Source organism: Myotis lucifugus, unplaced genomic scaffold, assembly GCF_000147115.1.
Source record: "Myotis lucifugus unplaced genomic scaffold, Myoluc2.0 scaffold_1163, whole genome shotgun sequence".
NCBI classification, from domain to species: domain Eukaryota; kingdom Metazoa; phylum Chordata; class Mammalia; order Chiroptera; family Vespertilionidae; genus Myotis; species Myotis lucifugus.
The window spans coordinates 1,190-73,278 of NW_005872211.1; the positions used below are offsets into that span (position 1 = coordinate 1,190).

At 43.4% G+C, this 72,089-nt stretch overlaps 2 protein-coding genes across 2 annotated transcripts; both read right to left on the reverse strand.

Annotated features, from left to right (window-relative positions):
• Positions 1 to 23,163: 23,163 nt before the first annotated feature.
• On the reverse strand, positions 23,164 to 29,585 carry LOC102423571 (tigger transposable element-derived protein 1-like; the record flags this gene model as incomplete). Its single annotated transcript, XM_023748120.1, has 3 exons — positions 27,663 to 29,585; positions 24,853 to 24,881; positions 23,164 to 23,310 (listed from the first exon to the last, which is right to left on the reverse strand). Coding segments are annotated over exons 1-3 (2,099 nt in total), but the record flags the coding sequence as incomplete, so codon positions are not given.
• Positions 29,586 to 51,330: 21,745 nt separating this feature from the next.
• On the reverse strand, positions 51,331 to 56,782 carry LOC102423875 (zinc finger protein 260-like). The gene is made up of 2 exons (XM_023748121.1): positions 56,662 to 56,782; positions 51,331 to 55,709 (listed from the first exon to the last, which is right to left on the reverse strand). The coding sequence occupies exons 1-2, from the start codon at positions 56,780 to 56,782 to the stop codon at positions 53,896 to 53,898; spliced, it is 1,935 nt and encodes a 644-aa protein (XP_023603889.1). The 3' UTR covers positions 51,331 to 53,895.
• Positions 56,783 to 72,089: the final 15,307 nt, after the last annotated feature.

Sequence of the window (72,089 nt, forward strand, 5' to 3'; positions counted from 1 at the left end):
AAGAGATAGAGGAAGACATAAACAGATGGAAGAACATACCATGTTCTTGGATTGGTAGAATCAACATCATTAAAATGTCCATACTACCCAAAGCAATCTATACATTCAACGCACTTCCCATTAAAATACCAATGGCCTTCTTCAAAGATCTAGAACGAACTCTCCAAAAATTCATCTGGAATAAAAAAAGACCCCGGATAGCTGCAACGATCCTGAGAAAGAACAAAGTAGGTGGGATCTCAATGCCAGATATCAAGCTGTATTACAAAGCCACTGTTCTCAAAACTGCCTGGTACTGGCACAAGAACAGACATATAGGTCAGTGGAATAGAATAGAGAGTCCAGAAATTAGCCCGAACCAATATGCTCAATTAATTTTTGACAAAGGAGGCATGAACATACAATGGAGCCAAGATAGTCTTTTCAATAAATGGTGTTGGGAAAATTGGACAGATATATGCAAGAAAATGAAACTAGACCACCAACTTACACCATATACAAGAATAAACTCAAAATGGATAAAGGACTTAAATGTACGACAGGAAACCATAAAAATTCTAGAAGAATACAAAGGCAACAAAATCTCATATGCCAAAACAATTTCTTCACTGATACAGCTCCTAGGGCAGTTGAAACTAAAGAGAAAATGAACAAATGGGACTACATCAAAATAAAAAGCTTCTGCACAGCAAAAGAAACCATCAACAAAACAACAAGAAAACCCACCTCGTGGGAAAACATATTTGCCAACGTCATATCTGATAAGGGCTTAATCTCCAAAATTAAGTAATAGGGAACTCATACAACTTAACAAAAAGAAGATAAACAATCCAATCAAAAAATGGGCAAAGGATCTAAATAGACACCTTTCAAAAGAGGACATTCAGAAAGCCAAGAGACATATGAAAACATGCTCAAAGTCACTAATCATCCGAGAGATGCAAATCAAAACAACAATGAGGTACCATCTCACACCTGTCAGAATGGCCATCATCAACAAATCAACAAACGACAAGTGCTGGAGAGGATGTGGAGAAAAAGGAACACTTGTGCACTGCTGGTGGGAATGCAGACTGGTGCAGCCACTATGGAAGGCAGTATGGAGGTTCCTCAAAAAATTGGAAATGGAACTCCCATTTGACCCTGTGATCCCACTTCTAGGAATATATCCCAAGAAACCAGAAACACCAATCAGAAAGGATATATGCACCCAGATGTTCATAGCAGCACAATTCACCATAGCTAAGATCTGGAAACAGCCTAAGTGCCCATCAGTAGATGAATGGATTAGAAAACTGTGGTACATCTACACGATGGAATACTATGCTGCTGTTAAAAAGAAGGAACTCTTACCATTTGCAACAGCATGGATGGAACTGGAGAGCATTATGCTAAGTGAAACAAGCCAGTCAATGAAGGAAAAATACCACATGATCTCACTCTTTCATGGATAATTAAGACCATTACAAACTTTTGAACAATAATAGATACAGAGGCAGAGCTGCCTCAAACAGATTGTCAAACTGCAGCCGGAAGGCCAGGGAGGGTTGGGGGGCAGGAGGGAGGGGGGTAAGAGATCAACCGAAGGACTTGTATGCATGCATATAAGCATAACCAATGGACATAAGACACTGGGGCGTAGGGGAGGCCAGGAGAATGTCAAGGGCAGGGGGGGAAAAAAGTACACATATATAATACCCTTTGTAGTACTTTAAGCAATAAAAAAAAATTTTAAAAAAGAAGAAGAAGAAGATAAATGAATCCCAGGAAAAAAAAAGAAAAAAAGGAGAGTCTGGGAGCTTGGGTCACCGAGGGGTAAAAAAAAAAAAAAAAGAAAGAAAATCTCCACTGGCATGAGGAAGGGAGACGGTAAGAGGGAAATACATTATAGAGATAATCAATTAGAATTTTGAAAAACAAGCTAATTGGTTTGGATTAGCACCTGAATGTATGAAAGCACCATAAACTCAGATGGAGAAATTCGTAGTCGGAAGTGTTACGTTCATAGGAAAATCATCTCTTTTATTATTTACCTTTAAATAATAATGCATGTGAAGCATTCAATCCAGGAACTGGCACATGTAGTAAACATTTGGACTGTGGCCCTGGGAGTGAAGCTGTCACTTCCAGCAGAAAAATCTGGAAGCACTGAGGGCCTCAGTCCAAATTTTAACTTATATGAGGACACTTCACAGTCGAACATTTGCAGAACAATACATTTTAACATTTTAGAACAATACAAGCTAATTAGGAAACAACCTGTCGTTTTCACAGCATATTTGTGTGAAAAGAGCAAGGAACATCCCCAGTAGGGAGTATGCAGAGCAAATGAAGTTGTGCCTCTTGGAATGAAGCTGCATGAGAGGAGTGTGGTTCAAAGAATTATGTGGGGGAAAAAATGATGTAGTGAAATGTAATGGCCTCAGCAATCTGGGTTTGGACTCAGAAGGCTGAAGTGTGACACCATGTTTTTTGGTGTCCTGGAGGGAAAATTGAGAGAAAAAAAGCATATTACTTAAAAAGACCAGTGACAAATCACTCACACTCCCTTTATGTGCAACAGCTCTCATTACCCTAACACGTGACACCCACTGTTATCGAGTAGGGGCAATGTGACTCACATTGAGACCCAGAGTACCGGTATCTTCTATCTGCTCAACTGTCTTTATTGTTGTGGGAAGACACAGCATCAGAAGGAATGTAAGGAGAGTTTGACTTTGATGGGAACAAGGCCTGCTATCTTCTCTGATGTGAGGAATAGAGGGAGCAGATGGATTTGGGGTTAAGAGTTTGACAGACTAGGAATATTAGGAGAGAATCTGATCATGGTCTGTACTGTCACCACTATGACAGGATATGAACTTTGAGGACGTGGTCATTGCCTTCTCTCAGGAGGAGTGGGGGCTTCTTGATGAGGTTCAGAGACATCTGTACTGCAATGTGATGCTGGAAATGTTTGCACTTGTAGCATCTGTAGGTAAGACCTTCACATCTCTCCTTGTGTCCTGAGGCGATGTTCTCTCTTACTTTATTCTCCAGGCATATCACTCTATCTCTCACAGCCAGACCATGGGTTTTTGCAAATATTCCTCACTGTCTTTTCAAATGTGCTATGGCTGCCAGTGCTGAGCACTGTGGAGAGCCCTGAGCAATAGACTCCACAAACTTCTCTGACAACATTTGCCTCAGGAAGTGCAGGAAATTTCTGGAAGTCAGGGGTCTTACAGACAGCTTAATGGATCCCACCTGCTGTTTCTCTTCCTGGGAAGGTGACTGTATTTGGATCCATGGCTTCTACCTCTGCTCCTTTCCTATAGCTAAACTCCTGGGTGACTGTCTGTGCCAGACTATGGTCTTTATTTGCATGAACCATGGGCTATTCTTGTAAGACCCTCCTTCATACCAGGAACCAGCTCTTTCCCATCAGTGTTCAGATGCAACTGCCACTGGCTACATCACATTCCTACCTTATCTTTTACCTACTTTACTCTATCTGACATGTCACTTCACCTGTGACTTCCTGGCTTTGTGCTACGTTAACATTGTGGCATTTTTACATCACCTGTTCCTCTGAATTGCTGCCTCTGCAGTATTCTTTAACACTGATTTACACATGTGTTATGAAGTGCACACATATGCTTAAGTAGGTTTCAAACACCAGCTACTCATTTATTGAATTTTTCTTTAAATAAGACATAAGCAAAATTCTGCACAGTTTGCCTATGTCACCTGCAGACAAGCCCTACTGAACACTGTTAGCCTAAGAAAGGGCTGGAAGTCTTACCTCTCTCCCATGTGGTGCTTTTCATCTTTGTGTCATATTCCCGGGGTAGTTTTCCGTCTTTTATGATCTGCAGAGGCCCAGAACTTCACAGAAGCCTCTTATTAATGCTTCCTGCACATCTCTTCTTTTCTGAAAATTGCATGGAGCCCAGCTGTCATAGGCCACCTACTTTGTAATGGAACTTCCCCCTGTCACTGCAGTCTTCATTCATCTCCTCACCTTTTTTCTGTTTTCAGGTTGTTGGCATAAAATGAATAATGAGGAGGCCTATTCTGATCAGAGTGTTTCTGTTCAAGGAGAGTCACGTGTCAGGGCTTCTAAGACAGCTCCAGCAACCCAGAAGTCGCATTCCTGTAAGCGGTGTTTCTCAGTGTTAAAAGATATTTTGCACCTGACTCAGTCACAAGCGGAATACTTTGAGCACAAATGCTTCTTCAGTGAGGCATGTGTGAGAGACTTCTGTTTCAGTGAAAACCCTCACCAGCAACAGAAGGATGTCAGTGGAGAGACATCCTGCAAAGAAGCTATGGACAGGCCCTCATTTGTGACCAGGTGCAGCTTCTACTTCTCAGAGGTGCCTTCAAAGAACAAGGAGGTTGGGAAAGACATCCAAGCTCCCTCAGAGCTTCTCCAGCCCCAGGCTTCTCAGAACACTAAAGAACCACACTGTGGCAGTGAGGTTTCACAAGAATATCTCAGTGGAAAATGTCATCACCAGTGGGCTGAATGTGAAATAGCTGCCAGACAGAAACAGAAAGTTGTTGAATCTCAGGATGTCTGTTCTGGAGAACTGGTTTCTGAGTGTGACACATGTAGGAAAGTTTTCAGATGAAACTTTAACCTCATTATACATAAGAGAGTTCACACTGGAGAAAAGCCATATGAGTGTACAGATTGTGGGAAGTCCTTCAGTAACAGTTCCACCCTCATTCAACATCAGAGAATTCACACTGGAGAAAAGCCTTATAAATGTAGTGAATGTGGGAAGTCTTTCAGATATAAGTCTTATGTCAATCAACACCAGCGAGTTCACACTGGAGAAAAGCCATATGAGTGTACAGGTTGTGAAAAGTCCTTCCATGAGAGTTCTACCCTCATTCGCCATCAGAGAATTCACACTGGAGAAAAGCCTTATGTGTGTAGTGATTGTAGAGAATCTTTCAGATATAGGTCTGATGTCAATAAGCACCAGCGAGTTCACACTGGAGAAAAGCCATATGAATGTACAGATTGTGGGGAGTGATTCAGTAAGAGTTCTGCCCTCATTCAACATCAGAGAATTCACACTGGAAAAAAAGCCTTATGAGTGTACAGATTGTGGGAAATCATTTACCCAAAAATGTAACCTTATAAGACACCTGAGACTTCACAGTGGAGAAAAGCCTTAAATGATTAGGGAACGTTTCCTTTTTCTTACTCAGAATGACAACACTGAAGTTGACGTTTCAGTGCACTGGATGACACCCACCCAGATGAGGTACACGGTTAAAGCAGAGTTTATTCTGCTATATTTACATATTATTTATTTTTCATACCAACAACTCTAATCCTACATTTCCCACACTCTACATTTTCCTCCCTCCCTTTTATAATCTCTCTTTCTGACTTTCCCAGTCTTCCATGCAATCATTCATTTTCCATCCTTTAGATTAGTTCATATTTTTTATAATTTTTTGTGCACTATAAGGTGTATACTTTTTTTACAAATACTTCTTTCCTTAATGCCACAGATATTTTGAGATCCAATACAAATTTATTATGTGAATATTGAATTTGTTTTATTGCTGAGTATTGTGTTCTATTGATAACAACTTTATATATTGATCTCTCTATAAAATTGGTTATTTCCAGATTTGGGGTATTATAAATAAATCTGTTTGGAATATTTGTGTTCAGTTATTTAATAGATATCTTACTAGTCAAACATTGGCAATCTAGGTTAATATTTCACATCTTAACGTTTGCAGAACTGTGATCTAAAATGGTCATGCACTTTGCCTTCCCACCCAGGCACAGTATATAAAAATTCCAGTTTTTTTGGTTAATCCTTTTAAATGGTAGGCTTGGAATTGCCTATATGTGAAATTGCTTTCGTTTTAATTCTATTCCATAAGAATTTTTGATGGTGAACATTTTTTTATATTGTCTTTATCTCCTTTGTTAAAATGTTGGCTCAGGATTTTTGCCTTTTTTAAAATAACTTATTATTTTAACCTATATGAGGACACTTCACAGTCTGAGATATATATTTGAATTTCACTCATTCCTCTATAACTCAACTGACTTCTTTCCTGTATGCAACTATAGGTTTTTAATACAGTAAGGAAAACTGATTTTCTCAATTTTTATTCTATGTACAATTTAAGCCCACGTGTACCTTATACTTACAGGTTTGATATGCATGGTTAACATTCTCCACCATTCTTCTATAAGTCTAAGCATTCAAAAATACATTAAGTGAATTCTAAGTTCATAGTCTTTGTTAATTTCCATCATATAAATACCCTCATTGTGGTTAGTTTCAAACTGCCAAAATGATGGCACTGAACAAGGATATATTTCAGTAGCAAATCATTATATTTTACTAGAGGCCCAGTTTACAAAATTTGTGTACAGGGCAGTGGGGAGGGAGCAGGTCCCTCAGCCCGGCCTGCACCCTTTCACAATCCAGGACCCCTCCGGGGATGTCCAACTGCCAGTAATGTCCAATTGGGCCTAAACTGGCAGTTGGGCATCCCTATTGCAATCCGGGACAGCTGGCTCCTAACCGCTTGCCTGCCTGCCTGCCTGCATGATCGCCCCTAAACCCTCCTGCCTGCCTGATGCCCTTAAATGCTTGCCTTCCTTCCTGAGTGCCCCTAACCACTCTTCAATCCTGATATCATGACCTCTGAAATAGTGGTGTCCTGGGACTGTCTTACATCTCTTCTAGTCCTTGGACCTGGGGCACTGGAACCTCTTATTAATCTTTCCTGTACACTGCTTACTTTCAGACAATTGCATGGAAACAGTGTATTTTGTAGAATACATGTTTGAATCAGATCATCCCCATGGGACCACAGTCAACATTCATTTCCTTATCATTCTGTGTTTTTAGGTTTTTGTCAGAAAATGGAAGATAAGGTGGCAACTTCTGTGTAGACTGTATCTGTGGAAGGACAGTCACAGGTCAGGGCTTCTAACACAGCTCCAGCAAGCCAGAAAGCCCTTCTGTGTAAGTGTTGTTTCTCAGTGGTAAAATATACCCTGCACCTGACTTACTTAGAAGCAGCATTCTTTGGGGATTCATGTGTGAAAGTATTCTCTTTGAGTGACAAGCCTCACCAGTACTCAACACCATAGTATTCATATGGGAGAAAAGCCGTATCAGTGTAGTGATTGTGGAATGTTCTTTAGAAAAAAGTTACCCTAATTCAGCACCACAGAGTTCACACTGGAGAAAAGCCTTAGGAGTGTAGTGATTGTGGGAAGTACTTCCGTGATAGCTCTAACCTCATTAAATACCATAGAGTTCACACAGGAGAAAGATTTAAATGGGCAGGGAGTATTTTATCTTTCTGACTCAGCATAAAAACACCTACAGAGAAGGTTTTAGACCCATTTACCTAAATATAAAAACCTTTTTGTCAGAACATACACTCTGCCAGATTCCTCATAAGTTTCAGGATCTAGTGGGGCTTGCTAACCTCCTTGGGCCCACAAGCCTACTGTGAGTATTTGTGCAGAAGCTATTTCACCTCTACCACCTGGCTCACCCGAAGAGTATGCAGCATTCACAACCCCTCCTTGTTCAGAAGTTGTGCTTGAGAAAATTATGCATACTCTGAGCTCCTGGCTGGATCTTCATTTCTTTCTCTATGACTAGAGGATTGTTCTGACCCAGGTTTCGTCCAGGGCACCTGTCCTTAGCCAGGAAGTGCTACCTCTGTCAGGGACATTGTGCTTCTCACATCATGTGATGAATTGTTTCAGATTCCAATTCACTAACTTGCAAACCTCTTGCTGTCCTTTGCTCTGGTTTATGATCTTTTTGTAAAGGTGTTTTTTCTTTTGTACCATTAGTTTTGTTGGTTCTATTCACACCCTGAGATAAATGGAAAAACTTGTGATCTGTCAGCATGTAGGGTAAACAAATATAGTGGCTCCAAAACTTTCTGTGCTTTGGAAGGCACAGCATGATAACAGAACATTTCTCTTTGTCAAATGTTGGCTTATTTTGTATTGCTGCCCAAGGTCTTAAAAGAAAGACTGCAGTACTTTCTGGTTCTAATTTGCAGTCTGGTGCCTCTTTTATTGGTGAGGTCAATGTTTTCCATGAAGAGAAGGCCTTCTCTATTGTTCCGTGAACAATGTGAATTATATTCTCCATCACAGTATGTATTACCTCATTCTCAGCAATGTTAGGGGAAATCCTCCCCACATACTGTAAAGGTGCCATGTGCCATGATGTATGAAATTTCATATGCTGGTGTCATTTGTTGTAAGACTCTGATGTTTAGATGGAACCAACATTAGGACAGAAACACTGTATTCATAGTGAATGGGAAAGACTACAGTGACTTAGATGAAAAGTGCCTCTTCTGAACATTTTCAACAAATGGTCAAAGGTCTGTGGTGTTGGGGTCAAACCCCAACAGGTCCAGGGGTCCCCAAAGGTGTGGACAGAGTCGGAGAAGAAGGAATGACATGGAGACAGCATTCAGTTGATCAGCAGCCTAGCCAGGATCTCCAGCCAAGTTCTGTCTAGGTTCTCCAGCCAGGTTCTGTCGCCAGGTTCTGTCTTTTATTGTCTTGTTACATCTGTATTTATACTAGTTGATTTTAATCCTATCAATTTCTATTCCAAAGGTCAGGGCGTTTCTTATCTCCATTCCAGGGAGTAAAGATTATGTAGCTTAAGCGTGATTGTTTGTAGTTAAAGTGATTAACTACCTGCCTGGCACTTAGTTAAGGGGTTTTATTCCCTCCTTAACTTCAGGGAAAAATCCCTGCCTGGGGAAACAACCTTTCTCAGAGAGGTGACCTTGGTTAAAACACATAGCCCCAAGAAGGTGAGCAAACATTAGGAAGAGTATGCCATATACGCCAAGTCCCTTGAAACATAGGCTGTGCAGATGTTTCTTCCCTGCAGGGACTGTGTCAAGCAGCAAGGATGGACCGGCTTCCAGCACTGTGGCTTATGTGACCTTTGTGTACAGTTCTCAGGACCTCCATACCTGTTTCCTGTGGCTGACGTCATTGGCAGAAAAAAATAATCTAACAGGTTTTTTAAATTCCCCTGGCCCTTCTGGGTTGTTCAGCTCAAAATTTGCTCATCAGTCAAGACCTAAAAGATAGGGAAAGGATAATCCTGTAATCAGTCTAAAAATGTGTCTTTTGTAACCAGTCAGAATTCCTGTCGATTCTGATGGCAATAGTCTTCACTGCTTGCCAGTGTTTGCTGCCACTGAGACAAGGCTGTTCTGCCCAGGAAATGAGAATTGACATGCAACAAAGCACACTTTTCTAATGTGTACTACTTGGTGAGCTTTGACATAAGGATAAAACTATGAAGCTGTTACACATGAAATATGATTATCTGTCACCAATATACCAGGTGAGGCAAAAATTGATTTAACAGTTCTAAGAATACTTGCCCTGACCGGTTTGGCTCAGTGGATAGAGCGTCGGCCTGCGGACTGAGGAGTCCAGGTTCGATTCCAGTCAAGGGCATGTACCTTGGTTGCAGGCACATCCCCCGTGGGGGGTGTGCAGGATGCAGCTGATCAGTGTTTCTCTCTCAACGATGTTTCTAGCTGTCTATCCCTCTCCCTTCCTCTCTGTAAAAAATCAATAAAAATATATTTAAAAAAAAAAGAAAGAAAGAAACCCTAGCAAATGAATACCATGTTCAGTAATTAATATCTATGATTTAAATAATGTACTTGAAATATTTATAATGTTCCTTTTCTAGTCTGTCAATAAAAGCTATACATATAGAGGAAAAAAATTGACCCAACTGAAAAGAATAAATGGTAGAACTTGCACATGACTTCAGCTTTTCTCACTGCACAGAATATAGTCAAACAGTGCTATAGTTCAATATTTCACCCTTTGTTCTCCCTGCATGATCTACAATAATAATCTGCTTCGTATTGGTATTTACTGCTGTTTTGCTGACAATATCATGAAAGAAAAATTGGGGTGCTTCACTGGGCTGGAAAAAGTTTAGCTAAATCAGAAAGCAGGTCTAAGTAAGCAAGGTCACGGCAGCTTCACACACACACACACACACACACACACACACACACATACACACCTCACTGGTGCCAGTCACATGCGTTTCCATCTGTCATTGTTGATTGTGAATTTGGTTGACGCTTCTATTATAAGAAGGGGCAAATAGCGATATTGAAATATTTCTTCCAATTATTTCCTTTCAATGTCATAAATTCATGCACCGGGCCTCTAGTGATTAAATAATACTATCAAGACTCATAAGAGGAGCATATTTATACAGAAAAGATTTTTAAAGGATTAAGATCTCCTAAGTCACAGCTCTATGGTTCTAACCTCAACTGGCTCTACAGAGGCCGCCAGGAAAAGTAGAAGGAGCATTGGCCCTGGGTTCTCATTTGATCTCTGCTACTAATTAGCTTTGTGTTCTTAGGGATTTCACTTCAACTTTCTGGGACTCCTGGCTACATGTATAGAATGAGGGTAAAATTAGACCACTTAATTAAGGTTTCCACAAACTCTTAAAAAAATAACTCTAGGTTCAGATTTCTACAAATTCCTAAATATCTTAGCAACAATAACCTTGTCCTTGGATTAGCCTTTCTGGTGACACTTCACAAAAATGTAAGCACATTTTTATAATACTCATTTCAAAACTATACCATCTGTATAAAACTTATCCTATAACAGTTTGGTAGATATTTTAAACATTTCTTAGTAACTGTCCAGTAACCAAAAATAGTAAATTTAGCATTATCTTTTTAAAACATCAATTGAATATTTTTCGTGTTGATATGAAAAGGTTGTTTGTAAAGGCTCAGAAAATACAGATGTGTTGAGCATTATATGTCACATTTATTAAAATTCAAAACGTAACTTCCCAGGTATGAAAAACATCAGGTGAAGTCAATTAATTTTCTTTGGGTAAAAATCAACTGTTGAAAATATCAAATTAAAATGTGGCTGTATCTTCTTCCTTAAAAGTTAAAAACATAATAGATGTGATTTAACTCACACCAATGGTTTGTGAAGCTGAAATACTTTCATGTAGGGTCTGCTCAATGCTGACATTAGCTTCGTGCAAGAACTGAGAGCCTCATGTCACCTATTCTCTCCAGTGAGGAAGGGAGCTGTGTGTGAATCATTCCTGCCACCAAGCCCATTGGACAGCCAGCCTTCGAGGCAGCAGGGATGCCAGCCTCAGCTCACAGGTGGGAGAAGTGCTGCCATCTCTCTCAGAACAGTCCCAAATTCAGCCTGAGAAGGTCAAGCCCTACCAGCCAAGACCCAGTCAGGCCAGTGCTGGGCTCTAAGTAAGACTGACAATTGTCTTTTCCTCTTATTTCTTCTGAAACCAAACCAACCACCCTCCGAACCAAAATTTAATAATCATCCTTTCACTCAAGTCACTGCTGAATGAACACCAAGTTGTATATGAGCTCATGAGGTGACTTCCCTCCTAGACACACATTATAAGAGTCTGGAATAAGCTCTGTCCCTGCTCAGTCCCTTCACTCCACCCCCCTCCCACAGCCCCTCCCTTCCAAACACATCTACATCCTGTTGGACCAGGTAGTTAACTTTCTGGGGACTACAGATCCGTCTTGTCCTCTGGCTTGAGATACAAGCTCTGGAGAAGCAGGACCCCTCACTGCCTGGCTTAATAGACATGGGGCTCTGCTGGGGTCTGGCTGGAACTCTGTCCCCAGCTGCCTTCTGTCAGTGCAGCAGCCACCACTCATCCAGGTCCAGGGAGTACATGCAACCTGTACTGGAATGACAGGGGCCCAGCTGCGCACAGGGAAGGAGCCCACACTGGGGCTCTTGGTCTCTCACTGGGGCTCTTGGTCCCAGGTGGGGACTTGATGGAGCCCCTCCACTCTCCTGCTGGGCCTCAGAGCCACACACCTGGCCCAGCACCAATTCTCCCCGGCAACTGCCCTGGGCTTTTGCCTGCCCACACCCACCCACCTGCCCAGCTGCCACTGCTGCTCCCAGCCTTGCCACCTGAGAGGAATCTGGGCTTCTCAACCATCTGAATGTGAAATTTCCCAGCCTAAAACCCCTGACTGGAAGTTGCAGAGACCACAGGGGCATGTCCTAGCTCAAAGCTTCTGCCAGCTTCTTGGCTTTAGTCCCAGAGATGTCATCATCCCCTGTGGGTGATTGTGCAGCTCAGCCCAGGTTCCCCACCTGCCACACTTACGGCAACTGTACCTCCCATACTGTTCTCTGGACCATTGCCTGAGAATCCTGGCTGCTGGTCACCATGGGGCCCTGGGCTGTGCTGGTAATCACACACGTGGACTGACTGGTGAATAAACACATATATTGATTTTAGAGTGAGAGGAAAATAGGGATAGAGAGACAGACACACACACAGTTCTTTTGTTCTGTTACTTTCATACCTTCAGTGGTTGATTCTTGTAAATGCCCCGACCGGTGATGGAACTTGCCACCTTGGCGTATTGAGATGATTCTCCGACCCACTGAGCTATTTGGCCATGGCAAGACATACGCAGTAATTTAGGTAAAATACCCAATCATGTATGAATAGATACATACAAAAACCATCATGATGACAGAGTAGTGGAAGGCAAGATAGGATTCATGGGATTCCATAAGTGTCGTTTATATGGATAAATTTAAGGTAAGCAATTTCTAAGGCAGGCTGTATTTTTGCATCAGTTCTATGTGCCAAAAATGAAGCACTGATAAGGGCAGGAGGATCTTGGTTTCAGCAATGCAGGAATGCATGGAAACACCAAAGGCATATGCTTTAAAATATATATACTTTAAATCAAATATTCTTACATCAAACTTTAAGAAAGTTTTAAAAATTGACAGTTCCCAATAATTCTATTTTATTATCAAAGTTCTGGAGCATATTTGTTGCTACTGTATCAGCATGTTGCAAATAAAATATAATGATGTGCTATTGATGTATCTTAACATGTCTATGTTCAGTGCCATCAATTTAGCAGTTTGCAACTGACAATGATGAGAGTATTTACACCAGGAAAATCAACAAATATTATAAACCCAGACTTCACTTAATGTATTATTCAATGCTTAAATTTAAAGAAAGGGTACTGGAGAATGTGAACAATGAAGATTAAATGTATAAGTATATGCTACAAGTTTCCTTAAATTGAACATAGGATAAAAATGAATAAAAACAAGTTTCCTTCCAGTATTCAAAATCTATGGTTCCATATGGCAAAGAAGTCACTTGAGTCATTGAGGAATGAGTGAAATTCAAACATATTCTTAAATGCTACACAGTCCTCTTTCAAGTTAAAATAATGAATTTCTTTAAACAATTTGAAAGAGATTACAAGCTGACTTTTTAAACAAAGAAAGTAAAGACAGTGTAAATAATGTGTGAAAAACTGTTCACCATAAAAAATTCTTAGGTAAATAGAATTAAAACAAAAGTGAGTTAATACTAGTCTCAATTCTGGGTGCCCTTTAAAAAGATTAACCATTTCGTGTGCTGGCAGAGTTGCATAAAACTGGATTTTTTTAATACTGTGGCTTTGTGGAAGGCAAAAACAATGACCATTTTGGGTCACATTTCTGCATATCTTAATGTGTTTAACATTCACCCACACAAGAACAGTTTGAGAAGTAAAACATATACATAAATAGAGATAACTGAACACAAATATTCTCAGAAGACTTACTTATAATACTCCAAACCTGGAAATAACCATAATCATAGACAGACCAATAGGCAAAGTCAAATTTCCCTCTGGCAATGATTTTTCTGAAGGGGCTGCCCATCAGCCCTTCTGAAGGCAGCCTGGGGATGGAGGCAAACTGTGAGGCCTCCTGAGGAGAAGGTCAAGTCCTGCCACAGCGCCCACATGCCCCAGGACCCCCTTTCTAATTTCAGTGTCCACAGCAGCCACAGTGACCTGGCTTCATCTCCCAAATGGGGGGAGGGGGGCATGCTTCCAGCAGGCTTTCCAACTGGACTCTGCCACCCCTTCCCGGATTGTCTCAGGGAGGCCTCCACTCACCACCACTGGCTTCACCTTGTGCCTGAGCTCCTGTCGCCTGTCACAGCTGTCCTGTTCACTGTCTTGGGCTGTCCTCCATAGGACTCCAGCTCCTAAGGGAAGGGGACTCTGTATCTCCGGAGTCTTGGACAGTTGGGTCAACAGTGTCCATGCCCCCGGTCCTTACAGGTCTCAGATGTACCCGCCCTTGGCTGCTGCCTCTACATCCAGTCTGATTCCAATTCTCATTCCTAGAGCCTTCCCTCAGCCCACCTTCTCAAGGACCCTGCCCCCCAGCCCTGTCCCAGACCCCAACCTTTCTGCTCCTTCACTCACACACCCCAGCAGCACACTATGCCCAGCGTTCAGAGTCCATAAACTCACTTCAGGAGCGTCCCTTCAGTGGGAACATCACAGGCACAGCCAGGAAAGGGTGTAGAGGGTGGGCTGTGCAGGCAGTAGAGCAGTCTCAGTGCAGCAGGGTGGATGCTTACCCATGAAGGACAGATCAGGGACACTTTCTCTCTCTGGGTTGATAAATATCTGGAACCTCCTTAGTGGCTAAACTTCAAGACAACTGGTAACCCAGGACCACCTGGCTCAGCAGCCTGCTTCCCCTCCTGCTGGGCAGATAGGGAATCAGCCTCTGCAGAGACAGCTCCTCTCCCTCCCTGGGCTGGGCAATGGCTGGAGCACCTCATTACAGTGGACTAGGTTAGCCCTTCCTGGGTCACAAGTTTTCTTGAAGGACATGCTGATCCCAGGTCATGACTACCCTGGTAACTTATGTTCCATTTCCCACTAACCATGGCCCCAAGGAGCAGAGAGGACACCAGACTGAACTGGGACTAGAGGAGGCCTCAGTGCCACTCATATGGCCCAGCACCAACTCTCCCTGGAAACTGTCCAGGGCTTTTTCCTGCCCACACACACCTTCCCAGCTGGCATGGCTGCTCCCAGCCTTGACACCTGAGAGGAATATGAGCTCTTCTACTACCTGAATTCTGAAACAGCCCAGTCTCAACCCCTGGCTGAAGGTGCAGAGACCACAAGAGGCATGTCAAGACTCAGATCTACTCCCGGCTCCTTAGGTTTTAGTCTCAGGGAGCACAGATGTCATCATCCCCTGGGGGTGATTGTGAAGCTCAGATTCCCACCGTCCACCCTGACAGCTAGGTACCTCCCACACTGTTCTCTGGACCATTGCATGCATGACCCTCATGAGGACCCTGGCTGCAGGTCACCATGGAGTCCCAGAGCTGTGCTGGTGTTCACATGTGTGTGGACTGACTGGGTGAATAAAATATGTATATTGATTTGAGAGAGAGAAATAGGGAGACAGAGAAATTTACTAATTTTTTGTTCCTGTAATTTCCTACAGTAGATTAGATTTGGCCTTCCTGGGTCAAAAATTTTCTTTCATGTGCCCTGACTGGAGATGGAACCTGTAATCTTGGTGTTATTGAGATGATGCTCTGACCAACTGAACTATCTGGGCACAGCCAGACATATTGGGGGTTTTACGTTAAGTAACCCACTAATGTACGTATGGATAAATAGAAACAAGAACAACCATCATGGTAGATAATGTTGGAAGGCTAGAATAGGATTTATGGCTTTCATAAGTGTTTTCCTCATACAGATATATTTCAAATAAGTTATTTCAAAGGCAGAATGTGTCCATGCATCAGATATTTTATTTGCCAAGAAAGAAGCACTGAGGAGGGCAGGAGGAACTTGGTTTCAGGAATACAGGTATGAATGTAAACATCAAAAGGGCATGTTTAAAAAGTGTACATGTGAGCCTTCCCTGGTTTGGCTCAGTGGATAGAGTGTCGGCCCTAGGACTAAAGGGTTGTGGGTTGATTCTGGTCAAGTGTATATACCTCCATTACAGAGCTCCTCACAGGTACTGGTTAGGGTGCGTACAGGAGGCAACCAGGTGATGTGTCAACCTGAGATGGTTTAAACGTCTATCTCTAGTGAGGAAATCCAGGTTCAGAGACTCAGTGTAGATTGCCTGATTGTAGAGTAAATAAAAGGCAGGACTAGAAGTAAAAACCATGTGTCTATAACAACAGACTTTAAAGTTAGGCTGACATTAACATCAATGCCTCCTAGAGAGTAGAGTCGGTACTTCATAACCATTAGGATTGGCTAGATGTAACAGTCCCAAAGCTTTAGTAGCTTAGCATAAAGAAGGTATCTTTCTTGTTCATACCATATGTATAGCCTGGTTCTCCAGGGACCGGGATAAAGGAAGATCCACCATGTAGGTACCTGTTGACATTATCAGAGATGGACAGAGAGGGTGGCCAGTCTCAGTGTTTCCAGAGTCTTGTGTTAGTGGTGACAGGCTTCACTCCCAACACATTTCATTGGTCAAAGCACATCACAGAGCTGCAGCCAACCTCAGGGAGTCAGCAGCAGAAACTGGTATACTTGATGGGCGTCATTAAGGTGAACATATGATGCCAACCTCTTTTGGGCTGTGCAAGGGCAAAAGATAGTTGGACAGGTAGGAAATGACAGTAGTAATGAGTCAGGATAGTTCGCTTTCTCCTCATTGAGATTGATTTTCTCCCCAAGCTGCCCCAAAACCATCACTTTCAAGATTCAAAGGGGTGAACTTCCAAAAAAGGAGTTTGGTAAGATGTCATGGGCAGTAAACTCAACACCAATTCTGAGTGTGACTTTGGGTAAATCCCAGGCTGCCTGGATTCCAGCACTATGGTCAAGGTGAAGACCCACATGTTAAGAGTGTTTACTGGGAAGGGTACAGGACTGTGAGCATCCCAACACCCCTGTTTATTTTCAATTAACATCAGTCAGTACCTGCTTCCAAGGTTCCTTATCTTTTGCATTGCCCTGCTGAGAGCTCCCAGTGAGGATGATGGTGAAAAAAAGCTGACGTTAACATCAATGGTGATCCTGTGCTTTCTTTCCATTTGTTCTGTGTATGAACGTGTGCTACACGGTCCCTGGATGGTTCTCCACACTGGTCCTAATTCTCCCTCCTGGTCCCAGTGTTGGATGGGCCATGCACACCCAGTTAATGACCAGAGCCCAGAAGTCCAGGAGTGACGCTTCACGGAGCCCCAGGCAGCTTCCTGTATTAGTTGTCAGCCTAGCTTTGACATAGCAAGGGACACCCCTCTCCTGGGATATCCAGTTCCTCATTACCAGTGGGGACTTAGGAGCCCAGAAGTCTTCCCCCTCAGCTTCCCCCACATGAACTCATCCTCGTATTCCTTCGCAAGGATCCTGGAACCTCCAACTCCTTCACAAAGACTATTGTCCTTTCCAAATGATTCCAATCCACACTCTATATCTCTTGTCTGCAATCAGAGTCTTCTTCAATTCCCCACCTCTTCACAGCCTGGAATTCTCTGAACTGACCCCATGCTTAATCCATCCTTGAGACTTTAGATGAGACCTCCATAGGGACACCAGATGCCTGGAAGGGAAGAAGGGGCTCACCTGGGGGTGGGGAAGAGGAACATATTGATGCAGAGGAAGGTGCCTCTACAACGCCTCACTGAAGACTGCCTATGCACTTGCCCATTGTGGGAATGCACAGACTCAGAGAGAAACATACAGATAACCCAAGCACAGAAACACACAGGTACAGATCACTCATAGCCTCTGCTGGGCACTCAGGTGCTGGGCTTATGTACAGGTTTACACAGACCCACACTGTAGACATGGGGAACACACACACACACACACACACACACACACACACACAAACAAATAATTGCGGCCACCCAGACAGTGCCACAGGATACACAGACAATGGACACACCCCCATATGCTGGCAGGAAATCTTATCACCAATCCTGTCCCAACACCCAAACTCCCTGCCCCCTCAACCTCACATCCCACAGTGCATTGTCTCTCAGAGCCCAGGCTCCATCACCTCACTTCGGGTGCAAGGGTCTGCTTTGCACAGGCCAAACTTGTGGAGGGTGGAGACCACCTGTAATGCATCCCCCCAGTGTGGTATCATGTTCAGACCAAGCCTCTCCTTCTGGAAATGCTTAGATTGCAAAATGGTCTCACCATTGAAAAAAACAGCACCATTTCCTGGAGAATCCATGCTACACACAGGACTGGTCCGGCAGTAGAATTTTAAATGAAATAAAAGTGGAAAATTACCTAGAAATGCAAAAGCAGAGAGATTCTAACAATGCCTGTGGATCTCAGGGGAGTGTGTGGGCTGCTCAGAGGTAGGTGAGCTGATTTGAGGGCCTCAAGTATCAGGAACTGCTCTGGAACACCTGGGAGGGATCTGGGCTCTTCCACTACCTGAATCCAAAATAGCCCCAGTCTCAACCCCTGGCTGGATGGTGCTGAGACCACAAGGCCCATGTCCAGGCCCAGAGCTTTCCCCAGTCCCCTAGGGGTTAGTCTCAGGGAGCAAAGATGTCATAATTATCTGTGAGTGACAGCAGCTCAGCTCAGTTCCCCACCCTCCACACTGACAGCAGCGGCACCTCCCCTTCTGTCCTCTCCCTCACTGTGTGCTCTGCCCTCATGAGAACCCTTATGGCTGGTTCACCACAGGGTTCCTGGTCTGTGATGGTGTTCACATTAGTTGACTCATTTGGCGGGGGGAAAAACCCACAAATATATTTATTAGAGAGAGATAGAATAGGGAGAGACATCCATTTGTTGTTCCACTAATTTTATATTCATTGTTTGATTCTTGCATCTTCCATGAGGATGGAATCTGCAACCTTGGCATTATTGAGTCAACTGAACTACCTGGCCAAGGAAAACTTACAAGGGGTTTTAAGTAAAATAACTAATGTATCTACGAATAGGTAGATACTATAACCGCTGTGATGAGAGATAGTGACTAAAATTCAGTATGTTTCGTGTTTTCTTTATATGGATATATTTGAAATAAGCTGTTACAAAGGTAGATTATGTCCTTGCATCAGTAATTTCATGTGCCAATTAGGAAGCACTGAAAAGGGGAGGAGGATTTGGTTTCAGGGATGCAGACATGTATGGAAACATAAAAGAGCATGTTAAGAAATGTGTTTTATCTGGCTGGTGTTCTTCAGTGGTTCAGGATCAAGCTATGAACCAGGAGGTTACAGTTGGATTACTGTCAGGGCAAATATCCAGGTTGAAGGCATGATACCCAGTGTAGGTCTTCAGGAGGCAGCTGATCAATGATTCTCTCACATCACTGATGATTCTCAATCTCTTTCCCTTCCTCTAATAAAAACATATTTTAAGTATATATTTATTTAGTTTAAATTTGTTTTAAGTCAATTATACTTATATCAAACTTTTAAAAATGTTTAAAACTTGTCACTTTCCAATAACTCATGAATGTTCTTGAGTATATTCATTGCTACTGTATCAGTATGCTGAAAATAAACTATAATGAGGTATACTGAAATATCTTATGTCAATGCTCAATGGCATCATTCTGGCAGTTTGACATGCCAAACTGTGGTGTTGATGAGAGTATTTACACCAGCAAAATTGCAAACTACTACAACCTAGACTTCACTTAATGTATTATTAAATGCTTAGACTTAAAGACCACCAGTAGAGAATGTGAACAATGCAGATTAAACTTATAAGTGTAAGGCACAAGTGGGATATAAATCATATATAAAGTAAAAATTGAGAAAAAAACATTTTGTATATAGAATTCCAAACCAAGAATTCCACACGGCAAAGAAGTCAGTGGAGTCACTGAGGAATGAGTGAAACTCAAACTTATGTCTTAGAGGTTGCACTGTCCTCCTATTGGTTAGATTCATAAATTAACATTAAAAATAAACAAAAATCCTGAGCAGACATTTAAACAAAGGAGATAAAGACAGTGTAAAGAAATGCATGAAGAAATGATCGCCATCAAACATTTTTACGGAAATGGAATTAAAACAAAAGCAAGTTAACAGTATACTCATTGATGGGGCTAATATTTAAAAAGATTAAACTTCACATGTGCTAGCAGGGTTGCAGAAAAATGGAATTTTCATTACTGTGGGTGGGTGGGAAGGCCAAGTGATTGACCATTTTAGATCACAGTTCTCCATATGTTAAAGTGTAACACATTCACTGACACTGGAACAGTTTGATCCCTAAGACATACACCTGTAGAAAGAACTGAATACAACATTCCCAAGGTTTTATTTTTTTAATTTTTTTAATTTTTGTTTTTAGTATATTTTATTGATGTTTCACAGAGAGGAAAGTAGAGGGATAGAGTTAGAAACATCAATGAGAAACCTTGACCAGCTGCCTCCTGCACAGGCCGACGCTCTACCCAATGAACCAAACCGGTTAGGGCCCAGGTATTTTATTTATAAAACCCCAAACGCACAAATAACTGAAACCATAGACAGCTCAGTAGTTAAAGTGGTTATCCACAGAATAGATTATTTCCTAGAAATAAAAAATTAACTATTTACATAAACAATAGTGTCGAATCTCAAAATATCTGTGTAGCATGAAGGAAGCCAGTGTTTGTTAAAGAGAATGAACCTTATAGTGCCAATACAATTATGAAAAATATAAACTACTCTACTGTACAGGAAGGTAAATCGATGCCTGCATGGAGGGCTGGGAGGCAGAAAGCTGACAAAAGGACTGAAGGTAAATATAGGATGTGGCAAAAGTAGGTTTAGAGTTGTTGGTATGGAAATAATACAATGATTAATAAATAACAACACAAATATAAACTCTGCATGGCCTTTTGTGCCACATTTTGTTGGCTGTGATCATGTTCACTGAAAGCCAGTGGTTTGCTTCCAGGTAAGGGCACATGCCTTCCTGAATCCCCAATAATTGGTCATACGGGAGGCAGATGATTGCTGTTTCTCTCCCTCTCCCTTCCCTTCAAAATTTAATAGAAAATACATTTTAAAATATATAAAATAGTTACTTGAAAAAGAGAATTAACTGTGTGTTTTGGCATACTCACAACAGTAAGCCTACTTTTTTCCCAACATGGATGTGGGTACCAGAGAAGCCTTTTTCACCTGTGATGGTTTCTCAGCTTTATCTGCATGTTCAACCTCACCAAATAGTGCACATTAGAAAACTGCATTCCCTTGCTCGTCAGTTACATATATACCTAAATAAAGTCTTGAAAGGTGGTTTCATATAAATCCTAGATATCCCGCTGTTGTTAGAAAATTAAGATGGCAACCCTATATAGAGAGGACCATCTCTCTCCTCATTTTTTGAGAGGACCAGCCTAGCCTCAGTGACAGCAAATATTGGCAAGCAGTCAAAACTATTGCCATCAGCCCAGCTGGTGTGGCCCAGTGATCGAGCATCGACCTATGAACCAAGATGTCAAGGTTCAATTCCTGGTCAAGTCACATGCCCAGATTGAGGGCTCGATCCCCAGAGCAGGGCGTGCAGGAGGCAAGTGATCAATGTTTCTCTCTCATCATTGATATTTTGCTCTCTCTCTCCCTTTTTCTCCAAAATCACAAAAGTATATATTAAAAAAAAAAAACTATTGCCATGAAATTCAACAGGAATGCTGACTGCTTACAAAAGACACATCCTGGGACAGATTGCAGGATTATTCTTCCTCTAGCTTTGACTTCTTTCCTGTTGAGCAACTACCTTATGTAAACACTCTAGAGGGTCAAGGGAATACACAATAGCATTAGGTTATTTTATCTGCCAATGACTTCAGTTACATGAAACAGTTCTGGAGTTCCTGAGAATGTCTTTACATTAAAGGTCACACAAACCACAGGCCCTGGAACAGTGGTGGCCTTATGTTCAGAAGAGGCCCTTTTCATCTAATTTACTGCAGGCTTTCCCACTCACTATTGAAACAGTGTTTCTGTCGTAATTGTGGTTCCACCTCAGCGTCTTACAATAATGACACCAGCTTATGATATTTCATACTTCTTGGCACATGGCTCCTTTGCAGTACATGGAGAGCAGGCTCTCTAAACATTGCTGAAGCTTATGTAATACATACTTTGAACAGAGAACATGATTCATATTGGTCACAGAAGCAGAGAGACTTTCAGAGTGACCTTTGCCCTCACCAATAATCGAGGCACTAGGCTGCAGATTAAATGCACAAAGTCATGTGGTCTTTATTTCAAGGCCATGGGCTGCAGTAAATAATAAGCCAAAATTGGACAAAAAGTGATTTCCTGCCATTATGCTCTCCCTTCCAAACCACATAAATTTGTGATAAACACAATATCTATTCATCTCTGCATGCTGACAGATCACATTTGTATTTGCAAATCATCTGTGGCCGTGAATAAAACCAAAATTAAAGGTACAAATGTAACAACACCTTTAAAAAAAGATCATAAACCAGAGCACAGGAGAGCAAGGGGTTTGCGAGTTGGTGAATAAGAATCCCCCCAAATTTATCAAAGCATAATGTGAGTACCACTATGATCCTGAAAGAGGTAGCACTTCTTAGCTGAGAACAGGTGCTCTGGATGAATCCTGGGTCAGGTCCATTTCCTAGTCATAAGCAAATGAATGAAGATACTGCCAAGAGGTTGGAGGAACCATAATTACTTCAAGCAAAAGCAAGAACACAGAATACAGTCCCCTGAGCACCCAGGGATTGTGACCTTTGCATACTCCTCAGGTGAGCCAGGTGTTAGAGGTGAAATCTCTTCAGCGACAAGCAGACGGTGACATCATTTGGGTCATAGGTCTGGGCATGTTAGCAAGTACAATGCAGCTCCTTCAGGTCCCATGTGTACCTCAAATTTATGAGGAATCTAGCAGCGTGTATGTTCCCGTAAAAGGGGTTTACATTCATGTAAAGGGTCCCATAGAGCCCTTTACGTGTTCTTATAATAAGTGAGAAAAATAAAACATTCCCTGCATATTTATGGCTTTTCTCCAGTGTGAACTCTGTCATGTCTAGTGAGGTGAGACCTTCGACTGAAGGACTTCCCACATTCACTACACTCATATGGCTTTTCCCCAGTGTGAACTCTGTGGTGTATAGTGAGGTCAGACCTTCGACTGAAATACTTCCCACATTCACTACACTTATATGGCTTTTCTCCAGTGTGAACTCTGTGGTGTCTAGTGAGGTGGAATCTGTGACTGAAGGACTTCCCACATTCACTACACTCATATGGCTTTTCTCCAGTGTGAAGTCTGTGGTGTCTAGTGAGGTAAGACCTTTGTCTGAAGGACTTCCCACATTCACTACACTCATAACGCTTTTCTCCAATGTGAACTCTGTTGTGTTTAATGAGAGCAGTGCTTTCACTGAAGACCTTCCCACAATCAGTACACTCGTAGGGCTTTTCTGTAGTATGAACTCTCCTGTGTTGAAGGTGGTTAAAGATACATCTACACACTTCCCCACATTTATTATACTCATCAATCATAAATCCAGAGCAGAGACCTTTCTGATAAGCAACTTTCTGTTTCTGATTGACAGTTGTTTCACATTCAACCCACTGGTGATGCCTTTTTCCACTGAGAAATTCCTGTGAAATCTCATTGTTACTGTGTGGCACCTCAGTGTTAAGAGTGGCCTGGTGCTGGAGAAGCCCTGAGATGGCTGGGGAGTCTTCCCCAACCTCCATATTGGCTGCAGGCAACCCAGAAAAGTAGAAGCAGCAACTCGTCACAAGCGAGGCACTCTCCATATCTTCTTTCCAGGGCTTCTCTCCACTGCCATCCTTCTGTTGCTGGTGAGGGTTTGCACTGAAACACAAGTCTTTCACACACGCATCACTTAAGAACACATTCTTCTCAAAGTAAACCACTTGTAACTCAGTCAGGTGCAAAATATCTTTTAACACTGAGAAGCACGGCTTACACAGATGGGTCCTCTGGGTGGCTGCAGCTGTCTTGGAAGCCCTGACCTGAGACTCTCCTACAGATACATTGTGTTCAGAATAGGCCTCCACATCATCCATTTTTTGCCAATGACCTGAAAACAGAGAAATGATGAGGAAATAAATGTTGACTGTGGTGACAGGGGGAAGTCCCATTATAAAACTGTTTTGCACATACTACATTGGTTTCATGCAATTGGCTGAAAATAAAAGACCTGTAGGATGCCTTAATAAGAGGTCCCTGTGAAGTTCTTGACCACTGAAAATCACAAAACAGGAGAGATTTCTACAGAAATAGAGTAAAAACATGGCAAGCGCCACATGGAAGAGAAGCAGACTGTCCAGCTCATTCTGCTGCTAACAGCATTCAGTAGATCTTCTCTGTTGGTGACATTGGCAAGCTGTGCAGAAGATTGGTTACATCACATTCTAAGTAAAATTCAATAAACAAGTAGCTGGTGTTTGAGGGGTGTTTAAGTATGTATGTGATCCTCATAACACTTGCATAGGTCCATGTTGTAGAATACTTCAGAAAGAGATGTGCAGAGGAATAGATGATATAAGAAGGACACAAAGGAGAAGACAGCCAAAGCTAAGAAGTCACTGATGAAATGACAAGTCAGCAAAGTGTCAAGTGTGGAAAAGGAAAGGTATAAATGAGGTATGGCCATTGGAACTTGCACCTAACACCATTGGACAGGAGCAGGTTCCTGGTACAATCTGAACACCATCCTTATGTCATACCTCCCCACAGTTGACACTCAGCCAGGCCAGGCATCCTCTAGGACAATCCTGTACCTTCATCCTGGAGACAACCAGGGTTCTCCCTGTACCTCCTCTTCTGGAAATATGTACAAACTAACTATTCTGCGTATCAATGAAAAGACAACAGAGGTGAGCAGCCATCACTTGCCCATAACATTCGGCTCACAACAGTATTCAGAGAAAATAATATTTCAAACAATTATTGAAGGAAGATCTTACAAGAAGAGCCCCTTTTGCATGTATGTAAAGAAGATACCTGGCACAGGCGTTCACCAAGGTCCTTATCTACAGGAAAGGTGCAGAAGTGGAGGCCATGGATCTGGATATAGTCACCCCCCCTGGGATTGGAAGAGCAGGAGGGACCCATTAGATGTCTGTAAGACTGCTGACACCTAGACACTTCCTGCAGTTTCTGAGACAACTGGTGTTAGGAAGGTTTATAGACTCTACTGCTCAGGGCTCTCCGCAGAGTTCAGCGCTTGCAACCACAGCCCATTAGACAAGACAGTGGGGGAAATTAGCAGAGCCCATGGTCTGGCTTTGAGAGAGAGAGTGAGAGTGCCAAGTGTGGAAAATAAATAAAGAATGGGCACCACTTCAGGACACTAGGGGACATGGGAAGGTCTCACCTACAATTGATAGAAGTGCAAACACTTCCAGCATCACATCACAGTACAGACGTCGCTGAGCCTCATCAAGGAGCTCCCACTCCTCCTGAGAGAAGGCAATGGCCACGTCCTCAAAGATCATATCCTGTCATAATGGAGATGGTACATCCCATGATAAGATTCTCTCTTGAGATTCCAAGATTGCCATACCCCTCACCCTGCACATCCATATGCTATCCTACTCTCCACATCAGAGAACACAGCAGGCCTTGGTCCCATTAAAGTTAATCTTTCCTTATATACTCACTAATGCTGTGTCTTCCCACAATAAAGGCAGATGAACAGATACAAGATACCTTTGCTCTGCTCCTCAAATTGGAGTCACACTGCCCCTTTCAATAACGGGGTGGCAGGCACACAGGGTAGGAAGAGATGTTGCACATAATGGGAATGTGATGGATTTGACACTGGTGTTGTCAGGCAATATCCATGTTGTCCTCCAAATTGTGTCTCCAAGACACCAAAGAACATGGTAATGCCCATTACACTTCTGACTCCAATCCCAGTTTGCTGAGGCCATCACTTTGCATTACCTGTTGCTCATAGTTCTTTGATCCACACTTGTCTCACAGCTTCATTCCCAGAGGCACAACTTCAGTGGGAATACAAATAAGCCATGAAGAGGACAGCATGTTTTCTAATTAGCTTCTTTCCCAAAATTCTAGTTCACCACTTCTGTAATACATTTATCTCTCACCCTTCTCTCTTGTTGTTTTCCCATGCTGGTGGGGACTTGCAAGTGCAGATGACACTGATGTGTGCTATCTCATTCCTATTGTGCACTGGGTCAGCCCTCAACAAGAAATGGCAAGTGGGCTCATATATGGCCTCTAAGCTCTGGACCTGTCATGTAGCATCACAGCAACCCATCATTTTAGAAATTATCCTAAAATTCTGCCTATCATATTATAAAGACACCATCAGAAATGGACTCCCTTTTCATTTACTCGTCTGTCGATGTTAGTGCCTGGCAGCTTTGCTTTTAGACTCAGGGACCACACTGATGTCATCATCCCCTGTGGGTGATTGTGCAGCTCAGCCCGGGTTCCCCACCTGCCACACTGACACAGATGGCACCTCCCATACTGTTCTCTGGGTCACTGTATGCTCTGCCCTCAGAAGAACCTTAGCTACTTGTCATCACAGGTCCCTAGGCTGTGTTGGTGTTCAGATGTGTGTGGACTGACTAGGTTATTGAAACACATATATGGATTTCAGAAAGAGAGAAATAGGGATATATATATTTACACTAATAAAAACGTAATAAGCTAATTCAACTGGGAGAACTTTAGGAGACCTTCCGGATGTCCTTCTGGACAAAGCCGGGGGATTGGCTGGCCTGCAAACCAACCCCAAATGGCCCTCAGCGCCTCGCCCAGGCCTGCAACACCTCACATCAGGGACCCTCACCCCGATGGGGGCGTGGCCGGACTGCAAATCACCCCAGGCCCCTCACCCAGGCCAGCCCCACCCCCCCAAGGGGACCCCCACCCTGATCAGGGACCCCCTTCAGGGCAGACCAGCTGGCCTCCACTTGTGATCTAGGCCTCTACTATACTAATAAAAGGTAGTATGCTAATTAGACCGGGAGAAATTCTGGATGTCCTTCGGGACAAAACCATGGTGGTGAGGCAGAGGCAGAGGCGGTTAGGGGTGATCAGCCAGGAGGGGAGGGCATTTCAGGGTGATCAGGCTGGCGGGGGGACAGTTGGGGGCGAGCAGGCCAACAGTAGGGAAAGTTGGTGGCAAGCAGGCTGGCGGGGGCGGCAGTTGGGGGTGATCAGGCCGGCAAGGGGGTTATTTGGGGGCAAGCAGGCTGGCAGGCAGAGTGGTTAGGAGCAATCAGGCAGGCAGGCAGGCATGTGAGTGGTTAGGTGCCAGTGGTCCTGGATTGAGAGAGGGCTGTCCGACTGCCGGTTTAGGCCAGATACTTGCCTAAACTGGCAGTCAAAGATCCCCCAAGGGGTCCCAGATTGGAGAGGGTCCAGGACAGGCCGAGGGACACATACCCCCATGCACAAAATTCATGCTCTGGGCCACTAGTGAGAGAGAGAGAGAGAGAGAGAGAGAGAGATCTATTTTTTGATCCATCACTTTTCTACATTCTTTGATTAATTCTTGTAATTGATATACATATATATAGTAGATCCCCGGGTTACGTCGGAGATCTGTTCCTATGGCGCGACATATCGCAATTTCTGCTGTAAGTCAGAACCCAGCTACATAAGCACCTACGTCACTCATATGATGCACATACACAGCAGTAATGAAGTGAAACAGTAAAAAAAAATAATTAAAAGAAAGATAACAATTCCTGACCTTTACTTGTGGTAAATAAATAATAAAAAAACATAAAGCACATATGTACATACAAGGGTAAATACGGTATTATCCTTACCTTTACTATTGTTGTTGGCTTGCACACTGGACTTTGTAAAGGAGGGAAAGACAGGCTTACACTAGGCTGCTGAGGGGAGGAGTTTTGAGAGGCAGCACCTGCAGAAGGTGCTGGAGATATTGGGTCAGGTGAGTCTGGAGAGGCAGATCCTGCAGAAGGTGCTGGAGATACTGGGTCAGGTGAGTCTGGAGAGGCAGGACCTGCAGAAGGTGCATGTGATACTGGGTCAGGAGAGTCTGGAGAGGCGTATGAGGTAGAGGGTACAGGATCTGTTGCAGGCCTCTCTACCTTCTTAAAATAATGTTCAAGGCTAGTCTGGAAGGATGCCTTCTTCTTGTCCTCCCAAATCTCCTTGTAACACTGCAGGCTATCCATGACCCCTCTGGCAACCTTAGTGTACCTGTCAATGTTGGGGTCCTGAGCCTCAAACCTTGCCAAGGCATCCTCTATCATGGCAAAGGCCCCTGCCAGTTCCTTGCTTGTAAATCTCTTGGGCTCTGGGGTTGGTGTGTCTTCCTCTTCAATTAACTGCTGTTTCACTTGAATGAGGTCCTGGGTAGATAGCTCCTCTCCATGAGATGCCAACAGCTCTGTGACATCCTCAGCCTCCACCTCCAAATCAAGCTGCTTACTCAGCTCAACGACATTCTGGATGACAACCTCAACTGAATCCTCAAAGCCATGGAAATCATTCACAAACTGGGGACACAATTTTTTCCAAACACCATTCAGGTTCGTCTGCTTAACTTCAACCCAAGAATCAGAAATGTTCTTTACAGCAGCAAGAACATTGTAAGATTTCCAAAAGTCACTGAGAGTCAACTCTTTATCCTCAGTTGCCCGAAAAGCCATAGCAAATGTCCTTCGGAGGTAGTAGGCCTTGAAAAAAGCAATGACACCTTGGTCCATAGGCTGTAAAAGGGAGGTGATGTTAGGTGGAAGGTAAACCACCTTGACATTTGGATGAAAGTCATTCAGATCGGCAGGGTGACCAGGGGCACTGCCCAGCACTAGCAACACCTTAAAGGGAAGCCCCTTGGAAGCACAGTAGTCCTTCACTTCTGGCACAAAATGGTTGGTGAACCAGTCCTCAAATACGCCAAGTGTCACCCAGGCCTTCTTGTTAGATTTCCAGATGACAGGTAGTTGACCCTTCCATATGCCCTTGGTTGCCCTTGGATTCTCAGCCAGACACACCAAGGGCTTCAGCTTGAAGTCACCAGCAGCATTAGCCCCAAGTAGCAAAGTCAGTCTCTCCTTGCTGGCTTGATGGCCTGATGCTGTCTTCTCCTCATTGGCAATGTGCATACGTGTAGGCATGGGCTTCCAGAACAAGCCTGTCTCATCCACATTAAACACTTGTTTATCACAGTAACCCCCCTCCCTAATTATCTCAGCCATCGCACTAGGAAAATCACCTGCTGCTTTCACATCACCACTAGCAGCTTCCCATGGCACCTTAAGATTATGCAAATTAGCACGAGCCTTAAAACACATAAACCAGCCTTTACTAGCCACAAACTCTTCCCTTTCACTCCCTTCCCCCTTTTCTTTTTTCAAGGCCTCAAACAATCTTTTAGCCTGCTCCTGAATCAACATCAGGCTAACTGGGATACGCCGTTGATGCTGGTCATCCAGCCAAAGCACTAATAATCTTTCCATCTCAATCATGAGATCCCTGCGTTGCTCTGTAATCACAGTTGATTTCATAGGAACAGATCCTTTCACATGGTCAAGTGCACGATTTTTATCGCGGATGATCGTGGAGACAGTCGTAGGACTGAGGCCAAGCAACCGGCCGATGTGTCTGGGTGTTTCGCCCTTTTCTGAGCGTCTTATTACATCTACTTTCACTTCCATTGTGGTTTTCCTTCTTTTCGTAGAACTGCCATCAGAAGAATCTGCCTTTCGCTTAGGAGCCATAAGGAAGGGCAAAAAGTGTTCAAAATAACAACACAAAAGAGAGCAAATGAAACACACTCCAAAATGGCTTAGAAATGGAGACTGAAGGACAGCGTCTTCCTCCTATAGCGCCGCGTGAGGACTTATTCATCCGCTCCGCTGGCCAACTAGTTCCAGAGCGAACTTCCTGCAAACGCCTTACATAGAAATGACGGAACTTTTTTTATATCAATAAATTGCAGAAGGCCACATAACCAGGAAACAACATATGTACAGTCTGAAGTAACCCGAGGACTGTCTGTATAGAGAGAAAGAGAGAGATCTATTTTTTTTGTTCTATTAATTTTATACATTCTTTGAGTAACTCTTGTAATTGATGTGACCAGCGATGGAATTTGCAACCTTCCATTATTGAAATCATTCGCTGACCCACTTAGCTGTTTGGCTTCGGTCAGACATATGTGACATTTTAAGTAAAATAACCCAATAATGTACCTGAGAATAGATAGAAACAGAAACCATCTTGATGACAGATAGTGGTGGAAGTCTAGATTAGGATTCATGGGATTTCATAAGTGTCTATTTTACAAGAACATAAAGTAAGCTATTTCAATGTCAGACTGAATTATTGCATCAATTATTTTATAGGCCGAGAATGAAGAACTGATAAGGGCAGGAGGAACTTGGTATCAGCAATGCAGGCATGCAGGGAAACACCAAAAGTGTACTTTTTTATGTCCATTTTAAATCAATTCTACTGAAATCAATCTTTAAAAAAAGGTTTAAACTTGATGTTTCCCAATAATTTTACTGTTTTATTGTGAAAATTTTTGAACATATTTGAACACACTGTATCAACATATTGGAAATAAAATATAATGAGGTGCTACTGAAATATCTTATCATGTCCATGTTCAGAGCCATCATTTTGGCCATTTGAACCGCATAACGATGAGAGTATTTACACTGGGGATATTAATAAAGATTACAAACTTCCCATAACCAGAACACGCACATAGCTTTTTACCAGTGAACTCTCTTATGGATAAAGAGGTGATTATTGCAGGTAAATAATCACATTCACTACTCCTATAAGGTTTTGCAGCACTGTGAACTCTCTGGTATTGAGAGAAGTTCCTGTGTGGCCTAAAGGACTTTCCACAATCACTACACTCTTAGAGCTTTTCTCTAGTGTGAACTCTCCTGTGGGTAAGGAGGTGATTATTGTGAGTAAAAGATTTCCCACATGCACTACACTCATAAGGCTTTTCACCAGTGTGAACTCTTCGGTGTGGCGTGATGATACTGCTTTGATTGAAGAGCATCCTGCGATCACGACACTTATATAGCTTTTCTCCAGTGTGGACTTTGTGTTGTTGAATGAGATTGGACCTCATGATGATGGACATTCCACCATCACTACACTTGTATGGCTTTTCTCCAGTGTAAACTCTTCTATGATGAAAGGGGTTAAAGGTTTATCTAAAAGCTTTCCCAAATTTTTTACACTTATAATTCACTTCTCTGGAGCAGACAACCTGATGTTGAACAACTTTCTGGTTGTGGCTGGCAGCTTTTTCACATTCACCCCACTCGTCATGACCTCTTCCACTGAGAAATTCCTCTGAAATGTCAGTACCACTGTGTGGCTCCCCAGTGTTCAAAGTGGCCTAGCCCTGACCGGTTTGGCTCAGTGGATAGAGCGTCGGCCTGCGGACTGAAAGGTCCCAGGTTCGATTCCGGTCAAGGGCATGTACCTTGGTTGCGGGCACATCCCCAGTGGGAGGTGTGCAGCAGGCAGCTGATGGATGTTTCTAACTCTCTATCCCTCTCCATTCCTCTCTGTAAAAAATCAATAAAAATATATTTTAAAAAATAAAATCAAATAAAAGTGTCCTGGTGCTGGAGAATGCCTGAGATGGCTGGCAAGTCTTTCCCAACCTCCCTAGTGGTTGAAGGCACCCGTATTAAGTAAAAGCTGCACTGGGACACAAATGAGGCCCTGTCCATATCTTCTTTCCAGGGCTTCTGTCAACTGGCATCTCTCTGTTGCTGGTGTGGGTTTGCACTGAAACAGAAGATTCTCACACATGTATCACTAATGAAGGCTTTCTGCTCAAAGTATGCTGCTTGTAACTCAGTCAGGTGCAAAATATCTTTTAAGACTGAGACAAGGATGGGTCTTCTGGGTTGCAGAAGCTCTCTTAAAAGTCCTGACCTATGACTCTCCTGGAACATACACACTCTGCTCAGAATTGGCTTCCTCATCCGTTTTAAGGCAACAACGTGAAAATAAAATAAATGGTGAGGAACTGAATGCGGACTGCGGTGTCAGGTGGAAGTCCCTTTACAAAAGTGTGTGGCACTTAATACGTTGGTTCTGTGCAATTGACTGACAATGAAAGATCTGTAGGAAGGATTATAAGATACTGCGATGAAGGTCTGGGCTACTGAAGATCACAAAACAAGGAAGACCTCAAACAACATAACACACATGTGGTAAGCAGCACGTGGAAGAGAAGCAGGATCGTCATCTCATTCTTCTGCTAAGAGTGTTCAGCATGGTTTGTGTGCTGGTGACATGGAAAGCTGTGCTGAAATATAGTTATGTCTCATTCCAAGAAATTATATATATTTTTAATAATTCATATATATATATATAGTGTCCCCTCAGGAGTTCGACAAGGAGAACCATCACTTGCCATGATGAGCACTGACCACCAGGGGGCGCTGTGGAACATGGTGGGTGACCAATGGCAGCAGCAGGGAGCTGAGGGAGGGAGGGAATGAGGGAAGAAGGAAGTGAGGAGGCAGGGGGAACCATGAGGTGGCAGTGTGCCTGTGGCAAGGGATGGCGGAGGTGGGGAGGCAGGGAATCTGATTGGCCCTGATCGCTGGCCAGGCGTAGGGACCCTACCCATGCACAAATTTCAGGCACGGAGCCTCTAGTATTCAATAAATTAGTAGCTGGTTTTCAAGAACTATTTAAGCTTATATGTGCATCTCATAACACATGTACAGGTTGATGTTAGAGAATACTGAAGATGGAGTAATCAGAGGAACAGGTGAGGTGGTAGAGAAAGGGAGAGAGACAGAGAAACAGTGACGAGCCAGAAACCTCAAAAAGGACACACAGTTGAAGGTAGTCAAATGCCAGGAAGTCACAGGTAAAATGACAAGTTAGCACAGTGTCAAGTATGGCAAAGAAAAGGTAGAAATGTGCTATTGCCCATGGTACTTGCACCTAAACACTGTTGAAAATGAGCAGGTGCTTGGTATCATCTAAACACCACCCTTACATCATATCTAGCCCACAGTTGCAACTCAACAGGGCCAGGCCTCTTCTGAGACTATCCTGCATATTCATCCTGTAAAAAAATCAAGGCTCATCCTGAACGCTCTTCTCTACAAATACGTAAAACAGAAATATTCCAAGTATTAATGAAAGATGACAGAGATAGGCAGCCAGCACTGGCCTAGAGCAATTTGGCTTGCAATCGTATTTACAGAAGATAATATTACAAACAACTGAAGTGTGATCTTGTAAGACCAGTTCAAGGTTCATGTAAGTAAAGACCATAACCTGACACAGGCAGTCACCAAGGACCTTTGGCTAGAGGAAGGAGGTAGAAATGGAAGCCATGGATTTGGACATAGTCACCCTGCTAGGGAGAGGACTAGCAGATGGGACGCAATGAGTTGTCTGTAAGATTCCTGACTCCCAGACACATCCTGCATTGTCTGAGGCAATGTTTGTGGAGTCCTTCGCTCAGGGCTTTCCACAGACCGCACCCATGGCAGCCACAGCACATTTGACATGACAGTGGGGGAAATTAGCAGAGCCCATGGTCTGGCTCTAGAAGAGCGAAAGCTACATCAGAGGAATAAATGAAGAGTGGACATCATCTCAGGACATAGGGAGAATGTGAAGGTCTTACCTGCAGATGATACAAGTGCAAAAACTTCCAGCATCACATCGCAATAGAGAAGTCTCTAAGGCTCATCAAGGAGCCCCCATTTCTCCTGAGAGAAGGCAATGGCCACATCCTCAAAGTTGATATACTCTCATAATGGGGACAGTACAGCCCAGGATCATATTCAGTGCTAAAATTCCAAATCTCTCATAGTCCCACCCTCCATATCAGTCTTCCCCCTCCACTGCACACACCAGAGAAGATACCAGGCCTTCATCACATGAAAGTCACTGTCATCTTATATTTCTACTGATATTTTGTCTTCCCACAATAAAGGCAGTTGAACAGATAGAAAATAACTGAGCTCTGGGATTCACACGTACGCCACACTTCCTCTTGTCAGTAGAGTTGGTGTCAAGTGTATAGGGTAGGAAGAGATGTTGGCCAGAAATGGAGTGTGAATGATTTGATATGGTCTTGTCAGGCAATACCTTTGTAGTCGCTCAGATTGTTCCTCAAACATACCAAGAACATGACACCACACTTCAACCTTACAACCACAATCCAAGGGTGCTGAGGCCATTAGCTTTGTACTACCTGCTGCACATACTTCTTCAAACACCTCTCTCAAACAGCTTCATTCCCAGAGGCACAACTTCAAAGGTAACACAAATTTGCCATGGTGAGGACCGGTTGTTTCCTAATTATCTTATTTTCCAAAATTATAGGTTACCAGCTCCATAATCCATTTCTCTCTTAGCCTTCTCCCTTACCCATGCCTGTGGAGATTTTCGAGACTGGGTACCACTGATGTATGCTATCTCATTCCTAACAATCAGTGTGTCACCCCCAGCAACAAAAGGCACATGGGTACATAAATGTCATCTAAGCCCTGGCAGGTAGCATCAAAACACCTCCCTTTTTAGGCAATTACCCAAAAATTACCCTTATTTTATCATCCAGACTTCAGGAGAAATGAACTCTCCTTTCATTCATTCTTGTTTTTTGTTGTTAATATATTTTATTGACTTTAGAAAGGGAGAAGTAGAGATAGAAATATCAATGATGAGAGAGAATCATTGATTGCCTGCCTCCTGCACGCCCCCTACTGGGGATCGAGCCCACAACCTAGGCATGTGCCCTTGGCCGGAATCAAACCTGGGACCCTTCAGTCCCCAGACCGACACTCTACCCATTGAGCCAAAACATCTAGGGCTCTTCATTCATTCTTATGTCAATGTCAGGGTGCTCGGACCATGCCGTCACACTCCCTCCTCAAGTGCACATCCCACTTTCTACCACACCTCTCACACCTGCACTCCTACGTCACAGCCCCCATAGTCATTTCCTCACCCTCTTACTTATTACTCAGCATGTGTGGTCCAGACAATGTTTGCCAAATTCAAACAGGATCAAGTACACTGCCCAGATTCTGATCGTCCACCTCATAAAGGCAGGCTTGAGTCCTGCTATGAAGGCCTCTCTCCATGACTGATTTTTCCTTCAATTTAACCTCTGAATAACCACAGTCTGGTCTGAGATATCCAAAGCCCACCTCCCCTGGTGCTGCACTTGATGTCACTTCACTAGTCACAGACTACATCTACTTAACCTTCACTCAAGTCCCAGCCCTGATGGCCCTCTCCACTATGTCCAGTGAGTCTCACAGAGAACCACTCAAGCCTCTGAGCTAATCCACAAGCCTGACTGCAACTCCCCAAGGCCAGGCCACATCAAGGGTGACAACAAAATCCTGGTGAGTGTTTAGGGAAATAAATATGTACCAACCCCTGTCTCGTCTTTTTTGAATTACTCTTCAGCCTCCAATTAATCTCAAGTCCACTCATCTTTTAAAGGCCCTGGCCACTGCAAAACGATGATCTCTCCCCGAACTCTATATGAAAATTTCTGTCCCTACGCTTAGTTGTGACACCCATCTCCCACAAACAATGACCCCAGCAGAAAAGCCAGTCCCCAGCCTCAAAATGTCCCTTCTGAGCTAATACTACCATTACCAACCTGACCATGATTCCCTGTATTAAAGTGATCCACAGTCCTGGCTGATGTGTCTCAGTTGGTTGAGCATAGACCCATGCAGTGGTGAGGTCACATGCCTGGGTTGTGGGCTGGATCCAGAATAGGGGTTGTGTAGGAAGCAACCAATCCTTGTTTCTGACTCATCACTGTTTCTCTGTCTCTCTCCCTCTCTCTCCTACATCTAAAATCTATATATATATATATATATATATATATATATATATATATATATATATCTACACTAATAAAGTAGAAACATGGTAATTGGCGTACGACCGCTACCCTTCCCATTGGCTAATCAGCATATCCTTATGCAAATCAACTGCCAACTAAGATGGCGGTTAACCGTCAACAAAGATGGCAGCTAATTTGCATACGGGAGGCGAAAGTGGAAGGACTGAAGAATGGTGATCGGCAACCCAGGCGGCAGGTAAGAGCTAGGGGGTGGGCAAAGGCTGCCTTCCCCCACCCCCCAGCAGGTGATCGCTATTGGAAAACCGAGCGGCAACCCCAGACCCCACTGGGGCTGGGGTTGCCGGCTGACATGCGCGGATCCCCATGGTGATCCGAGGGTGGGAGGGCCCAGGATCGCCATGGCAATTGGAGGGCGGGAGGGCCCGGCTGGCCTGCGACCAGTGATGCCATGGCAATCGGAGGGCGGGAGGGCCCGGGCGCCGGGGTTGCCGGCTGGCCTGCGAGGAGCGATGCCATGGAGATCGGAGGGTGGGAGGGCCCGGGCGCACACCCGACTGTGTGGTCTGAGTTTGCTGCTGCCTATAAACCGAGAAAAAGTTGAAAAATGAAGTACTAATCTCTAAGGTTTAGGTCAGACCCAGGAGTAGTGCCAGTCAGCCAGAAGCTGGCTCATGGCTGGCCAGTGCAGAGGTGGTGGCAGGAGCCTCTCCCACCTCCATGGCAGCACTAAGAATGTCTAACTAACAGTTAAGACCCGATCCCTTGGTGGCCTAAGCCTTTAGTCGAACAGCCCCCGAGGGCTCCCTGGCTACCAGAAGGATGTCTGACTGCAAACTTAAGCCTGATCCCCCGGGGAGTGGGCCTAAGTCAACAGGTGGACATCCCCCAAGAGGTCCTGGACTGCAAATGGGCACAGGCCGGGCTGAGGGAAGCACCCCCCCCCCCGCCCCGCCCACCAAGTGCACAAATTTTGTGCACCAGGCCTCTAGTGTATATATATATATTTTTTCTTTTCTTTCCCCAAAAACATACCTGCCAGTTCCTGATTCTGCTCACTCTTCACTCCAAGCCTTTGTACATTCTGGAACCTTTGATCTATAAGACCTCCCACTCTTACACTGGTTGCAGAAACAAGGTCCACTTCATGAAGCCCGCGTCATGGCCTTAGGATTCTCGGCTTAGTATCTGTTCAAAGTACCCAGGTCCAAGGGATACAAGAGCGGCTGGACAGTCCCAGGACACCACTCTCTCAGAGGTCACAAGTTTGTGAGGCTCTGAAATGAGCTTCACCATCTGGTACACCTAATTCATTCTGCATTTGCCGGAATTTGTGAAATGAAAATGGTCGATTGAGAGCCTGGCAAACACCACTGGGATCTATAGGCTTAGGCTGCTCTGTACCCTTGCCCAGCCCAGAGGCCAGGTGCCCTCCAGATGCCTGTATTATCTCAGGGCTCAGTCCTCAGGGTTCACTCTGCCAGTTCCCTTATCATTTACAGGACTTCCCCTTCCTGTCCAGAGCTGCTGTCCTCTGTCTTCTAGTCTGTCCTTCCTCGGAGCAATGTTAGGAAAAGTTAGAACCCTGCCTCAGACAATGTCCCTCTTTTTTCCACAACCATCTATGCTCCCAGCTTCCTGAGAATGAAAGTAAAACTCCTCGTGCAAAACCACACCTCATCTCTTTGTTGCCTTTGGACCCAAAGGAGTCCCGGGTTTTTCTAATCCTCCAGGCTCAGCCCCACCACCGTGTCCTTACAAGGTGGCACTGCAGCCTTTCACCCTCTTCCCCCATCAACCACGTGTCACCCCCGAGTGACTTACTGTTCTGAACACTGAAACCTGGGCGGCAGGACCAGAGAGGCGCCAGTCCCCAAGGCTGGGGGGTTAACTGGGGTCAGGCAGACAGAATGCGGTGAGCCAAGGAGTCTGGGAGGCACGGAAGCCGCACTCCCAGCGTATTGGTGCTCAACCAGCCTCAGACACACCCTGCACAGCAAGGACTTTCCCTCATAGGCCCACTCCTACTCACTAGCAGTGGGCTGAAGCCTGTGAGCCCTTGAAGAAACTGAAGGGGTCAAAATGACCGCCAGGACGAGGAAAGCGGAAGTCCCGCCCTAACCAAATGCGCTGAATCCAAAATTGCCCTCTAGCTTTGCCCATGTGGGCGCAGTCCTCTCTGGGTAATGTAGTTTTCTCAACAACAAGGGGAGGACTAGCATCCCAGCCAATGACATTGGTGAATAAAGGTGATGTGTTTCAGCAAGTGGCCCTGGGGAAGGACAATATGGGGCCAGAGTCTGGTAACTGGAACAGACTGGCAGATCTCCCAGAAGAGCTGTGTGGTGTGTGGGGAGAACTGGGAGAGATCCCCCAAAGAATATATGCATAGGCAAAAAAATGGGAGACATCTGTAATAATAGCAATGATCAAAAATACATATTAAAATCTTTAAAAAAAATAATATAGGCCACCTGGTATCGCTCAATGACTGAACTTTGACCACTGATCCATGAGATCATGGTACTCTTCCAGATTAGGGAACATACATGGATTTTAAGTTCAATTCTCAGTTGGGTGAGGGTGGGGATGCACAGCAGGCAGCTAATTAGTGATTCTCTCTCATCATTGATGTATTTATCTCCCCCCCCCTTCCTCTCTCCAAAATCAATAAAAATATATTTTTAAAAGTATATCCATATATGCATAGTCCATGGTCATAGGCAATAATGTGCTGAGTGCCTAGACACGGTTGGGGCAGGGTATTGGGAGGCAAAGGGTGATGCAGGTGGGAAAATTGGGTCTATTTGTAACAGAGTCAACAATAAAAAACAATAGTTTGTCACATGGCATCGCTCAGTGGTTGGACACGGACGCATGAATCAAGGTTTCTTTGGTTGGTCCAGGTCAGGGCACATGCCTAGGTTGGGGAGCTCCACCCCTGTAGGGGCCATGCAGGAGAGAGCTGATCAATGATTCTCTCTCATCATTGCTGTTTCTCCATCTCCCACTCTCTCTAAAAAATCAATAAAAAAGTATCATGTTAAAATTGATTTGACTCAACAACACCAATGTGAATGAGCACCATCACGTTTTCTCCCAAGTCTTCTAAGCAAAATCATGCCTAGTTGATCTTTATAGAGGACGTCCCAGGCATAACTGTGCTCAGGAACAGGAAGCAGCTTGGAGCGGATCTGCCTCAGCTTGGTCTGTCGTGTTTGAGTTCATTACTTCATGTTAGAAAATATTTCACAACACGAGTTCAGAAGATTTTGAGAGTACATTAATTGGAGCTGGAGATAATGAAAAAAATGTAGGCCTTATGATAGAACAGAGAACAGCAGAGAGATTAAACCAGGCTCCCTTAACTCTTTAGAAAAGTGAGTTAACTGCTGTTAACTCACTGGGCATTCAGAGTAAAGGAGGCCTTGAGTGCAGATTCAGGGGGCTAGGCCAGGATGAGCTGCCACTGCTCATTGCTACCCTGGTTGCAGGTTGAATGGGATCCCTGAAAATCATAGTAGAGCCGGACAAATGTGGTTCATTGGTTGAGTGTTTACCTATGACCCTGCAGGTCACTATTCAGTTCCTGGTCAGGACAAATGCTTAGGTGATAGGCTGGATTCATATTGTGGTGCCTGGAGGAGGCAGCCTATCAGTGATTCTCTCTCATCATTCATGTTTCTCTCTCTCTATCCCCCCTCCCTTCCTCACTGAAATCAATAAAAATATATTTTTGAATGTATATTTTAAATCAATTACACTTACATCAAAGTTTTAAAAAATGATTAAAAGTTGCACTTGCCATTAATTTACTATTTTATCGTGAATATTCTTGAGTATATTTGTACCTACTGCATCAGCATGTTGAAAATAAAATATAATGATGTGCTACTGAAATATCCTAGCAGGCCCACGTTCAGTGCCAACATTTTCCCATTTTGAAACTGATCATGATGAGAGTATTTGCCACCAGGAAAATTGACAAATAGTACACAACTTAACTTCACTTAATTTACTATAGAATGCTTTGACTTGAAAAAAAATGGTGGAGAATGTTAGCAATGTAGATTTAACTTAAAAGTGTATCATGCAAGTGGGCATTAAATTGTGCATAAGATAAAAGTTGAGAAAAACAATTTTGCTTCCAGTATTCAAAACATATAGTTCCAATTGCCAATGAAATCAGTTGGGTCTTTAAGGAATAGTGTAGTGAATACAGATTTCTTAACGCTGAATTGTCCTCCTATTGGTTAAATCCTAAATTTATTTTAAAAATTGCAAAAGTTTCTGACCAGAACTTTCAACAAAATACATAAATACTGTGTAAATAAATGCATAAAGAAATGCTCACCATAAAAAAATTTCTTATGGAAATGGATTTAAAACAAGTTAATACTATACTGATTTTTGGGCCTACAGTTTAAAAATATTAAACATTGTATGTGTTTATAGGGAAAAAAAACCCTAGAATTTTCATTATTGTGTATAACTAGGAAGGCAAAGGGAATAACTATTTTAGATCACAGTTTTGCACATCTTCAAAAGCAAAACACTCACCTACACCGTAACATTTAGATAAGTAAAAACATACATTTATATAAAGAACTGACCAAAATATTTCCAGAAAATTTCTTTATAATTCCCTAAACCTGGAAATAACAAAAACCATAGACAGATCAATAGATAAAGTTTCTATATACAGAACACAATACAAAAATAGTATTTCACAATAATAAATAGTATTTCACATAAGCATTAGTTTTCAATCTCAAAATAACTGTATAGCATGAAAGAGACCAATATTTGTTAAAGAATAGACACCTTATAGTGCTTAAAATATTAAGGAAAATATGAACTAATCTTTTAAAGGAAGGAAAATCAATGAATGCATTTAGGGATGGGGAAGACAGAAGACAGATTATAAAAGGCAGGAGGTAAATATAGGGTGTGGTAAAGTAGCTTTAGAGTTGTATGGAAATTAATTCAATAATAAATAAAGAATAATACAAGTATACATTCTTCCCTGGCCATTGTCCTTCAGTTGGTTAGGCACCATCCCTTGCCCTGAAATGTCACTGCTTCCATTCCAGAACAGGGAACATACTTGGCTGGATGCCCTGTAGGTGGCGTGCAGGAGGCAGCTATTTGATGTTTCTCATGTCATCATTTCTCTCTCTCTCTCTCTCTCTCTCTCTCTCTCTCTCTCTCTCTCTCTCTTCCTCTCTTTTTAGAAAGTCAATGAATATATTTTTAAATATATAAAATATTTATTTAAAATAGAGAGTAAGCTCTTTGTTTTATATACTCACTTCTGTAACTCTGCTTTTGCCCTAACCTGTATATGGGTGAGAGATAAATTTATTTCACATATGATGGCTTTAAAGTTTGATCCATTTGTCCAAGCTGAACAAATAGTATACATTAGAAAAGTGCATTTTGTTGCATGTCCGTTATAAATATATCTAAATAAAGCCTTAAAAAGTGCTTCCAAATGAAGACCTAGATATCTCTGTCTTGCTAGAAAATTAAAACGGGAACCCTAAATGGGCTCTACCATCTCTCTCCTAATTTCCTGGTGGGACCAGCCTTGCCTCATTGGCAGCAAATATTGCAAGCAGTGAAGACTATTGACATCGGAATCAATGAGGATGTTGACTGGTTACAAAAGACACATCCTTGGACTGAGTACAGGATTATCCTTCCTCTAGCTTTGAGATTTTGATATCAGAAAACTTTGAGGTGAATGCCCTAGATCCATGGTCAGCAAACTGCTGCTCGTGAGCCACATGTGGCTCTTTGGCCCGTTGAGTGTGGCTCTTCCTAAGCCTTAGGAGCACCGTAATTAAGTTAATAGCAATGTACCTACCTATATAGTTTAGGTTTAAGAAATTTGGCTCTCAAAAGAAATTTCAATTGTTGTACTGTTGATATTTGGCTCTGTTCACTAATGAGTTTGCCGACCACTGCCCTAGATGGTCCAGGGGAATCCACAACTCTGTGAGTTTATTTTTTCTGCCAATGACTTCAGCCACAGGAACATTTTGGAAGCCCTGAGAATTACTGTATGCAAAGATCACAAAACCAAAAACCATTGATCATATGTGGAATACATTCATAAGAGGCACTTTTCATCTAATGCAATCTTTCCCACTCACTATGACTACAGAGTTAAGTCCTAGTCGTGGTTCTATTTAAACTTCAGAGTCATACAAAAAAACGAAACCAGGGTATGACATTTCATACATCTCAGCGCATGCCAGCTTGGCGGTATGTGGGGAAGAATTCCCCAAAACATTGTTTTGAATTATGTAATACATACTGTGACCAGAGATTATAATGAATATTGTCCACAGAAACACAACAAAGGACTTCTTTCCAGGGTGACCGTTGACTTCACCATTAATAGAGAGCCGCGGCTGCAAATTAGAACCAGTTATGCAGACATTTTTCCATGGCCTTAGGCAGCAATTCAAAAAAAGGCAATATTGGAGAAATAGTGATTTTATGCCATTACTATGTGCCTTCCAAAGCACCGAAAGTTTAGGACTCCACCATATCTGCTCACCTCTCCATGCCGAGAGATCACTACTTTCTTTCTAGTCATCCCAGGCAGTGAATATAAGCCCCAAAATTAAAGGTACAAAGAAAAAAACACTTTTACTGAAAGATCATAAACCAGAACAGAGGACAGCAAGTGGTTTGTAAGTTGGTTAACTAGAACCTGAAACAATTCATCACAGCTTAATGTGAGAACCACAATGTCCCTGACAGGGGGAACACTTTTTAGCTGAGGATGAGTGCTCTGGATGAAGCCTGCATCAGTTGCACTCCCTAGTCAGAGATAGAGGAATGAGTACACTGCCAGCAGCTCAGAGTAATCATAATTTTCTCAAGAACAAGTGAGAACACTCAATTCATTTCCCCTGAGCACACAGGGGTTGTGACTGATGCACATGCTTCAGGTGAGCCAGGTGTTAAAGGTAAAATCTCTTCAGCCACAATAACTCACTGTGACATCAATAGGATAGTAGGTCTGTTCATGTTATTAAGTGCAATGCAGCTCCTTCAAGTCTCGCTTGCATCTGAAACTTATGATGAATCTAGCAGAGTGTATGTTTCATTAAAATGAATTTAAATTCAGGTAAATGTTCCACAAGGAATATCCTTCAGTGTTATTATTCTAAGTGGAAAAAAAAACAAAGCATTCCCTGCAAATTTCAGATTTTCTCCAGTGTGAACTCTCGGGTATATAAGCAGGGTATGTTTGTAGCTAAAAGATTTTCTACATTCACCACACTCATGAGATCTTTCCCCAGTGTGACCTCTGTGCTGTTCCATGAACTTAGATCCTTGGTAAAAGTACTTCCCACAATCACTACACTCACATAGATTTTCTCTATTGTGAACTCTCGTGTGGTTAAGGGGTTAATATAGCACCTAAAATACTTCCCACCACACACTATTTTAAAATATATATATTTTATTGATTTTTTTTTTACAGAGAGGAAGGGAGAGGGATAGAGAGCTAGAAAAATCGATCAGCTGCCTCCTGAACACTCCGCATTGGAGATGTGCCCGCAACCAATGTACATGCCCTTGACTGGAATCAAACCTGGGACACTTGAGTCCGCAGGCTGACACTCTATCCACAGAGCCAAACCAGCTAGGGCCCACCACACACTATTTAAACCGTTTGTCTCCAGTGGGAATTCAGAGATGTTCAGACAAGTGAGACCTCCAATTGCAACACTTCCCACAATTACTACATTCATTTAGTTTTTCTCCATTGTGAACTCTGTGGTGTTTAGTGAGGTGAGAGCTTTGATGAAAGTACATCCCACATACTCTACCCTCATACAGCTTTTCTCCAGTGTGAATTCTTTGATGTTGAGTCGGGATAGAGCTATGACTGAAGGAATTCTAAGATCAGTACATTCATATGGCTTTTTTTAGTGTGAACTCAGCGGTGATCATTGAGGTCAGACCTTTGGCTGAAATATTTCCCCCATTTACTAAAATCATACTTCTTTTCTTTACTGTGAATTCTCTGGTATTGTATGAGGGTAGACCTTTGATTGAAGGACTTCCCACACCACTACATTCATATGGCTTCTCTTCAAGGTGAAATCTGTGGTGGTTAGTGAGAACCTTTTGATGAAAGCACATCCCACATTCTCTACACTCATATGGGTTTTCTCTAGGGTGAACTCTGTGGTGGTTAATGAAATCAGACCTTCGGAAGAAGGAATTTCCATATTAACTACACACATACCTCTTTTTTCCTACTGTGAATGGTGTCATGTTGACTGAAGCCCTTCCACCAATCGATATATTCTTATGGCTCTTCTCCAGTGTGAATTCTCCAGTGTTTCATAAGAGCAGTGCTCTCATTAAAAAAATTTCTACAACCAGTCCACTTATAGGGCTTTTATTCAGTGTAAATTCTCTTATTTCTAATTAGGTTAAAGGTTATTCTAAAAACTTTTCCATTTTACAGTCATAATTCACTTCTCCAGAGCAGACACCCTGCTGTTGAACAACTTTCTGGTTGTGACTGGCACTACTTTCACATTTACCACTCTGATGAACACTATTTCCATCAATAAATTCTTGTGAAATCTAACTGCCACAGGGTGGATCCTCAGTGTTAAGAGTTTCCTGGTGCTGGGGATGATATGTGATGGCTGAAAAGTCTTCCTAAATCTCCTTATATGGGTTGAAGGCACCCAAGGTAAGGAGAAGGTGATCTGGAACTCAGATGAAGCTCTGCCCACATCCTCTTTCCAGGGCTTCTCTTCACTAGCATCCCTCCATTGCTGGTGGGAATTTGAACTCAAAGAGAAGTCTTTGTCACATGAATCCCTGAAGAATGCTTCCTACACAGTGTATGCTGTTTCTACCTAAGTCAGGTGCAGGATATATTTTAACACTGAGAAACAATGCTTACACAGAAGGGCTTTCTGGCTTGCTGGAGTTGTCTTAGAAGCCCTGACCAGTGACTGTCCTTCCACAGATACCTTCTGCTCAGAAGGTGCCACCTTATCTTCCATTTTCTGACAAAAACCTAAAAACAGAGAATGATAACGAAATGAATATTGACTGTGGTGCCATGAGGATGATCTCATACAAAAGTGTGTTCCACACAATACACTGCTTTCATGCAATTGTCTGAAAGTAAGTGGTGTGCAAGAAAGATTAATAACAAGTTCCAGTGTCCCCAGTTCCAAGGACTGGGAAAGCTGTAAGACAGTCCCAGGGCACTGCTATTTTAGAGGTCATAAGGATGTCAGGCCCTGAAATCAGCACATAATCCAGTACTCCTAAGCATTTCTGTAGAAATCTGTGGAACAAAGATTTGTTGAGAGCCTGGCCATCACTGCCAGAATCCATGGGCTCAGGCTGCTCAGTACTCTTGCCCAGCCAACGGGGATACATGTCCTTGAGATGACCACATTACTTCAGGACTCAATCCTCAGTGCACAATGCTGGCAGGTACCTCATCTTTTACAGGACTTCTCCATCCTGTCCCCAACTGCTGTCCTCTCTCTTCTAGTTGTTCTTCTTCTGAGCTGCTTTGGGAAAAGTTTAGAAACCTACCTCACACAATGTCCCTCCTTTGTTCAGGGCCATCCATGGACCCAGTTTCCTGAGAATGACAGCACAATTCTTCATGCAAAACTTTGCCTCATCTTCTTTGTTGCCTTTAGTCACAAAACAAGGCCTGGATTCCCAAATCCTCCTCATTCAGACACACTTCCATGTCTTTTCAAGGTGGCATTGCAGCCTGTCACCCTCTTCCCCCATCACACCCTGTCATCCACAATTGACTCACTGTTCTGGATGCTGTGACCTAGGCTACAAGACCTGAGAGGTGCCCACACCCCAGGCTGGAGGGTTACATCAGGTGAGGCGGAGCCAATCTCAGTGAGCAGACAGGAGTCTGGGGGGCACAGAGGCCCCATTCCCTGCCTGTTTGTGCTCACAAGCCTCACGCACACCACAGCTCAGGGTGAGTCTCTGATGCCTGGACTTAAGGGAGGCCTGGTGCTCCGAAGCCTCTATGTGAACAGACTAAAGAAGTCAACTTGCCCTAACCATGTGCACCTGGATAATATGTCTCTCCCCTGGCTTTCATTAGCTAAACCCAGCCATCATTAGGTGCATTGCCTTTTGTGTAATGTACTGTTTGAGCTTCACAGGTGGAATTCGGATCCCAGTTTGTAACAGGAATTGTGAGCAGGGAGTTTTCCTGCAGCCTTGTTTTGCAAAGCTGAAGAATGAAATTACAGACCAGAAAATAGCAGCAAAAATGTGATAACTTCATTGAAGCATTCAGACTCTCTGCATGGGGAGGGTGCTCCAATAATAGGTAACCCATGAAGCTTTCTAGTCTAGGGTTATATATTTGCTACAAGACTGCTCTCTATCTATCCTCATCATCTAATTGATTCCCTCTGTTATTATTTCCCAGCAAGGAACCTGAACTCTGTTTCTATGCCTCAGTTCACTGTTTTTGTTGCAGAACTTCCCTAGTTTCCCATGCCTCCCACTGTGAGTCCAGTAAACATTTCATTATTTCTGCACCATTGGTTTCTGTCATTAGGCTTGCTCAAACTGCCGTGTCTGCCCCTGGAAAAGTTCACCTGCCTTTGTTTTGCATTGGACCCCTGCCCTGTGTGTCAAACTAACATCTCTCACAGTCACTCATTGACAACTGGGAATATTGTTGTTTGGCAGCCTGAGTAATGCTGGGAACTGAGAATGTTAGGTTTCAGTGGCTGGTGGCAGTGGTTAGGGGAGTGTTGTATAAAACTGTCTTTTTGTTTGGAGATATTATTTCAGATTCTGTGAAGCTCAGAATGCTCCTTGAAGTAAAAGTATTACTGCAATTATTCCTGAAGCCCACAAATATCAATGGATTTATATGAGTAATATTTTAATTGACTTTTAAAGGGAGACAAAGTGAAAGAGTAAGAGAGAAATACCGGTCAGATGGCCTCTGCAAGCCCCCACACTGAGGACTGAGCTTGCATGTCCACTTACTTGTGTCATCACTGGGAGTCGAACTGGAAACCTTTCTGTGAATGGGATCATGCTCAACCTATTGAGGTTGATTTTTTATTTTATTAAAATATCACAATAGTACGAGAAAACGCAAGCTATGAGAGAATATACATAATCCTATCCTATTTATTTAAAAACAAAATTTGAAAAGATAAAAAAGACAAAAATTGGACATTCCGTACATTGTTAGAATGTTTTTAGACAATACACATTGTGAAGCTATGGAGCCAAGAGTTTTAATGTTTACTACAGGTAACAGGACCTGGATTCAATGCTTTGCAGGCATTAATCCTCTCCCCAACCTGAGATGGTTTAAACATCTGTCTTATAGGAGGAAATCCAGGGTCAGAGACTCAGGGTAGATTGCCTGATTGTAGAGTAAATAAAAGGCAAGGCTAGAAGTCAAACCCATGTATCTCTAACAACAGAGGTCTGGCTTCTAATGTTAGGCTCTGCTGCCTCCTAGAGAGTGGAGTTGGTACTTCATAACCATGGGGATGGGCCAGCTGCTGCAGTCCCAAAGCTTTAGTGGCTTAGCTTAAAGAAGGCATCTTTCCTGTTCATACCACATGTGCACCCTGGTTCTCTTGGGACTGGCATAAAGGAGGAGCCACCATGTAGATACCTGTTGACATTATCAGAGATGGGCAGAGAGGGTGGCCAGTCTCAGTGCATCCAGAGTTTTCTGTTAGTGGTGACAGGCTTCACTCCCACCACATTTCATTGGTTAAAGCACATCACAGAGCTGCAGCCAACCTCAGGGGGTCAGCAGCAGAAACTGCTATACTTAATGGGCCTCATTAAGGCGACCATATGGTGCCAACCTCTTTTGGGCTGTGCAAGGGCAAAGGAGAGGAGTGGGGACTGGTAGGAAATGGCAGTGGTAACCAGTCAGGATGGTTCAGTTTCTCCTCACCCAGATGGATTTCCTACCCAAGCTGCCCCAAACCATCTCTTTCAAGATTCAAAGGAATGAACTTCCAAAAATAAAAGGAGTATGGTAAGATGCCATGGGCAGCAAACTCAACACCAATTCTGAGTGTGACTTTGGGAACATCCCTAGCTGCCTGGATTCCCCTACTACAGTCAAGGTGAAGACCCACATGTTAACAATATTTACTGGGAAGGGTACAGGACTGTGAGCATCCCAGCACCCTTGTTGTTTTCAATTAACATCAGTCAGTACCTGCTTCCAAGTCTCCTTTCTTGTGCATTGCCCTGGTGAGTGCTCCCAGTGAGGATGATGGTGAAAAATGCTGACGTTAACATCAATGGTGAACCTGTGCTTTCCATTTGTTCTGTGTATGAACCTGTGCTAAAGGGTTGCTGGATGGTTCTCCACACTGGTCCTAATTCTCCCTCCTGGTCCCAGTGTTGGATGGGCCATGCACACCCAGTCGATGACCAGAGCCCAGAAGTCCAGGAGTGATGCTCTACGGAGCCCCATGCAACTTCCTGTATTAGTTGTCAGCCTAGCTTTGACATAGCAAGAGACACCCCTCTCCTGGGATGTCCAGTTCCTCATTACCAATGGGGACTGAGGAGCCTAGAAATCTTCCCCCTCAGCTTTTCCCCACAAGAACTCATCCTCATATTCATTCACAAGGGTCCTGGATCCTCCAACTCCTTCACAAAGACTAGTGTCCTTCACAAATGTTCCCAATCCACATTCTGTATCTCCTGTTTGTCATCAGAGCCTTCCCCAGCTCCCCACCTTCCCACAGCCTGGACTTCTCGGAACTGACCCCATGCTTAATCCATCCTTGAGACCTGAGATGGGACCTCCAGAGGGACACCAGATTTCTGGTAGAAGAAGGGGCTCACCTGGGGGTTGGTAAGAGGAACATATTGATTTAGAGGAAGGTGCCTCTAACACACCTCTCAGGAGATTGCCTATGCACTTGCCGGTTGTGGGGGTGCATGGACTGAGAGAGAAACATACAGATAACCCAAGCACAGAAACACACAGGTGCAGAACACTGCCAGCCTGTGCTGGGCACTCAGGTACTGGGCTTATGTCTAGGTTTATACAGACCTGCGCTGTTGACATGGGCGATACCCTGAGGGACACGGACACACACATAGCCCCGCGCGCGCGCGCACGCACACACACACACACACACAGAAACAAATAGTTGGAGCCACCCAGACAGTGCCACAGGACACACACACAGTGTACCCTCCCCATAGGCTGGCAGGAAACCCGATCACCAATCCTGTCCCAGGCCTACCCTCTCTGTCCCCTTCAACCTCACATCTCACAGTATACTGTCCCTCAGAGTCCAGGCTCCATCACCGCACTTCAGGTGCAAGGGTCTGTTCAGCACAGGCCAATCTTATGGAGGGTGGAGACCACCTGTAATGCATCTCCCAATGTGGTATCATGTTGAGACCAAGCCTCCCCTTCTGGAAATGCATGTACTGCAGAATGGTCTCACCATTGAAAATACACAGCACCATTTCCTGAAGAATCCATGGTACCTCCAGGACTGGTTAGGTGGTGGTATTTTTAATGAAATAAAAGTGGAAAATAACCCAGAAATGCAAAAATAGAGAGATTCCAACAATGCCTGTGGGGCTCAGGAGTGTGTGTGGGCTGCTCAGATGTAGGTGCACTGATTTGAGGGCCTCAAGTATCAAGAGCTGATCCGGAACACCTGGGAGGGATCTGGTCTCCTCAACCACCTGAATCCAAAATAGCCCAGTCTCAACCCCTGGCTGGAAGGTCCTGAGACAACAAGACCCATGTCCAGGCCCAGAGCTTTTCCCAGCCCCCTAGGGGTTAGTCTCAGGGAGCACAGATGTCATAATTACCTGTGGGTGACTGTGCAGCTCAGCCCCAGTTCCCCACCCTCCACACCTATACAGCAGGGCCCCTCCCCTCCTCTTCTCTCCCTCACTGTGTCTGCCCTCATGAGAACCCTGGTTCACCACAGGGTCCCTGCCTGGTCTGAATGGTGTTCACATGTGTTGACTCTTTTGGTGAAAACACACACAAATATATTGATTAGAGTGAGATAGAATACAGAGAGAGATGGAAGACTAGACTAAAATTTATGAAGTTTTGTAAGTGTTTTCTTCATATGGATATATTTGAAATATGCTATTGCAAAGGTAGATTATGTCCTTGCCGCAGTAATATCATATGCCAATCAGGTAGCAGTGAAAAGGGGAGGATTTGGTTTCAGGGAGTCATGTATGTATGGAAACATAAAAGTGTTTGTTAAAAAGTGTGTTTTTGCCTGGCCAATATTACTCAGTGGTTGAGTACAACCTAAGAACCAAGAAGTCAAGGTTAGATTCTGGTCAAAGTATAAGCCAGGACTGCAGGCTTGATACACAGTGTAGGAGCATGCAAGAGGCAGCTGATCAATGATTATCCCTCATCATTGATCTTTCCATCTCTCTCCCTTCTTCTCTGAAATCAATAAAAAACTATTTTAATATATATGTTGTTAAAATGTGTGCTTTAAATCAATTACACTCATATCAAACTTTTAAAAATGTTTAATACTTGCCACTTCCCAATAATTCAGTTGTTTCATTATAAATTTTCTTGAGCACTTTCATTGCTACTGTATCAGTATGCTGAAAAAAGAATATAACGATGTACTTCTGAAATATCTTTTCATGTCCATGTTCCATGTCATTATTTTGCCAGTTTGAACCTGGTGATGATGAGAGTATTTACACCAGGGAAATTGAGAAATACTACAAACCTAGACTTCACTTAATGTGTTTAGACTTAAAGAACACTGGTGGAGAATATTAATAATGCAGGTTAAACTTATAAGTGTATGGCATGAGTGGCTATTAATTGTCCATAGGATAAAAGTTGAGAAAAACAATTTTCTTTCTAGAATTAAAAACCAATGGTTCCATATGGCAAAGAAGTCACTTGAGTCAGTGAGGAAGGACTGAAACTCAAACACATGTCTTAGATGTTGCACTGTCCTCCTATTGGTAAGAATAATAAATTAACTTAAAAAGTAGGCAAAGGATCCTGAGCAAACATTTTAACAAAGGAGATAAAGACAGTGTAAATTATGCAAGAAGAAATGCTCACCATCAAGAACTCTTAGGGAGCCGTAACCGGTTTGGGTCAGTGGATAGAGCATCGGCCTGCGGACTGAAAGGACCCAGGTTCGATTCCAGTCAAGGGCATGTACCTTGGTTGAGGGCACATCCCCAGTAGGGGGTGTGCAGGAGGCAGCTGATCGATGTTTCTCTCTCATTGATGTTTCTAACTCTCTATCCCTCTCCCTTCTTCTCTGTAAAAAATCAATAAAATATATGTTAAAACAAAGAATTGTTAGGGAAATGTTATTTAAAAAAACCAAGTTAACAGTATAGTCATCGCCTGGCCTATTATTTAAAAAAATAACCATCACATGTGCTGGCAGGTAATGTAAAACCTGGAAATTTCATTACTGTGGGTGGCTGGGAAGGCAAAGGGAATGACCATTTTAGATCACAGATGTGCATATCTTAAAATGTAACACATTCACCGACACTGCAACAGTTAGATAAATAAAACATACACCTGTAGGAAGAACTGAATGCAATATTCCCAGCAGTTTTATTTATAAAACCCCAAATTTGGAAATAAACGAAACCATTGACAGATCAATAGATGAAGTGGTTATCCATAGAATACAATATTATTAGCAATAAAAAATTAACTATTTACATAAACATTACTGTTGAATCTAAAAATACCTGTGTAGCAAGAAAGAAGTCATAGTTTGTTAAAAATTATACACCTTATATAGTGCCTATAAAATTATGAAAAATATGAACTACTCTATCATAAGAGGAGGTAAATCAATGGCTGTATGGAGGGTAGAGAATCCAGAAGAGTATAAAAGGGCAAGAAGTAAATACAGGGTATGTAAAACTAGGTTTAGAGTTGTTAGTATTGAAAATAATACAACGGTAAATAAATAATAAAAGTATAAACTCTCATGGCTACTGTGTCTTATATTGTTGGGCATGATCACATTCACTGAAAGGTCATTGGTTTGATTCCAGATCAGGGCACATGCCCGCCTCGATGTGCAGTAGTGGGCATGCAGGAGGCAGGAGATTGATGTTTCTCTCCATCTGCCCTTCTCTAAAAATCAATAAAAATATATTTTAAAATATATAACACTAAAGGCCTGGTTGATGAAATTCATACACTTTTGATACTTCTCTTAAAATTATCGTGTTTTCTTTGACTACAAAATTCACCATTATTACCCAGTACAAATAGTCAGTAAAGCCTTAATTGTGGTTCCAAATAAAAACATAGCTATCCCTGTTGTTAGAAAATTAAGATGGCAACTCTATATAGACATAACCATCTCTCTCCTTATTTCTTGAGAGAATCATTGTTGCCTCTGTGGCAGCAAATACTGTCTAGAAGTGAAGACTACTGCCATCAGAATGATCAGGAATGCCGAATTGTCACAAAACACACAACCTGGGACTAATTATACGATTATCCTTCCTTTAGCTTTGAGTTCCTGACTGTTGTGATAACCTTGAGGTGAACACCATAGAGGGGCCCAGGGAATCCCTAAAACCATGAGATTCTTTTTGCAACCAATCACTTCAGCTACAAAAAGAACAAACAAGCTTCAGGACTGGGTCATTTATGGATAATGTTCAGAAGAGGCAATTTTCATCCACTATACTGCCATCTCTTCCACTCACTATGAAAACAGTGTTTATCCCAATATTAATTGCACTTCACAGTGTAATAACAAATGAAACCAGCCTGTGATATTTCACACAACATGGCACAGGGCTCCTGTGCAGTATGTAAGACATACTATGAGTAGAGAATATAACTCATATTGTTCACAGAAGCATAACAAAGGACTCTTCTTCCGGGTGATCATTGACCTCACAAATAATACAGGCACCAGGCTAAAAAATTAGAACCAAAAAGTCATGCAGATTTTCCTTAAAGGACTTGGTCAGCAATAGAAAATAAAGCAATATGGACCAAAGAGGGATTTTTGCCATTATTATGTGCCTTCCAAAGCACATAGAGTTTGGGACCCCACCATATTGTTCCCCTCTCCATGCTGACAGATCACAACTATCCTTTCAAATCATCCCAGGCAGTGACTATAACCCACAAAATTAAAGGTACAAAAGCAAAAAACACCTTTACTAAAAAGATCATAAACCAGAACAGAGGATGGCAAGCAGTTTGTAATTTGGTGAATTGGAACATAAAATGACCCATCAGAGGATAATGTGAGAACAATGATAGAAGCACAAAAAAGGACTCCTCTTCTGGGGGACCACTGACCTCACCAACATTAGAGGCACCAGGCTGCAAATTGGAACCACAAAGTTATGCAAACTTTCTTTCATTGCCTTGGTCAGTGGTATAAAATAAGCCATTATTGGACAAAGACTGATTTTTCTGACATTATTATAACTTTCCAAAGCACAGAAAGTTTGTGGGACCCCACCATATCTGTGCATCTCGCCATGATGATAGATCACAACTTTTGTATCAAATCATCCAGACAGTGAGATTTTAAAAAATAATAAATAAAGCCTCGAAAGAAAAAAACATCTTTACTAAATCAGAACAGAGGACAGTAAGCAATTTGCAGCTTGGTGAATTAGAAAGTAAAACAATTCCTAAAAGCATAATGTGAAACCCACAATGTCCCTGAAAGTGGCAGCACTCCTTAGCTGATGATGGGTGCTCTGGACAAACCCTGGGTCAGAAGCATTCCCTAGTCAGAAAGGAAGGAAGATCCTGTCAAGAGCTTGAAGTAATCATGATTTTCTCAAGCACAAGTGAGAACACAGAATACATTTCCCCTGAGCACACAGAGGTTGTGACTGATGCACACTCTTCAGGTGAGCCAGGTGGTAGAAGTGAAATTTCTTCAGCCACAGATGCTCGCTGTGACATCAATTGGGCAGTAGGTCTGGGCATGTTAGCAAGTACAATGGAGCTCCTTCAAGCCTCACTTGTACTTGAAACTGATGAGGAATATATCACAGTGAATGTTCCATTAAATGGGGTGTATATTCAGAAAAATAGGTCCCAAAGAGTCGCCTTCAGCGTTGTTATACTAAGTGAGAAAAAGAAAACATTCCCTGCACATTTAATACTTTACTTCAGTGTGAACATTCAGGTGTTTAATATGGCTAGATTTGTGGCTAAAAGACTTCCCACATTCAGTACACTCATATGGCTTTTCTCCAGTGTGAACTCTGAGGTGTCCAGTGAGAGAAGACCTTACACGAAACGACATCCCACATTCTCTACACTTATAGGGCTTTTCTCCAGTGTGAACTCTGAGGTGTCCAGTGAGAGAAGACCTTACACGAAACGACATCCCACATTCTCCACACTTATAGGGCTTTTCTCCAGTGTGAATTCTCTGGTGTTGTTTGAGGGTAGAATTATCACTGAAGGACTTTCCACAATCACAGCACTCATATGGCTTTTCGCCACTGTGAACTCTGAAGTGTCTATTAAATTTATATTTTTCGCTAAAAAACTTTCCACATTCATTACACTCATATGGCTTCTCTCCAGTGTGAACTCTGAGGTGTTTAGTGAGGTGAGCCCTTAGAGGAAAGGACAGCCCACATTCTCTGCATTCATAGGGCTTTTCTCCTGTGTGAATTCTCTGGTGATGTTTGAGGTAAGACTTATCACTAAAGGATTTTCCACAATCACGGCACTCACATTGCTTTTCGCCTCTGTGAACTCTCAGGTGCTTAATAAGGCTGGAGTTTTGGCTAAAAGACTTCCCACATTCAGCACACTCATATGGCTTCTCTCCCGTGTGAACTCTCTGGTGTTCTTTGAGGTAAGATTTATCACTGAAGGATTTTCCGCAATCACAGCACTCATATGGCTTGTTGCCACTGTGAACTCTCAGGTGCTTAGTAAGGTTGTATTTTTGGCAAAAAGACTTCCCACATTCAGTACACTCATATGGCTTCTCTCCAGTGTGAAGTCTGAGGTGTCCAGTGAGGTGAGACCTTACACGAAATGACACCCCACATTCTCCACACTTATAGGGCTTTTCTCCAGAGTGAACTCTCTGGTGTTGTTTGAGGGCAGCCTTATCACTGAAGGACTTTCCACAACCGCTGCACTCATATGGCTTCTCGCCACTGTGAACTCTGAAGTGTCTATTCAGTATATATTTTTTGGTAAAAGACTTTCCACATTCAGTACACTCATATGGCTTCTCTCCAGTGTGAACTCTGAGGTGTTTAGTGAGGTGAGCCCTTAGAGGAAAGGACAGCCCACATTCTCTACACTCATACAGCTTTTCTCCAGTGTGAACTCTCTTATGTTGAACGAGGTTAAAAATTCGTCTAAATACTTTCCTACATTTGTTACACTCATAAAGCAGTTCTCCAGAACAGTCACCGTGACTTTGAACAACTTTCAGGTTGTGGCTGGCAGCATTTTCACATTCACCCCACTGGTGATGACTTTTTCCACTGTGAAATTCCTGGGAAATTTCACTGCCACAGTGTAGCTCTTCAGTATTGAGAGTGGCCTGGTGCTTGGGAAGCTCTGAGTTGTACTGCAAGTCTTCCCCAACCTCCCTGCTGGGTGAAGGCACCGAATATAAGTAGAAGCTGCACCTGCTCACAAAGGAAGCCCTGTGCATAGCTTCTTTCCAGGGCTCGTCTCCACATTCATTCCTCTGTTGCTGGTGAGGGTTTGCACTGAAACAGAAGTCTCCAACACGTGTGTCACTACAGAAGGCTTTCTGCTCAAAGTATGCTGCATGTGAACCAGACAGGTGCAAAATACCTTTTAACACAGAGAAACACCGCTTACAAAGAGGAATCTTCTGGGTGCTTGGAGCTGTCTTAGAAGCCCTGACCAGCGACTCTCCTTGTATAAATACAGAACAGACCTCATCACCATTGATTTTATGCCAACAACCTGAAAAGTGAGAAAGGGTAAGGAAATGAATGTTGAATGTGGTGACAGGGGGAAGCCCCATTACAAAAGTGTGTCACACATCACACGTTGGTTCCATGCAATTGTGTGAAAATAAGAGATGAGCAGGAAGGATTAATAAGAGGCTCTTGTCTCTTTCTGGGCTAATGAAGATTACAACACAGAGAGGCCTCACCAGAAATATGACAAAAAACATGGCAAGCACCACATGGATTAGAATATGGATTTCCAGCTAATACTTCAACTACCAGCATTTAGCATGGCTTGTCTGCTGGGACGGGGACAAGCTGTGCAAGAGATTGGTTAGGTCTTACTCCAAGTAAAATTCAATAAAGGAGTAGCCGGTTTCGAGGACTAATTAGCACGTACATGCACCTCATAACACAGGTGCAAGTCAATGTTGCAGAATACTGCAGAGGCACCAGTGTAGAGGAACAGGTGACAAAGAGGTGAACAGTCAGCACTGGTCCAGAGCAACACAGCTTGCTATAGTATTCAGGGAAGAGAATATAACAAACAATTGATTGAGGGTCTCCCAGGAACAGCCTATTGTTCATGTAAGTAAATACCATAACATGTAACAGGTCACCACAAAGAACCTTTATCTAGAGAAAGATGGCAGAAGTTGAAGCCATGCATGTGGATACTGTCAGCCATGCATGTGGATACTCCCATGAAGAGAAAGTGCAAGCTGGGACCCATTAAGCTCACTGCAAGACTCCTAACTTTCTGTTTCCTGTACATTTTGAGGTAACAGGCGTTAGCGGGATGTTCGTGGAGTCCTTTGCTCAGGACTCACCATCCAGCTCATTTGACAAGACAGTGGGAAAATTAGCAGAGGCCATGTTCTCGCTGTGGGAGAGAGAAAACTATGCCTGAGGAATAAAGGGAGAAGGCATCACCTCAGGACACTGGGAAAAAGTGAAGGTCTTACCTACAGATGTCACAAGTGCAAACACTTCCAGCATCACATCGCAGTACAGAAGTCTCTGAGCCTCATCAAGGAGCCCCCATTCCTTCTGAGAGAATACAATGGCCACGTCCTCAAAGTTCATATCCTGTCATAATAGGGACAGTTAAGCCCATGATCAGCTTCACTCCTAAGATTCTACGTCTGTCATACTTCCCACCCTCCACACCCATCTGCTCTGTCCACTCCAGAGAAAATACCGGGCCTTCATCCTATGAAAGCCACTGTTTTCTTATATTTATACTGACATTTTGTCTTCCTACTCTAATAAAGGCATTTGAGCAGATAAGACCTCTGAGCTCTGGACCTCCCATGTACGCCACACTGACTTTTATCAACAGAGTGGTTGTTAAAACCATAGGTGAAAGAGAGATGTTGGCCATAAAGATATTGTGAGTGATTTGATACTGGTCTTGTCAGTCAATACCCTCAGATTGTTTCTCAAAGACGCCAAATACATGGCATCACACTGCACCCTCTTGACCCCAATTGCAAGGTGCCATGGCCATAGCTTTGCACTGCCTGTTGCACAGAGTTCTTTGAACAACCCTTCTCTCACACAGCTTCACTCACAGAAGCACAACGTCAAAGGTAATGCAAATTTGTTTCCTAATCACCTTTTTTTCCAAAGTTATAGTTCACCATCTCCATAATCTCTTACCCTTTACCTTTCTCCTTACCCATTCCAGTGGAGATTTTGAAGCCTGGGTAACACTGATGTATGCTACTCACTCCTATTATCCAGGGTGTCATCCCCAACAACAAAAGGCAGGTGGTTAGCTAAATGGCACCTAAGCTCTGTACCTTGAATATAGTGCCAAATCAATCCTCTTTACAGGCAATTGCCCTAAAATTCACCTCACTGGATCATCCAGACACCACCAGAAATGGGCTTTCTGGTCATTCACTCTTATGTCAATGTCAGGGTGCTGTGGCCATGAATTCACATTCCCTCTTCAAGTGCAAATCACTCTTTACCACACCTCTCTCACACCTGCACTCCCTTAGCCCCAGCCCCCATAGTCCTCTCCTTAACGACTTATTACTTATCAAGTGTTGTCCAGAGGATGCTTGCTAACATCTCTCACTTAAACACCACTCAAGTCCCAGCCCCGATGGCTCTCTGTTCCATGCCTAGTGAGTCTCACAGATGACCACTCAAACCTCTAAGTAATCCACAAGACTGACTCTAACTCCTCACATACAGGCCACACCAAAGACCACAACAAAATCCTGGTGAGTGTTTAGAGAAGTTAATATGTACCAGCCCTAGTCTAATCTTGTTTCAATAACTCTTCCGCCTCCAAACTAATCTCAGGTCTACTCATCTGTTAAAGGTCTTGGCCACTGCAAAACTATGATCTCTCCCTGACACTGTAGAGGACAACGTCTGTCCCTATGCTGTGTTGTGACCCACAAATACTGGCTACAGCAGGAAAGCCAGTCCTCAGGCTCACACTGTCCCTTCTGAGCTAATACTACCATTACCAACCTGACCATGATTCCCTGTATGAAAGTGATCTACAGTCCTGGCTGATGTGTCTCAGCTGGTTGAGCATAGACCCATGCACTGGCAAGGTCATATGCCTGGGTTGTGGGCTAGATCCAAAATAGGAGTTATACAGGTAGAAACTGATCATTGTTTCTTGTTCATCACTGTTTCTCTGTCTCTCTCCCTCTCCCTTCTTTTCTATATCTAAAATCAGTATATATACACTGGGTGGCCAGATTATTATGATCACCTGACATTTGTAGGCAAATAAGCTATACTTTCACACTGAAGTTGCTAGAGGGCCAGACCATTATAAATAGGGAAGAAGTTTGTTTGCCATGACAGTAGAAGTGATTTTTTTCTAAAGATATGGGTAAACAACGCGATTTAACAGCCTTTGAACGTGGGATGATTGTTGGCACTTGGAGCCATGGAGCGAGTATCAGCAAAACAGCTGAATTCATTAAATGTTCCAGAGAAGCTGTTGATAAAGTGTTTAAACACTGGACTGTCAGCTGAAAATCTGGGTCTGAACGTGCGAATTGTGGCCATCAGTGAATAGGCAATGTTAGGGCAGAACAGAGAGTGGCAAGACTGGTACGAGACAACAGAAGGGCAACGGTACATTAAATTACTGCAGATCTTAATCAGAGATCCTCTCAAATGATCTCTGAATGCACAATAATAATCTGGCCACTCAGAGTGTGTGAGTGTGTGTGTGTGTGTGTGTGTGTGTGTGTGTATAGTATATACACTGAGTGGCCAGATTATTATGATCTCTGAACACATAATAATCTGACCACTCAGTATATATATATTTAAAAAACATACCTGCGGGTTCCTAAATCAGCTCACTTTTCACTCCAAGCCTCTGCACATTCTGGAACCTATGCCCTGGCAGTCCTCCCACTCATTACACTGGTTGCTAAAAACAAGGTCCACGTCATGAAGCCCTGGTCCTGGCCTTAGGATTCTGGGCTTAGTGTCTGTTCAAAGTCCCCAGGTCCAAAGGCTACAAGAGTGGCTGACAGTCCCAGGACTTTACTATCTAAGAAGACATAAGTGTGTGAGGCCCTGAAATAAGTTCCACAAACCTTGTACACCTAATCGATTCAGCATTTGCAGGAATTTGTGGAAAGGAAATGGTCTGTTGAGAGCCTGGCAAACACCGCCAGGATCTAGGGCAGCCGTGGGCAAACTATGGCCCACGGGCCGGATCCGGCCCGTTTGAAATGAATAAAACTAAAAAAAAAAAAAAAAAAAAAAAAAGACCATACCCATTTATGTAATGATGTTTACTTTGAATTTATATTAGTTCACACAAACACTCCATCCATGCTTTTGTTCCGGCCCTCCGGTCCAGTTTAAGAACCCATTGTGGCCCTCGAGTCAAAACGTTTGCCCACCCCTGATCTAGGGGGTAAGGCTGCTCTATACTCTTGCCCAGCCCAAACGCCAGGTGACCTTCAGATGCCTGTATTATCTCAGGGCTCAGTTCTCAGTGCTCACTCTTGCCACTTACCTTATCATTTACAGGACTTCCCCTTCCTGTCCACAGCTGCTGTCCTCTGTCTTCTAGTCTTTTCCTCCTCTGAGCAGTGATAGTTAAAGTTAGAACCCTAAATCAGAAAATGTTCCCCCCCTTTTTTCACAACCATCTATTGTTAGGTCTGATCAAATAATTGAATAGATACCCCCTCCCCTGGGAACTTACCTTTATGACATTTCACAATGGACATTCTACTTGCTTGGACCACATTCCACTTGCTAAGACTGTTATCTCTTCCCTCCAGCATTTTCCAGAATGCAGACCTAAACAGAGAATTCTCTGACCAGAAAAAGCCTAGTCTAGACTCCTTTAAAAATCTGGCTCCCCATCTTTGGGTGCTGGTGCCATTTTGGGGCTCAGCCCATCTGGTATCCTGATGACCTAATATATTCATAATTCTTTACCCTTTCTTGCCTTGTGCGATCCCGCCTTCGGTGACCCTAACATTTGATAGCAAAACATGGGAGGGTTCTATGGGGATGGGGAACCATCGCTCTGCTTTGGTCACCCAAAGTTTGCTACTCCGAGAGCAGTAGGCAGTGGCAGCTCAACTTGGGCTTACCTCTAAATTCTATTCGGGTGACTCAATTACAGGCCTCAATTAGACCTCCCTCCCTTATCAACCATCCTGAGCCAGCCGATGACTATGCCAGATCAGGAATCTCTCCTTCTCCATTGCTGACCCTCCATCCCACACCGGCCCATCTTCTCTAGGTGAGTGACTATCCACAAATTCACTCATCTCGAGTCTTCTACCCACTCTCTCAAACTAACTTCTCGAAAGTCTCTCATCGTAAAAGTCCTAGCGCTAAGCCAGAAGGAAGACTCCTCAGCCATTTAGCTTTGGGTCTTTCTGGAGTGGGGGCACCAAGTTCAGAAGGTCATCTCTCATTTCCCATGGTGATTTGTTTAGCTGCGGGGATGCGTGCCCTAGTCACCTCTGGGTTTGCGGTCTGTCACTCACCCTTCCTCTCTCATGGGCCCCGCCACACTCCCTCGGCACACTCACGGGGGAGATCGTGCCCAACCACCTCATTTTTTTTTTTTTTTGTAACACTGTTTGGCCACAATATACTAGATGATAAGTCCCAATGGCCTAAAAATGGCACTTTTAATTTTAACACATTGCAAAATTTAGATAATTTCTGTCATGGCAATAAAAAATGGTCAGAGATTCCCTACGTATGGGCCTTTTTCACTCTTCAGTCTCAATCCTTTCTCTCAGTTCTGCTGTACCCATTAGACCTTTCTCCTTCACACAAAACATCATACCCCTAACATTTCCGATGCTGAATGTACTTTTGACCCAGCAGACCATGAGCGTCCATCTTCTTACACAACCCTTCCCTCACTTGCAGTAGGTTCCCAAATCCAGACCCTCCTAACCAGCAACCACCTTCTCCCCAGCCCCTGAGCCGAAATCCCAAGAACTTGACCTCCAATACAGCCTTTTCCACCTAACACTTGCTCTCGGGCCACCCTAAGACTGCCTTCCACAACAGCTGCTTCTATTCCTAGACCCATTCTACCCCTGAGGGAGGGAGCAGAAACTTAGGGTATTGGCTGGGAACACATCCCATTTTCCATGTCTGACCTTGCACAGATTGAGAGGCATCTCAGGTATTTTTTCACCAACTCAACCACCTTTACTAAGGAAGTTAAGTACCTGGCCCAGTCCTATGGCCTGACCTGGCATGACATCTGAGTCATCCTGTCGTCCTCGCTCACCCCAGAGGAGAAGGAGCACATCTGACTAGCAGCTCAGGACCATGCTGTGCCCTCCATAGACAGGACTCGGTGGCCAACCCAGATGGCGCTATCAGCTCAGTTCTCCAGGGCACTGGCTCTGTAGCCTGTCTCATTGTCGAAAGGCTGCCCATAAGGCGGTCAATTATGACAAACTTAATGAAATCACTCAAGGCCCTGACCAAAACCAAGTTCTCCTCCTCTCTGGCCTCACAGAAGCCTTACACAAACTTACCACCTGAGAACCCACCTCCCCAGAGGGAGCCCTCCTTCTGTACAGCCATTTTATATTCCAATCAGCCCCCAACATACACTATAAACTTTGAAAAATAGACACAGGTCCAGAAACGCTTCAAAGAGACCTACTTAACCGGATCACTGAGGATTTTAATAATAGAAAGGAGGAGACCCCAATTCAAAAACAAAGGTGAGATCAGGCCAAGGCTGAGGCCCAGGCGAAGGCCCATCAGCTCCTAGCCACTGCTCTCAAGAACCCCAAATGAAGTGCTGGTCCTCCAAACAAGGGTGAGTCAGGGGCTAAGCCTCTTCCGGGCCCATGCTTCAAATGCAACAAGGAAGGACTAAGTCCTGCTCAAACCCGAGACACCTGGCTGTGCCCTACCCACAGTGAAGAAGGGAAGGCCAATGGAAATCAGACTGCAATCTGGCCCCTCCAGGGCAGACATCGGCCAGCCCAGCAAGGCCACCCTCTGGATCCGCTCTGAAGCTCCCAGACCTCCTGGAAATGGCCACCGACGACTGAAGCTGCCCAGGCCCTGAGAGGGCTCCACAGACTTACGTCAGCAGGACAGAGCCTCGGGTAACAATGTGGTGGCAGGTAAGCCAATCTCCTTTTTAATTGGCACTGGAGACACTTATTCTGCCCTCCCGGAATTCACTGGGACCCTTGTCCCCTCCTCAGTCTCTATTATGGGGGTTGACGGATTAGTTTCACAGTCATTAGCCACCTCACCTCTACACTCTATCTTATTAAATACCCCCATCAACTCTTTCCTCTTTCTACCTCAGTGCCCAACCAGGACTACGGTGCATCCCCTCATAAAACCTGGTTGTCCCAAACAATAGTCACCTACCTCAGTTTCACTCTCACCCCACACACCTGTGCCATTCCTTAGACGGTAAATGCCTTATCTCCTCCATGACTGTCCTTTCTTCTGAACAAGAAATACTCACCTTTCTCAGGCTCGCTGGGTACTCTTGCCTTTGAGTTCCCAGCTTCAGTCTTCTCACAAAGCTACTCTATGATAGGACCCCCGCCTCACTGAGCCTTTAGATCCTTTAATGCTCTGAAAACTGCTCTCACCTCGGCGCCTTCTGACATCCCCTCACCCACTTCCCAAAGAACAACTTTCTTTGCTGCAAAACTAGAAATGCTTACTTAAAAGTCTGGCTACTATCAGAAGCTGAACTCATTACCACCCAAACCTTAGCATGTTATCACTAAGAAAAATGTGGCAGTTTTAAATCCAAGCGCCTGGATGCCGGGGGACAGGCTGCAGGGCCTGCTCTCCCCTCCCCTTGCCTTTTCTCCAGCATCATGTGCCTACACATACTTTTCCAGAGTCTTTGGTAGCTTAAAGGCATTGGAGCATTGCCGGGTTAAATGATAAACATCTAAATACATTAAAACAGAATAAAATACTGAAACATTAATTGCTAGACATGTTTTAATTTGCCTACTCTTCGTTTTTATTACCCATGGTCTCTTGTACTTTGAGGAAAGCATATTAAAGTAAGAGTGTGTTTAAAGTGTGTTCATAAATGTACATGCTGTTTGTTTACTTTTTGGCTAAAGCTGGTTATTTGTGAATGGGTAGAAGGATTGTGTTGACCAGTGAGTCAAGACCTGATCACCCCTGATGTCCCAAAGGAACCCCTTCTCTCCTAGTAAGGTAAAGCAGCCCCACCCAGATTCTCTCCTGTTGCTTACATCCTTAAGTTGAAGCCTACCTTTATTTCCAGCACTCATTCACAGTTCTTGTCACTATCATTGAAAGCCTCACAGGTATTCCTGCTTGATATTTGGCACCATCTCTCCCCTTTTCTAGATTTCTTCAACGTCAAATCCCTGGACAAGACGGGCAAATTGACTTCACTCACATGCCTCCTATTACACACACACACACACACACACACACACACACACACACACACTGCAAAGGACACCAAGTAGGGAAAGATTCCATAATACAGGGAAATAACAGAGCAGACAGGAGGCCAAGACAGTGGCTCAGGAGAAGCCTCTGTCTCCCCAACTCTTAGCTGTACCCCATGTAACACCAGAATACACTCCAGAGGAACTTCAGTCCCAAGTAGCTCTTGGGGCTATGCAGGAAGATCCACGGTTAAAATTGTCGGGGGAAAATATATCCTGCCCCAGGGACAGGCCCATGATACCTTACAGGCTATTCAAAATTTCCTACATATAGGATACATTTACAACTCCTACAACCCCTCATCACCTGTCCTAGCCTAGCCTTCCTACTGCAAGATGTCACCAAAACCTGTTCTACTTGTTACTCAGTATCTTCCCGAGGACAGGTTAGATCAGACCCCCTTCTTTCCCTACTCATCAGACAAGGGGGCAAATCCCTGAACAAGACTGGCAAACTGACTTCACTCACATGCTTCCTATTTTTTAAAAACGAAAGAACAAATATCTCTTAACCCTTGTAGATACCTTCTGAGGCTGGGTAGAAGCATTCCCCATTGAGTCTGAAAAGCCCACGGAGGTCACACAAGCTCCCATTCAGCCCATCATTCCCAGATCCAGCCTCCCCATCTCATTACAAGCAGATAATGGACCTGCTTTCATATATCAAATAACTCAACAGGTCTCCTCCACTCTGAATATCCTGTGGAATTTACACCCCCCACCAGCCCCAATCTTCAGACAAGGAAGAAAAGAGAAATTCCTTCGTTAGACCCACCTACCTAAATTAACTCTCAAAACTAAAGAACCTTAAACTGATCTCCTACTGCTAGGCTTTATGCACAACAGAGCAATCCCCCCACCATGCACCCTCCTTTCTTAGTCCCTTTGAATTCATGTATGGAAGACTCTTATTAGGAAACTTGCCTTCCACAGAAACCCTCTCGGAGTCTATGTCCCCATTTTAAATCTATTCCAACAATTACTGAGAGAACATGCTAATCAAGCCCTCCTTGACCTTCTAAGGGAGACATCCTGCTAAGCCTCTACAGCCAGGGGACTGTGTCATCCTAAAGGAAACTCACCCATCAAATAATTTACAGCCCTGATGGCAAGGCCCTTAGCAGGTACTCCTAACCACCCCCCTCCAGCTAAACTATCAGAGCAAACCCTGTGGTTCCACCTTTCCAGATTAAAACCCATTCCCGAAACACCTCCATCACGTGAGCTGGAGTCCCCTAACAATTACAGCCACACCAGATTAGACCCATCAGATTCTGCCTTTCTCTCATGTATTGCTCACCTAATGTAGATGTAGACCCCAATAATCAGTCTTTACCTGTCTTCGTAACCCACCATATCCGACACAAGAGCACAGTTCAGATAATCCCTCTCCTCAAAACCCTGGGCATCACAGCAGAGGTTGGATCTGGCACAAGGGGGCCTAACCACTGCTCTCCCATTTGGAAATCCTGCCTCAGGACCTACAAGAGCTCCAGATGCTAGGCAAGGGGCACCCTGGGAAACAAGAACCTCGCCCCCAGGGTACCTACAGTCCCCTAGCAAATAACTAGTCAGGCTACTAAGACCCCTGACCTTTTCCTCCCTAAGGATCACATCTAGGCCCCAGTTGCATTTCAGCTCCAGGCCCAGAAAAGCAGCAAAAGCAGACAAGTGACGCTGTGGCAGCCTCAGGACCAGCTTCTGCCTCCCAAGTCCCCCAACAGAACCGTTTTCGAGCCTTCCAGGTGGCCTAATAAATCCATAGTTCTTCTCCCTTTTTGGCCCGCGTGTTCCTCCTTCCGCGAACCTAGTATCTATGACCCCAGCGTTCTGAGAATGAAGGTAAAAGTCCTCCTGCAAAACCTCACCTCATCTCTGTGTTGCCTTTACACCCACAACAGGCCCGGGTTCCCGAGTCATCCCTGCTCATTCGCACCATCACGTCCTTACAAGGTGGCCCTGCAGCCTTTCACCCTCTTCCCCCATCAGCCATGTGTCACCCACGAGGGACTCACAGTTCTGAGCGCTGGGACCTGGGCGGCGGGACCTGAGAGGCCGGTCCCCAAGGCTGGAGGGTGAAATGGCGTCAGGCTGCGGGGACTCTGTGAGCAGAGAGGAGTCCGGGAGGCACGGGGACCCCAATCTCGGGCTGTTGGGCTCAAGGAGCCTCAGACACACCCCGCACAGCAGGCACGCTGTCTCCCAGGCCGCCTCCTACTCAGAACCAGCGCCCTGAAGCCTGTGAGTCTGTGAACAAAGACCTGAAATGTGAATATGACCACCGCGAGGAGGAAGGCGGAAGTCCCGCCCTAACAGGATGCACGTACAGCAAAATGTGCTTTAGCTCCGCCCACGTTGGCGCATGTCCTTCTGGGTAATGTAGTTTTCTCCACCGCCAAGGGGAATAGTAGCATCCCAGCCAATGACTTGGGGGATAAAGATGTGGCGCAGGGAGTGATGCCTGAGAGGGACAAGATGAGACCAGAAGCCTGGCTAAATGGAACAGACTGAGGCATCTCCAAGGTGAAGAGGGAGGGGAGGAATGCAAGAGATCCACCAAAGAATATATACACAGGGGCGAAATGGGAGACATTTGTAATACTATCAACAATAAAAAATACATGTACTTTTTTTGAAATTTTAAAATAATATAGCTCAGCTGGTTTGCTCAATGGTTGAGCCTCAAGCTACGAACAAGGAGTCCATGGGGTTTTTTTTGTTTGTTTTTATTTATTTATTTTTTAATTCTTTATTGTTTAAAGCAGTGGTTCTCAACCTTCCTAATGCCATGACCCTTTAATACAGTTCCTCATGTTGTGGTGACCCCCAACCATAAAATTGTTTTCGTTGCTACTTCATAACTGAAATTTTGCTACTGTTATGAATCATAATGTAAATATCTGATATGCAGGATGTACTTTCATTGTTACAAATTGAACATAATGAAAGCATAGTAATTAATCACAAAAACAATATGTAATTATATATGTGTTTTCCGATGGTCTTAGTCGACCCCTGGGAAAGGGTCGTTTGACCCCCAAAAGGGTCGCAACCCACAGGTTGAGAACCGCGGGTTTAAAGTATTACATATATTACTACATATGTCTCCTTTTTCCTCCATTGGCTTCTCCCTGGCCACCCCCACTCCCCAGCACATGCCCTCACCTCCGTAGTGTGTGTATACATTGGTGCTGCTTATATGCATGCACACAAGTCCTTTGGTTGATCTTGTACCCAACCCCTAACCCCCTCCCCTGCCTTGCCTCTGAAGTTTGTCGGTCTGTTTGATGCTTCTATGTCTCTGAATCTATTTTTGTTCATCAATCTATGCTGTTCATTCTATTTCACAAATGATGAGGTCATGTCATACTGGTTCTTTTCCTGGTCAGGGCACATACATGTTTTGCAGGCCTAATTCACACTGTGGGAATGGGGAGGTGCAGGAGCCAGTTAATCAGTGATTTTCTCTCATTATTGATGTTTTTATCTCTCCCTTTCCCTTCCACTCTCTAGAATCAATAAGAAAATATTTTTAAGGAGTATATACATATACACATAGGCCATGAACATATACAATAATGAGGTGAGGGCCTAAAAGCAGTGGGGGCAGGGTAGACGGAGAAAAAGAGGGAGGAGTGTGGCAGAAATTGGGCACATGTGTAATAGAGTGAACAATAAAAAAGAATAGTGTGCACAGTCAGTGTGGCTCAGTGGTTGGGTGTAGACCCATGAACCAAGATATCGCTGGTTCGATTCCAGGTCAACACACATGCCCACGTTGGGGCTCCATCCCAGTAGGGGGAATTCTGGAAGCAGCTGGTCAATGATTCTCTCTCATCATTGATGTTTCTCCGTCTCCCTCTCTCTCTAAAAAAAATCAATAAAAAAAGAATAGTGTTAAGATTGATTTGACTCAACAACATCGATGTGAATGAGGACCATCATATTTTCTCCCAAGTTCCTGAAGCAAAATTATGCCTTGTTCTGTCTTTATAGAAGATGACCCAGGCATAACTTTTAGGAAACAGAAACCAGCCTGGAGCAGATCTGCCTCAGCTTGGCCTGTACTGTTTGAGTTCTTGAATTCACGCAGAAAAGATTTCACAACAGAGTTCAGAGATTTTGAGGGAACATTTACTAAAGATGGGGATAATGAAAAAAACTAGGGCTTAGAATAGAACAGGGAACAGCAGAGAGATGAGGCCTGGCTCCTTTGGCTCCTAGAAACTTGTGGGAAATTCTAGTAAATGAGGGAAAAGGGGGGCTGCTGTGAGCTCACTGGTGAATCAGAGAAAAGGTGGCCTTGAGTGCAACTTTAGGGGGTAGCCTGGGATGAGCTGTCGCTGCTCATTGCAGCCCTGTTTGCAGGTCAAGCAGGATCCCTTAAAAGCTTAGGAGAGCCTGGACAGTGGTGGTTCAATGGTTGAGCATTGATCTATGAAACTGGAGGTCACGGTTGCATTTCTAGTCAGGACACATGCTCAGGTGAGCTGGATCCCCATTGTGAGGCATGCAGGAGGCAGCCTATCAGTGACTCTCCTCATTGATGTTTCTATCTCATTCCTCCCTTCCTCTCTGAAATCAATAAAAATATTTTTGAATGTAAATTCCAAATCAATTATACTTAAATCAAATTTTTAAAAAATGATTAAAACTTTACACTTCCCAATTATTTTACTATTTTATAATGAACATTTGTAAGCATGTTTGTACCTGCTGTATCGATAAGTTGGAAATAAATATAATGATTTGCTACTGAAATATCTTCGCAGGCCAATGTTCAGTGCTATCACGTTGGAAGTTTGAAAGTGATGATGATGATGAGAGTATTTACTCCAGGAAAATTGACAAATACTACAAACCTTGACTTCACTTAATATACTATTGAATGCTTCAACTTGAACTGAATGGTGAGGAATGTTAGCTACATTGTTAATCTTATAAGTGTATCATGCAAGTGGGCTTTAAATTGTACATAGGATAAAATTTGAGAAAAACAATTTTGCTTCCAGTATTCAAAACATATAGTTCCAAATAGCAAAGAAGGCAGTTGAGTCCTTGAGGATAGAGTGAAGTGAAAACAGATGTCTTAGATGGTGAAATGACTTCCTATTGATTAAATCATAAATTCATTTTAAAAATGGGCAAAAGTTCTGACAAGACTTTTCAACAAAGGAGATAAAGACAGGGTGTATAGATGCATAAAGAAATGCTCACTATAAAATATTTTTAGAAAAATGGATTTAAAACAAAACAACACTACTGAATTTGGGATTGACAATTTAAAAATATTCAACATCACATGTGCTCACAGGGATAAAGAAAAACTAGAATTGTCATTACTGTGGGTGGCTTGGAAGTCAAAGGAAGGACCATTTTAGATCACAGTTCTGCATATATTCAAAGCAAAACACTCACTTATACTGCAACACTTAGGTATTGGAAAACGCACATTTATGTAAAGAACTGAACCCAATATTCCCAGAAAATTTATTCATAACACCTCAAACCTAAAAATAACCAAAACCATAAACTGATCAATAGATAAAGTGGTTATTCAAAGAGCACACTAATACTCAGCAATAAAAAATAATTAACTTTTCACATAAGCATTAGTGTTGAAACTCAAAACAACTGTGTAGCATGAAAGAGTCCCATATTTATTAAAGAATATGCTCATTATAGTGTTTATAACACTATGAAAAATATGAACTAATCTTGTAAAGGAAGGAAAATCAATGACTTCATTTAGAGCTGGGGAAGGCAGAAAGAAAGACTATAAATGGGCAGGAGGGTGTGGTAAAATAGGTTTAGGGTTGTTAGTATGGAAAATAATATAAGGATTTATAATCAATAACACAAGAATAACCTCTTCCCTGGCCATTGTACTTCAGTTGGTTGGGCACCATCCCTTTCCCTGAGTTGCCATGGGTTCCATTCCAGGTCAGCCCTCATGCCTGCCTGGATGCCCTGTAGTTGACGTGCAGGAGGCAACAGTTCAATGTTTCTTTCTCATATTGCTGTTTCTCTCTCTCTCTCTCTTCCACTCTTTCTAAAAGGTCAATAAAAATATTTTAACTATATAAAAGACATATTTTAAAAGGGAGAATAAACTCTGTGTTTTGCATACTTACATCTGTAAGCCTACTTTTAACCTAACCCAGCGGTTCTCAACCTGTGGGTTGGGAACACTCTGGGGGTTGAACGACCCTTTCCCAGGGGTCGCCTAAGACCATTGGAAATCACATATATCATTACATATTGTTTTGGTGATTAATCACTATACTTTAATTATGTTCAATTTGTAACATGAAATTGGGGAACACCGCAACATGAAGAACTGTATTAAAAGGTCGCGGCACTAGGAAGGCTGAGAACCTACGAGTCCTAACCTGTATGTGGGTGAGAGATACGTTTATCTCACATGTGACATTTTTACAGCTTTATCCACATGTTCAAGCTCACCACATAGTACACATTAGAAGAGTGCATTTTAGTTATAAATATACTCAATGGAGCTTTAACAAGCACTTTCAAGTAAAGACCTGGATATCCCTGGCTTGTTAGGAAATTAAAATGGTAACCCTATATGGGCTCTACCATCTCTCCCCTAATTTCCTGGGAGGACCAGTCTTGCCACAGGAGCAGCAAATATCGGCAAGCAGTGAAGACTATGGCCCTCTGAATCCACAGGAATGCTGACTGGTTACAAAAATACATCCGGGGACTGATTATAGGAATATTCTTCCTCTAGCTTCGAGGTCTTGCCAGGTGAGGAAACCTTGAAGTGAACACCCTAGATGGGCCAGGGAAATCCAAAAATCTGTGCTTATTTTCTCTGCCAATGACTTTAGCCACAGAAAACAGCTATGGAGGCCTTGAGAATGTCTGTAAGCAAACATCACAGCAGCCACAGACCTTGGATCATTTGTGGAAAACGTAAAGAACAGGCACTTTTCATCTAATTTACTGGTCTTTCCCACTCACTATGAATAGTGTTTCTGTCCTAACGTTAGTTCCATTTAAACCTCCGAGTCTTACAAGTGACACTAGCCTATAAAATTTCATACATCATGACACATGGCTCCTTTACAGTATGTGGGGAAGAATCCTCCTAAACATTGCTGAGAATTCTGTAATACTTACTGTGAACAGATAATATAATTTATACTGTTCCCACGGGCACAACAAAGGACTCCTATCCTGGGTGACCATTGAACTCAATAATAATAGAGGCACCAGGCTGAAAATTAGAACCACAAATTCATGTAGAATTTCTTTCAAGGCCTTGGTCAGCAATGCAAAATAACCCAATACTGGACAAAGAGTGATTTTCTGCTATTATTAAGTGCCTCCCAAAGCACAGAAAGTTTGGGACCCCACAAATGCTGAGTCATACTAACTCACTCTCTTAAAGGAAACATTAAGAATAAGGTGCTTCCCTGCTCAGGGGGCTCAGTGGGTTGGAGCATCCTCCCATAAAGCACAGCCCCACAAATTAGTGGCCTGTTTGATTCATGATAAGGGCACTTAACGAACTAGCTTGCAAATTCGATCCTTGTTCAGAAAGCAAAGAGGAGGCAATTGATCCATGTTCCTTTTTTTTTTTTTTAATCCATGTTTCTTCTTTTTGCGCTCTCTCTCTCACTTCCTCCCTCTCTCTCTAAAATTAATAAACAATTACCTGGGACAGAATTAAAACATTAAGGTGTTGATATTTCAAGTGCATATGGTTAAATATAACGCTATCTCTCTAGAACAGTTATCACAACCATCTGAGCTCACCGGAAGTCTGTCTCCTTTCATGTAAGAGTATAAAGAATCAATATCACGGATTTCAGAAAAACCCCACACTATTAGTGTCATAGCCATGATCCCCACCCCGTTTTTTATTTAATCCCTAAAATCTGATGGTTTCTGATTAAAGTCATCTGTTTTTGCTTTTAACTTAGGTTAGTGTTTGAGTGATAAAAATTAACTTTGCCCTGGGAGAAGCTGTTTCTGAGGGATTACAACATAACTTTAGACACAAGAGCGAGCAGAGCCCATAGTGAACTAGAAACTGTGCTTTCCCTGGTGAAACCCATGTTTAATGTCTATAAATATGGCCAGTGTCACAGGAGGCACGCGTCAGCCAACTTGCAGTCTTTCTTAAAGCAGAGAATCCTCTGGAGATCACGTGGAGGCTGGTGTTGGGATTCGAAAGATGATTTCCTTAGACAGATGTATTGTAAATGTCCAAGGCTCCTCATGATCTCAAATAGTATTTCTTCTATTGCAGATCCTGCCCCATTACTGTGAATTTCCCTCTGGCAATGAATTTTCTGAAGCGGCTGCCCATCAGCCCTTCTGAAGGCAGCCTGGGGATGGAGGCAAACTGTGAGGCCTCCTGAGGAGAAGGTCAAGTCCTGCCACAGCGCCCACATGCC

Bases quoted from the DNA above. Each gene is read 5' to 3' on its own strand.
- LOC102423875 (XM_023748121.1), bottom strand. From the start codon at position 56,782: ATGAACTTTGAGGACGTGGCCATTGTATTCTCTCAGAAGGAATGGGGG. The intron at 55,710-56,661 runs GTAAGACCTTCA...CTCACTTTTCAG, and splicing joins TGCACTTGTGACATCTGTAG to GTTGTTGGCATAAAATCAAT.